Here is a 72,089-nt window from a genome sequence, read left to right as displayed (position 1 = left end):
TTTTGAAAAAATGCCTTTGTGGTTTGTTTAGCTATAAGAATGTTGGATTGATGCTCTTTCATTTCTTACTATCCCTCTCATGACACTCACTAAACGTTGCGACTCAAAAACCGTGTGGGGGATGTTTTCCTTCACGTCCGCGCTTTGACTTTAAGAACCGGGGTTGTTTCCAGTCTAACCATCCGTTGTCGACTCATCCTCCTACGAAGATGTGCTCCAAACTAGCTAAGCTCAACGAAGCCTACGTGAATTTGCATAGGGTCAGACACAGTCTGATACCGAAGCCAGAAGAAATAGAGAATGTGAGAATGTTAAAAATCACTGAAGACCTGATAGAAGAGCTCTTCAGAGAAGAAATGAACAGGGAAAAAGAAGAATGGACAGAGAAGTACAGACTTCAGAGACAGCAGCAACAGCAGCAACAACAACAACAGCAGCAGCAACCTGAAGCTGACAGAGGCTTTGTCGATTGTCGTATCGACACCAAAGAGTTCTTCTTCTCTTTTCGAAGAAGCAGACCTATCGCCAGAAAGTCTATCCTCAGAGGACATCGCATTTTTAGAAACTCAAAAAGAATGCCATAGCAAACAAAAAAACAGCCCTTTTCAGGCCTACCCAATACTCTAGAAAAGAAATAACAATCCATTTGCCAATGTGTGTAGGTAGAGTAGTGTGAAAATAAACACTAACTCCTTTTTAAAAAATGTAGGGGTATGTGTTTGTGTTTGTAAGTGGTTAAGTAAGTTGGTATGGATAGTAGATTAAAATGATGTCTTTTTTTGGTGTTTGAGGTGTAAATTTGTGTAAAATTGAGTGTTTCTTTAAGTCCGCGCGTTGTTGTTTTTTGGTTATGATCTAGGTAAGATCAATTTTATGTTTTAGGGGGATGTTTTCCATCACGTCCGCGCTTTCACTATAAATTGAAACTCGCTGGGCAGTCTAGCTACCCTTGTTGATTGATCAACACAAGAATGAATAGCAGAATAAGCAAACTTCTTGAACTCCAGATACATCTGGAATATGTCAGGCGCCTGTTAAATGAACTGGCCGCGGAGGCTATAGTAGAAGAGGAAAGAATGAAGAACGAAGAGGAGGAGAGAAGAGAGAGGGAAGAGGAGAAAAGAAACTAGAAGAGAGGATGTCGTACAATATTCCCGAGACAGAGGATTGGGGTGTTGAAGCGAATCATCCTCCCTCTGCGCTCCCCAGAAGAAAGGTGAAAGGAGACTGGGGAAGAAGATGCGTGTGTGGCGCCAGGCCAGGAAGGTGCAACCATTAGATAGGTGCATCTGGAGTTATAAAAAAAAACAGCCCAATACTCTAGAAAAGAAATAACTATCGATTTGCCAATGTGTGTGTGTGTGTGTGTGTGTGTGTGTATAGGTAGAGTAGTGTGATTATAAACACTAACTCTTTTTTCATAGTGCGAGGGTATGTGTTTGTGTGTTTGTGTTTGTAACTGCTCACGTACGTTTGTGTGGATAGTAGATTATGGATTTTGTTTATTGTTTCTTAGCGTATGTGGAGAGTATAGTTTGGGTTTTGTAACCGCTCACGTACGATTGTGTGGATAGTAGATTATGGATTTTGTTTATTGTTTCTTAGCGTATGTGGAGAGTATAGTTTGGGTTATGTAACCGCTCACGTACGATTGTGTGGATAGTAGATTATGGATTTTGTTTATTGCTTCTTAGCGTATGTGGAGAGTATAGTTTGGGTTTTGTAACCGCTCACGTACGATTGTGTGGATAGTAGATTATGGATTTTGTTTATTGTTTCTTAGCGTATGTGGAGAGTATAGTTTGGGTTTTGTAACCGCTCACGTACGATTGTGTGGATAGTAGATTATGGATTTTGTTTATTGTTTCTTAGCGTATGTGGAGAGTATAGTTTGGGTTATGTAACCGCTCACGTACGATTGTGTGGATAGTAGATTATGGATTTTGTTTATTGTTTCTTAGCGTATGTGGAGAGTATAGTTTGGGTTTTGTAACCGCTCACGTACGATTGTGTGGATAGTAGATTATGGATTTTGTTTATTGTTTCTTAGCGTATGTGGAGAGTATAGTTTGGGTTTTGTAACCGCTCACGTACGATTGTGTGGATAGTAGATTATGGATTTTGTTTATTGTTTCTTAGCGTATGTGGAGAGTATAGTTTGGGTTATGTAACCGCTCACGTACGATTGTGTGGATAGTAGATTATGGATTTTGTTTATTGTTTCTTAGGGTATGTGGAGAGTATAGTTTGGGTTTTGTAACCGCTCACGTACGATTGTGTGGATAGTAGATTATGGATTTTGTTTATTGTTTCTTAGCGTATGTGGAGAGTATAGTTTGGGTTTTGTAACCGCTCACGTACGATTGTGTGGATAGTAGATTATGGATTTTGTTTATTGTTTCTTAGCGTATGTGGAGAGTATAGTTTGGGTTTTGTAACCGCTCACGTACGATTGTGTGGATAGTAGATTATGGATTTTGTTTATTGTTTCTTAGCGTATGTGGAGAGTATAGTTTGGGTTTTATTATATGAAATGAGAAAAGTAGGGGGATGTTTTCCTTCACGTCCGCGCGTTGTTGTTTCTTTGGTCATGATCTAGGTAAGATCAATTTTATGTTTTAAGGGGGATGTTTTCCATCACGTCCGCGCTTTCACTATAAGAACCCACATTATTCGTCGTTCAAACCATTCTACAAAGAAGATGGCTTCGAACCAAATGGACAAGATGCAAACATTGCAAGACGTTTTAGACAATTTAGGAATGATGGAGCAGATGTTAATAAGACTCGTTGAAGACCACTATTCCTATAGTCCCCATCGTGTAAAGATGGAAATTAATAACTTGAGAAAGGTAAAGGACAAGATAAGTGGTGTAATGAAAGAGATAAAGGAGGAGAAGGAGGATGAAGAGGAAAGGATAAGGATGAGAGCATGGAATGAAAAAATTGAAAAAGAAGAAGAAAATGAAAAGAGGAAGAAAGAAGAAGAGGAGAGAATAAGAAAGAAGAGGAGGAGAAAAAAAAGAAAGAAAAGAAGAGAAAGGGTGTTCGAGATAAAATAAGAAGTTGGTGGAGAAAAAGAAGAAATTAGAAGCAGAAGAAGAAGAAAACCCAAAGGCCCTTTTCAGGGCCAGCCATATTTCTCGAAAAGAGATAGCCTTTCCATTGCCTACCCATTTTTAAATTTAAATTTAAATTTAAATTTAAAAAAACTTTTTTTAAAAAAAAAATCCCATATTCAATTCCCCTTGTCCCTAGACAAACCCAAACTCTATTCCCATGTTCAATTCCCCTTGTGCCTAGACAAGCCCAAACTCTATGTTAAATTCCCATTGTCCCTAGAGTGGCCCAGCGTTTTTCTCCATGTTAAATTTCCATTGTCCCTAGAGTGGCCCAGGGGTGTTTTTAATGCTAAGTCCCATTGTCCCTAGGGTGGCCCCATTCACTACTTATACTTTCCTTTAAATGTGAGCAACTAAATAGTAACTCAGAGAATACTTTTAACGTCAGCGACAAAGCAAGCATTTACCCTGTACACTGTTCCTCAGTAGAAGGTTTACTCGAGGTTGATTGGCATTATACACGTAAAAATACAAAACTGATCACTTAGACCAGATAAATAAAAGATTCATGGTTTGATAAATGGACAACATACAAAAGTGTAAAAGGTGTTTTTGTTGAAAGTGTCTTCATGAGTTTTATAACAATAAACTCCTTCCATGAAAATTGTGCCAACTGTTAAGACCTTTCTCGTATGACATGCGTTCACATTGTAATTCGCACTGATTTGAAGTCGCTACTGGTTCATATATGGTGCGAGTGGTGATTCAAATAAGTACTCTTAAAGGAAATTTGAAGCCCATATTCCTTGTGGATACACGTCTGCAGTAAGATTCAGCTAAAGCAAGCATATATAAACATTACATCGTAGAGAACATTGTGGTGAGGATTTCTTTTTGAAAACTTGCTATGCAATGTCAGCTATGTAAATCTATTCTACTTGTTAGAATAATGTATGATGCCGGTGACAGGAAATGTGATGTCTTCTACATAATGCTTGATTTGAGAGAAGCCGATTGGAGAAGGTATTGTTCGAAGTCACTGATGGTTAATTGGACTGTAATGTGATTGTCGTTCCAATAGTCATTCATTATGTTAGAGTCTACGGCATGTTTCTCATCGGGAATATTTTTGGAAAGCTTTACAAAAAGGATAAATAGCATACCACGTAACTTAGGAACATACTTGACATTCTGTATGGGCGAGCTGCGTTATATGGACAGCTTGCAATTCATGAACACTTCACTTGAGAATCTTCTAAACAACGTGCAGCAATTTTCTTGAGACGAGGATAGTATGTTGACACGCAAGGGAATGTATCCTTATAACTATATGGTGTCTTGTTAAAAAAAATAGCTGGGGGAGCACGACCAGGAAGAGAAAATTTATACAGTATGTTAGATGAACAAGACGTTTATAAAAAAAACAAACAAAACCCATGACCAATGTTTGGAATAAACTTGATATACAAAATCCTGGTTAGTATCGTGATTTTGATATGATATTAAATGTGCCGCTGCTGGTAGGCGATTGGGAAATGTATCGTAATGCTGGAACATGTTTCTGGAAAACTTGCATGACCTTTGCCTGCCGTATTACAGTCTGGATCTGCCTGGCATTATTTATGTCTTGGTCTATTGTATGATGCAGAGTTTCTCACTGATATTTATATGACAATTGTATAGATAAAAAAGTCCGATGTAGAATATCAGTAGCCGAAAACAAATGTTTTCTCCTCTACTATGAAATGCCAGAAATAAAACGTACAACACGTATCCTTCACTCACACTTCTACGTCATGACAATATAAACGTTTAGAAACAAATATTACCTAGCGTCAAGAACATAGGTTATGACGATCTTCTGGTGCAAACAAGTATTGATAGTTGTGTAAGATGACATAATGCGTCCCAAGTCCTTATAACTTAACAACAATCTTGGAGATGGAAATTACAAGGTTTCAAAATTAATTCCAAATCAATTGGTCAAGAATTTGAACCAGACTTTTTATTTAGACTTGCAGTCAGTCAGAATTTACAGAGGAATACCATTCGGACCGCCAGCCTGGCCGAAGCCTTACATTAATTTCAATACGCAGAAAAGACCCTGAGGGACTTATGATTTGCAGTTGGATTTTCAAACTGATGAACAATTATCGGTATGGCAAGTAAATGGAGAACATAAGAAAGAGAGTCAATATAGAAATTATGAACGAAGTAGGATAGTGCGACAAGCGTGTTTCTGACTCCGTCTTCGTCTCAATGAAACGTTTGATAAAAACCTCTTACCTATCGCTTAGCTGTCGTAATAAACCAGTCTACGTTGGATTTGCCGTTCTCGAGCTTTTGTAGTTTCTGATGTAAGCTTTTCATTGCAATACTGCGATAGTGACATAAGGCCATCGGCCAAACTGCTGCTTACTGATGTAATGAAATAGGACGGAAAATGTTCATGATGATATACTTGCTAGGCGCGACAATTATATTTTTTAAGCTGTCCTCGCGAAGAGAGCAATTCGGTCAACAATATGCAAGTAAGGAAGTACATCATGCTCAACTGAGATCCGAGATCCAAGATATATTTGCTAATGTTACTTGACGAATCAGAAAATTTAGCTAAGGGAACTGGTAAAATGGAGTCTAGATCGTTATCACGTACTATGATTATATTACAGCGACATCTGGAGAAGCACTAAAGGTGAAAATGATTATTTTTTTATCTGACCATCATGTCCTGATAACGATAACAATGATAATAATAATAATAATAATAATAATAATAATAATAATAATAATAATAATAATAATAATAATAATAATAATAATGAGGACTTTGTATAGGGCCTAATCCATAGAAGCTCTCAGCGCTTTTCAACATTAGACAACACCTATAACATAAAAGCATATATAATGATATTAATACAGAAAACAAACACCATGAAATTAGAAAATATAAAAACATGCTGTAAATATTTAAGGTAGGAAATATTATTAGGTCAGTAGTGAATGGGGATACCGTAGGGACAATGGAACTTACCATTAAAAAATACCCTTGGGACAATTTAGGGACAATGGAAATTTAACATGGGAAAAATTGCTGGGACAATCTGGGGACAATGTAAATTGAACATGGGAAAAATTGCTGGGTCACTCTAGGGACAAGGGGAATTGAACATGGGAATAGAGTGTGGGTCTGTCTAGGGACTAGGGGAAATGGAACAGGGTCGGGACCCTATTTTAATAGGGTCCCGACCTGATCTGATGGGTCTGTGGAAAGGGAACAGGGATAAAACACACACAAACACACACACACACAAATAATATAAAAAGGGGTAGGCAATTGACAGTCTATCTCTTTTCGAGAGATGTGGGTGGCCCTGAAAAGGGCCTTTGGGTTTCTTCTTCTTCTTTAACTAACTCCTTAACTTCTTTATCCATCCCCTTATTTTTTCCATCATTCCTTTCTTCTTCGTCATTTCTATTTCCGGTATCCAGTCCGGGTGACCCATGGCTCGGAACTTCTGTTGGATTTTCATCCAGTTAGCGTTCAGTTTCTCTAGTTCTTCCTTTCTCTTTCTATTTTCTTCTTCTTTCCTATCTTTTGCCCACCTGTCCTTGATTTTCTGCACTTCTTCATGTATCACCTTTCTCATCTTTTCTTCCCCTTTTTTCAATTGTTCAACACTCTTTTTGACAAAGGGCCACTCTGGCCTTTATTCTATCTCTTCCAAGAACCTTCATACTTCTTTTACCTTCTCCATGGCCTCTTTTATTGTCCCCACTCTGACATAAGGGGGATTTATCAGGCTTCTCAGTCTCTTCACTTCTTCTTCAGTTAATCCCTCTATCATCTCCCTGGCTAATTTTAGTTCGTTCACGTAGTGCAGACTTGTTCTTAACCTCCAATCTCTTTCAATCCTTTCAACTCCATATTCCCCATCCACCATCCAAAAATAAACATGCCGTAAATCATTAAACAGTTGTGACACCTCCATCTTCGTTTTGGTTATTCCGTATAATGGTTCTAACATTGAATATTGTGGGTTCTTACAGTTAAAGCGCGGCGCTGAAAGAAAACATCCCCCTACTTTTCTCATTTCATATAATATACTATCCACATAATTTAAGCAGCAATTAACAAACCCCAAATCTACCATCCACACATGCAAAGCATTATAATCAAACCCAATAATACACTATCCACACAAACGTACGTGAACGCTTACAAACACACACACACACACACACACACACACACACACACGGATAAAAGAGTCATTGTTTATATTCACACTGCTCTACACACACTGGCAAATGGATGACTATTTCTTTTCTAAAGGTTTGGTTAGCCCTGTAAAGGGCTGTTTGTTTTGGAACTCCAGTGATACCTGGTTAATGATGGCACCTTCCAGGCCTGGCACCACACACACATCTTCTTCCCCAGTCTCCTTTTACTTTTTTTCTTGAGAGCGCAGAGGGAGGATGATTGGCTTCTGCACCCGAATCCTCTGCCTCTGGTATCTTGTAAGCCATCCTCTCTCCTATTTTATTTTCCTCCTCTTCACTCTGTCTTCTTTCCTCCTCTTCTTTCTTTATCTTGCCTCTTCTACTATGGCCTCTGCAGCCAGCTCATTCACTATACGCCTGGCATATTCCAGGTGCATCTGGAGTTCTAGAAGCTTTACAATTCTGGTATTCATTGTCTTGTTAACGAATGAACAGGGTAGCTAGACTGCCAAGAGATTTTCAATTTATACTAAAAGCGCGGACGTGAAGGAAAACATACCCCTAAAACAAAAGTTATATTACCTGAATCATGACCAAACAACGTGCGGACCTAAAAGAAACACTCACTCACTTTTTTACTACCCATTACTATTTAAAAATTTTTCATTAAAAGTAATATACTATCCACATACGCGGAGCAGCAATAAACAAACTCCAAATCTACTACACCTCAAACATCAAAAAAACATTAATATTATCTACTATCCACACAAACGTATGTGAGTGCTTACAAACACAAAAACATACAATCACACTAGAAGAGAGTCAGTGTTTATATTCACGCTACTCTACATATACACATTGGTAAATCGATTGTTATATCTTTTCTAGAGATTGGGGTAGCCCTGAAAAGAGCTGTTTTTTGTGTGCGAAGTTGAAGCTAGGGCGATCTTTTAGTTTCTAAGAATGCGACGTCCTCTGATGATAGACTTTCTGACGATAGGTCTGCTTCTTCGGAAAGAGAAGAAGAACTCTTTGGTGTCGATACGACAATCGACAAAGCCTCTGTCAGGTTCAGGTTCCTGCTGCTGCTGTTGTTGCTGTTGCTGGTCTCTCTGCTGTTTCTGAAGTCTGTACTTCTCTGTCCATTCTTCTTTCTCAATGTTCACTTCTTCTCTGAAGAGCTCTTCTATCAGGTCTTCAGTGACTTTTAACATTCTCACATTCTCTATCTCTACTGGCTTCGGTATCAGACTGTGTCTGACCCTATGCAAATTCAAGTAGGCTTCGTTTAGCTTAGCTAGTTTGAGTACATCTTCGTAGGAGGATGAGTCGGCAATGGATGGTTAGACTGGAAACTACCCCAGCTTTAAAGTCAAAGCGCGGACGTGAAGGAAAACATCCCTATACGGTTTTCGAGCCGGAACGTTCAATGAGTGTCATGAGAGGGATAGTAAGAAGTCAAAGAGCATGAATCAAAATTCTTATAGCCAAACAAAAGACAAAGACATTTTTTTCAAAACACAACATTTTTTTATTCAAAATCACTTAACACTAACAAACAACTCTAACATTTTTAACAATAATCCAACAATATAACATCAAACATTTTTTTCAAATCACAAACATTTTTTTCAACTCACACATTATTTTGGACAGGGTTGACAACGTTGTGAATGAAATTGTGATTTCCACTGTTGGAAGTCATTAGGCCATTGATGGACACTACGTTTCCTAGCTTGAGACAAAAGATAAGCATCATGGTCACAAAACCATCGATCTACTTTCACATCGTTTCTAGAAGAAGAACGAGGATCAAAATGAGTCACTAAATGTTCTAAGGAATAGCACAGGCTGCGATGATGCAGAAAATACACACAATATTGTCCACACACCAAGGAATCTGTGCCTTGTAATTTCACATTATTGAATCGGGTGGTCTGAGCATTTCTTCCCATAAAGTCAATGATATCGTCTTCCAAAGGAGGCAATCCATACGAATCGAAATATTCCACACATCCTTCTTGAGGAAAGTAGACGGCTACCCAGTGGGTTCCTGGGAGATGACTGTCGTCCGTGTTGATCACATAAGCTAGATGGTCTTGAGGTTTGCGATGAGGGAGTTCATCTTTAGCACAGACGACAGGATTCCAAGAAGACGTGTACGAACTGTTCAAAAGGTAATAAAGTTCCCAGGTATCCATGTTTTGTGTGTGTTTTTTTTTCTTCTTCACAGGTAATAATAAGTGATAAATTCGATCCTGACTTTTTCCTTGAAAATGTCTGACAAATAACCGTTTCCTCGCTTCGTCTCCCCACTCTGATTCAGGAGATCTTCGATACGATGGATCTCTTGAGTGGTTAATGGTGGACAAGAATGTTCACGCAAGTCTTTATACCACTGGTTCCAAACGTCTTCGTCCGAGATGAGACTCCAAGTTTCGTCCAGATACTCGTCCAATTTTTCTTCTTGACTCAACATCAGGCATTTATCGTGTTGAATTTGACTGGGATGATCAGTTTGACATCCATAGCAATCTTTCTCGATCAATTCCGTCATTTTTTCGACCAAGTGTTTGGCAAAACAGGAGACTAAATGGGCTTCTTGTTCTGGCCATCTTGACTTCATTGTGATAACTTCTCTTTCACAGTCTCCTCACATTCCATGTCAAAAGTTTTTCCACTAGGTAAAGAGGGATAACAGTCTTCCATGGTGTCTAATAATCTAGAATGACGTCTCTCAAACTGTTGATTTCTATCGTATTATCAAATTCTGCATATAGGATGACGTTCACCGTTTCATCAGGGTCTCGTTTTGCAAACTGAATTTCCACACGAATCTGTCCGGATTTTATAGGGTCAGGAATGAAATCGAAAGCCCACAAAGCATAGCCTTCTGCATAATCTTCGTACGAAATGCCATGAGTGGTGTTGGTTCCTAACTGTCCGGTAGCTTCGTACAAGGACAAGTACGACCTCAAGTAATTCTTCTTGTCAAAGTCGGGTTCGAAAGGTCGGGTACACAAGGTTTTGCCATCGCGACTGACTTCGATCTTGGACACGCCAAAGTGTTGAAAGTAGAAAGGATTTTTATCGGCAGCTCCGTTGAAGGCTGCATTCTCGACGATACCAACGATCAAACGTTTGGGTAACTGTCCTTGGAACAGATGATCTTCGATCATGGATCGCTGTCCCTTTGGAATGGTGAAGGTTTTCACTTCCACGCGTTGTATCGGATACTTGGCGGTCGTTCTGCTCAACGTGTGACTGATGTCGTTTCTCACTTTAGGTAACACTTCCACACGGCGTACGTAGAGTCTGGCTTCTTGGATTTTGGTTTTGTAACCGTTACTATCAGCCATTAAATGGAAAGCGGTACTGCTACGATTCAGTCTCAGGCGAACATCCACCCCGTTCAGCAAATACTTTTCTTGCAACCACATGTCCAAATGCAAACGATCCATCAGTTCTAAACTCTTTCCATCTTTGATTTTGTTTCTTCGTTCTACAAATCCCTCATTGTGGTCTTTCTTTGTATCAGTTTCCAATTTTTCAAACTGGTCTGCATCGTCAACTTCCCATACCACACAGGCATTGAGATGAGTGTTCTTGGCGTTTATTCCGTACGTCAAGAGATTTTCCAGGTAGGCACTATAAGGGTAAGTATCCATGCTGCTACTGACTAGTTTGTTATTCAAGTACAAGTCCACTCCACTAAACAAGGAATGCATGAAATTGTTGACGGGAGCTACTGCTTCAGTGTTTATATCACCTCCTGTCTTATCTAGAACTTTGACTTTCAGGGGCAAGTAACTGCTATTCAGATCGATGTAATCTTCGGGATGTCCTTTGATTTCAAACTCGATGGGAGCGGAATCGGTCAGTGAGGAGACGGGATGAAATTCCACCCATTGGGATTCTTGCATGGTCATCATGGTGGGTGGCGTGGCAAACAGATCCAGTTCCGACTTGGAACAGGCGCAAGACTCTCGATGCATCATTTTTTTTCTCTTTCTCAATAATCGAAAACGTCTAAGTCTCGAACGGTTCTTCTTTTCTTTGTCTTTCTAGCTTTAGAAGTGTGAAGTCTGGTGAAAGGGTGTTTTCTTCGTCGTCTCTTTCTGCCTTGTCCTTGCTGAATGCTTGACTCGGTAGCGTGCAGGGCATTTATAGGTTTTTCTCGTCGGCCTGAAATGTCTTTGCCCGTTTGCAGCAAAACATTTTTGCCTGCCCTCATGAAGGCTTCTTTAAGGTTTTGTTTGTCGATGATGACATTTTGGAGAAATTCTTTGCTTTGCGTCAGTGCGGCATCTTTCAAGGCGTGCAATCCGCGTGTCACCATCGGTTTCAAGACTGGGGCCACCGAACGAAAGGCCGATTTTAGCATATATCCTAAACCGTGTCCTCGCTATCGAGCAACCCTTCGGTACACTGGATACATGACTTACGAGTCGTGAGAGAACCGTTTTCGAAAATGGAGTTTCACCGTGACTTTCCCTTTGGTGAATGGAATATTTTGTCCCAGATCTCCGTTTATAGCAATGTTGACACTGTCCAAATACAACTTACTGACAGGCAAATAGTGAGGATGTACAAATTCGCGGTGGACGTGATGGGTGTTTCCACCTTCCTGGTTGGTGGACGTGGTAGAATCCACTTTCAAAGGAATGACACGCCTTAACGGCACGGAGGTGTGTCCCACCACGTTATACTCCACGACATCGGAATACACGAACATCAAATTCAGTCCTTGGTTCAGTTCTACAGGGAATCGAAAAAACTTGTAAAATTCCATATTCTTGATGATCTTCGGTTTAAAATTTGGAGCCATTTTTGTGTCTCCACCTAAAATATCAAACAAGTCACGATTAAAACTGACGGACAACGTTTGGGTATCCTGAAATTTCATCAGTAAGCGACGAGCCACTTGATGGTACTCCAGGGTGACACTTTTTTGATTCTGTTCAGGGCTTTGCCAAAGGCTTATTCGAACCTGGAAGCAATGGTATCCACCAAATGTTGGCCACTAAAATAAAACCCTGACGGAATTTTCAAGATGTAGATACTGAAGAGTGGATTGTTGGCTGGTTTTACGTCGCCTGAAAACCCGATTTCATTCATGGTTTCTTGCAACTGTTGGTTCAGGATTTCGCCCTCAAAAGTGTTTTGCTTTACAGTGATGTTTTGGATTTGTGTTGGGTATATCATTTCCACCAAAGCCACTTCCCAATGGGCTTCGTGATCTAATGGGATGGCCTGAGGTAATTTGGCCGTGTAACAGCACAACGTGTTGTGGGGAAACACCTCCATGGAACTGTCACTGGGTAAGGTTAAGTAAAATTGGTTTTTGTGACTCATAATTCCAGAGTTCTGTGGCTGTCCGAGAGGTTACTGGACGTCAGAGGCGTGTCTACGCCGAAAATGGGGTTCTGATTGTGGTTCTTATTGGAGTGGTGACTGACACTGGCACTGGACACAAGGTTCCCGTTGTTCCCGTTCGAGGAGAAAAATGGTCCACAATTGTTTGTTTCCTCGTTGCAAACTCAAATTGGCGATGGCTGCCCCGATGACACAATACACCACGAAGATTTGGCAGAAAAAGACGATTTGCGTTTTAGGCACACGTTCTCCACACCACACCCACAAGGGTTGTTTTTGTAAATCTTGCACAGAAGAACTAGGTGAAGGAGTGGTAACAGTAGTAGCTGCGTCTGTGTGAAAGGGCATGATGGTCACTTCTTTTTATAGTCGATGACTTGCGAAGCGTCGATCCAAGAATCAAAACTGGGTGGATATCCTTTCCAACGTACTTTGACTTCTTTGACACGTCGTTTGCACACTTTACGGGTTCTGCGTTCGAGAATGTTTTCGATGTCGTACACTTCGTCTTCTTTTTTGGTGACACGTTGTAACTCGGGCAAATAAAACGTTCCTTTGAGCACTTCTGCGTTCATGTCTTCCAATTTATAGACGGCAGGATCACGGCCATGCACTCGTCCAGTGACACGAAACAATTCGGTCGTCCAGTTAGGTAAGTAACCTTTGTCGAAAGTGTGTTTGGTTTTGCCAATGCGTAGCCAATCTCCTACGGCCAACACTCCACTTTTCTTGGGGACAGCCCTCGTCGGGGAGATACAAAACAGGCGCTCAAACACCAACACTTCGTTCTCGGGAGTCACTTCTTGCGGGGCACGTCCGATGCTTCGATGGTAAGATTGGTTGTACGCTTGCACCAGGTGCGGTAAGATGTCGATGTACTTCAGAGTGTGGTGATGCGTGAAATATTTCCACATGCGTTCTTTTAAAGTGCTTTGAAAACGTTCCACGATGCTGGCTTTGGTTTCGGGATTCTCCGTGGTAAAAAAATGAATGTCACGTTTCTTTAATTCTTTTTGGAAAGCTTGGTTCAGAAATTCGGTGCCTTTGTCCGTTTGCCATCGAAGAGGGTGACGACCACGTTGTTTCAACACTCGTTGCAGGGCTCGCACTAACTCACTGCTCGATTTGGAAGTCAAGGGTACGACCCAGGCAAATTTGGAAAAGACCTCGATGACACAAAACAAATATTTGTAGCCGCGATTGTAGCTGGCCAAATGAGAGACATCGGTTAAATCGGCTTGCCATTGATGATCGATACCCTCCACTCGGGTGCGACTTCTGGAAAACTTGCGTCGAATGGGTTTGTGTTAAGTGTAAGTAGCTTGTTCTTGTAACCATCGTTGCACTTGAGGTAAACGGAGACTTTTCAGTCGAGTTTTGGCAGCACGATACAATTTTTGAACTCCTGCGACCGGCAATAGGTTTCGAAGAGGAGGATGTCTGAACAGGGGATATCGGTTCTTGTTTCACTTCTGTCTTCACTTCTGTCTTCACCTTCTTTTTCTCTTGTGATGAAGAAGGGGTGGCCATCATCTTTTTAATCCATCCAATTCTGGAGGTAGGTGGTGTTGTTAACTTGCGTACTTTTTCTGGTGGAGCTTGAAACCCTTCTTCTTCGTTTCTCCTTTTTCTGTCTTGGTCACTGGTAGTAGTGGTGGTGGTACTGGTGATGGTGCTGGACTTTTCATCAAGGTCTTAAAATCTTTCAGAGTCGGAAGAGCTGTTTCGTCTAAAGCTTTCTGGTGAAAGAGTTGCAGTTGTTGCAAGAGTTGACCGTACTTTTGCGATTTTTCTGTTTCGGACAAATCTTGGCGATCCATCAAGGACTGCAATTCGTGTTGTAACTGGGACATCTCGCTCAAATTGGGATTGGGAGGTAAAGGCGGGGTGCGTTGTTCTTGCCAACAATTTTATTCCATCCATCGTTTGTAAGGTACTAAATCTAGTTTTCGTCGTTCCATATTGTTGTCAAGGGTCGATTCTGAGATTTTGGGACTCCGGAGGTCCTTTTTATCTTGCTCAGACCAGTCCTTCCAACATGGTTCCCAAGACTCCTTTCAGCAATGGACCTAACAAGACGGGTAAAATGCCTCCACGTTGGACCAACATCTTCTTCTTTTGACGAATGGGGATTTTCTTTTGAACCATGTGGCGAAGAACGTGACGATGTTTGCCTAAGCATTGTTTCTGGTGTTTGGACAAAGGGATTGTGCCTTTCAAGACGTTCAAACAACATTCGCACACGGTATCGATGACCTCTTTGGAGGCTGATTGAATGAGTTTTTTTCGAAGGGGTGGAGAAGCTTTGGACAGGAGAGATAACATGTCCCCATGTTTGAGTAAACGAGGAGGCAGTCCATTCCTTTTCTTTCCTTGGATTTTAGAAGAGGGATGTTTTCTGGAGGGTGTCATCTTTGAGTCTTCAGCACCAAAAACACTGATACCCCTACTTAGTCACAGGCCTTTTTTATACTGGAACGCGTCGCCACTGGTTGTCTTTACGTCGTATCAACTTCAGGACAGGCATGACACGTCGTGCAGGGGTACGCAACGGACTAAATCGAGCCAGTTCCTGCTTGGACAAATCCAGTAAACTTTGTAACATGCCCGATCTCTCTTGGACTTGGATTTTGGGAGAAGGTACTTTGTGAGCAGCGGCCACTGCTACTAAATTGGAGGGTCCTGCCACTGGAGAAGTTCTTGGGGTTATCAACGGAGCAGTTCTTGGTGTGATCAACGTCTCCAAGTACTCTTCAGTTCTTGGTGACGTCAAAGGCGAAGTGAATGAACATGAGGCTACCGGAGGGGCGGTCACCGCCTTTGCAGGTCGTGGTTTGCGAGTGTAAATTTTGCGTCCTGGTCGAAGTGCCTCTCTTTCGACTAGTTTTCTTCTGTGGGCTTTTCTTTTTCTGGGGACTTTTTCTCTGTTTCTTTTTCTGCGGGCTTCTTTTCTTTTTCCGGGGTGGTGTCTGGAAAGAGGAGTGTCCCGCCACTTGAGAAGTTCTTGGAGACACGGGTCTCCTTGTGGACCTGTCTTGACACCGTGGCTCTTTTTCTTCTTGGAGTTTCGTTTGACTTTTTTCTTGGGGAGAACTTTGGGGGCATTAGGATCCCATTTTAAGAGAGAGCGAATGATGACCCCTCCTAGAGTACCGCTCCCTCCAGGTTTCAAAATGATTTGTTTTTTGGTTTGAATGTCGATGCGGGGATCGGCCAGTTGGGTCAAAGAGACTTTGTTTCGATCAAAAAAGCGTTTGGTTTGACGAGGAATCTGAATGATCACTTGTAGCATTTGACGTGCCGTCACCGTGAACCATCGTAAGACTTCTTTGAGACTAGCTTCTAAGACACGAGCCCGTATTTGTGGATTTTTTTTCTCGACTGATGCCATACAAAGCACGAATCAATTTAACGGGAAGATGCGACTGAAGGGACGTCATGTTCAAACTGTGTGAGACAGACGAAAAGTGTCTGAGGTTTTTATAGATTTTTTTGTTGAGTGAAATTAAGTCGAGGACGGAGACGTGTACAGGACAGGCCCTCCGTCTTGGCACCAGTGGTGAAACAAGTGGGTACGAAATCGCAAATCCTCGGGGGTCGTAGGTTTCAAATCGACGAGTAAATAGGCGTGTGGAGTTTGAGTGGCATCGTCGTACGCCCGAGTCAGCCAAGGCGTCCCTAACTGTTTGGCTAAGACTTGCACTTGCGATTTATCTCGAGGGCTTTTAAACAAGACCACGTAATGCGCATTGAGATTGATGGTGCGATGGGCTTTACTTTGTTGAAACAAATTTTGAGTGATGTAAACGACACTGGCATTACGGTGATGCCCTTTGCGCGTAAAATGCAGTTTAATTTCTTCTTCGTCTTCTCCTAACATGTCGTCGAAAATGACCAAATGGGTTTGACGGGAGTCAGAGACGATGCCGTCGTCTTCTTTAGGAATGCCTTCCACAAACACGATGGAATCGCCTTGACTTTCTTGCAAGAGGCTGTACGCTGATTGCCACTCTTTGTAACACCACACGATGCGCTTTGGTGGTCGATCGATCAAATGATGTTTATGTTCGATCAAACGTTTGACGAATTCGGTTTTGCCTGAACCGCTAGGTCCAGCAATGAGCATGTTAAAGGGATGACGAAGATACAAAGCCTCCCAACTGGCACGATCTAAGTGTTCGTCGATGACTTTGACAGTAGAGGAAGAGGGAGCAGAGACAGCAGAAGTAGCCATAGTGTTAGGAATGTCACTTATGACACGAAAACAAACAAGACGAGAATTTATATACTTTTTTCAGGACACGTTTATTGAATGTTTCAAATATGACCAACAAGAAAGACAAAAATACATAAAAGCCAAATAGTTATGTACAGGAAGAAAAAACACTTCAAAACGATCAAAGTGGAATATAAACAAGTCTCTGTACAACATGTTTTGGGTAACCAAGATGTCCTAGGGACAGTGTGTAATGTTCTTACAGTCACTACATGAGGTATTGTCACACAAGTGTCCTCCCGGAATGAAGCGAGTGGTTGTTCTCGGTGACGGGTTCTTCTGGTACTGTCACTAACACAGGTTGAAAAGTAACTTTTTTCCTTGAACAACTCTTGTGCATACTGGGCCACTTCTTGAGTCCAAGCCTCAAAACCCCCCTTTTTCCAGTCACGAACATCTGTCCAATGGGGGTGTAAGTCACAAGCGACACACACATCGTCATGCACGTCTTCGGTAGCTAAAAGTTGACGAATCTTTTTTCCTGTTGAGGTCGAGAAGTATCCAGATGAAAACGCAAGGCTTTGAGCAAAAGGAGTCTTTCGGGACCATTTAAGGCCATTGGGGTGGTAAGTACTGATGGTAAAGTGTCCGCAAGGAATCGGCTGGTAAACGAAATCCCAGGAAACAAGTCACTAAGACACACACTTTGCGTCGTCCCAAAGTGAATGGATACAGTTCTTGTAAAAATTGATGGTAATGATCCACGGTTTGAATATGGTCATTGACTTCCTTCCACGGAATCTGTTCAATCACTTGTGACATAAGCCGGGGCATGGATTCCTGATTTTATAGTCTCTTTATTTCGGAAGCAATGAAGGTACTTTCTAACTAGACATCTTCGTTCTCCAGTAGGGAATCTAAATCTTGCATACTGTAACCTACACTTCAGAGTTTGTCTAGATGTTTCGTCTTCCGCTAAGCAGATTCCACGTAAAATATGTTGGTAATCCTTTAAATCGTCTTCCTCAATACGTTGCACTTGGTGAATCTCGAAGTAACCAAAATTACGAACATTGAGTTCATTCACTAACTGAAAGTGATGAACAAGGTCTGACCACTGAAACAATTTCTGACGAATCAGTCCTCTTATACCATTCAGGTAGCAGTGGTTCAAACACCGGTGACGTAACGGATGCAATTGTTCTTTACGTTTGACTTGTATTTTGACCTGCTCTCGGTAAATGCGTTCTCTCAACTCCACAGGCAAAGCATGAATGTTCTCTTGTAAAGTATCCATCAATAGATCATACTAAATTCTCTTTCTGACACAAGAAATGTACCGTTTGCACAGACATGGTTTTACTTCAGTGTCGAATTTAAATCGTTTAGTCACTAATTTACACATTACAATTCGTTCAGAAGTTTCCTCTTTCATTAAGTTGACATTGTGTAAAAGATGTTGGTAATTTGTTAACTCTTCCTCTGGAATTCGATGCAGTAAGTTTACAATGTACTAGATAGAATCATCAATAGCAAACCAATCCTTTTTAAAACCAGGGGGTCGTTTATCAATGTCGGTCCAATGGAACACTTTCAACTGAATCAGTACTTGTATAACATTCAGGAACCAGTGGTTCAAACACCGGTGACGTAACGGATGCAACTGTTCTTTACGTTTCACTTGTATTTTGACCAGTTCTCGGTAAATACGTACTCTCAACTCCTCAGGCAAGCCCAAAATGTTCTCTTGTAAAGTATCCATAAGTATATACACTATTTTTGGAATCATTGGGTGGTGGCCAATAGCCTCGTTTACCTTTGTGACTGGTGTAATATCCACTCATAATCACTCTTCTTAAACTTTGGAAAAGAGCATAATTTAAGAACGGTTGAATAACTTTGCGTTTGCGTTTCACTTGTATTTTGACCAGTTCTCGATAAATCCTTTCTCTCAACTCCACAGGCAAACCGCGAATGTTCTCTAGCAAAATATCCATGAATAGGTCAGTCAGAATTTACAATCTTCTCCTAGAGCAAAAGTAATCCACATAGTGAGTAATTTCTGACCACTGCCACTCAGGGTAACGTCCAAGAATCTCATTCAATTCTTTTAATGTAAACGGTCTAGAGTAATATAATAGGACGAATGCACACTTGACCCAGAGAAATCTAACACACTGATTGACTTTTTTCACTTCTCTCTTGTGAATTTCTCGGCACAAAAGTTCTACAGTTACCCATTGAGATTTCACTCTGGCAAACCCCTGCCAAACTTCCTTGTAAATCTTCTCTTGCAGTTCTTTAGGCAATGATTCAATATCGTTTTTGAAATGAAGTTTAAATACTGGTCTGGGTGATGTCCAACATTTGACTCCTAACCAGTCTGGTTTCTTCTTCGTCAACGACATGGTAAGTTACTTCAATGTCTCGGTCCCACTAAGGGTAAGTAATGACAATTCGGTGACCATCGAGCATGTTCTACGTAGGCCGAATCTTGTGGTTCCCAGTGGTGAAGTGACACACCACAACTGAAGCACTTGACTTTATTCCCTTCGCCCAAGAAGAAAAATCCAGCTCTGTCTAATTCTTCGGGGATCGGTCCTCCCAGATACTTAGGCCATTTTCCTTTGAACGATTGAAGACGATTTTCAAAGTCGCAGTATTCCGACAAACGCACAGGAAACGAATATTCGTCTTTCACAGGTTCGTTTCGGTGAGGGTTGACTGACATGGACAGGAGTTTGCTCAGGGCTGGATGACATCCGCAGGGAGGTAGACGTGAAGGTGGACATTCTCCTTTAAAACGAAACCCAGTAAAGTGTCCAAGAGGACGAGCGGCATCGCTTTCGCATTCCTCAGGTTTGACACGCACAGCATCACTTTCCATGATAGGGGTAGTGAGAACAAAGTTCCCATGATGCTTTATGGCATCGCTAAGGTCACAAAGTACAGCATCGTTCCCATCGCAAGGCTCACAATCACATTCCACTTCAGAAGCCCCAAACTTGAATTGTGCCTTTCTGAACTTGTTTTGTGTTTCTCTGAAAGTATTCATCTTGTTCGCTTGGTCTTGGTAGTCACAATGAACTATCGATCTTGCCTAGGGTTCCCTTTTATATACAGACCAATACCGACGTGTCCATACGGTAAGGTCAAATGATTGGGAAGTCGCACTCGCTTCTGGTACACGATTTGATAGACTTTCTCCAAGGGTCGACTGACGATGTGGTGAGTGGGTAAACGTACAATCTTGTTGGGCTGAAAGGTGATTACTTTAAAGTGTTCATCTTCTCTAGACTGCAAGGCTTCTTTCAATAAACCAAAGATGACCACACGACTGGTACGATAATTCAGAGTCAATCCTTTCACTTTGCACGTCGTGTGCACTTCTCCTTGTTTGTAACGGTATTCGTAACCGTAATTTTTGGGACCACCACTGACGAAACTTAGAATCTTGTCGTCGGGGTGCTCCTAAACGGTCTCCTTCGATGTCAGGGTGATGTTGACTCGGGTGATGGATGTAAATGAAACTGTCCGTGTCAAAGTACAGGACACGTTCCCTAACAGTTCTAAAGCTTCGTACAGTTTTAAGCGAGCATGAGCTGTCACGTAAGCCGCAATGATGACATTTCCAAAAGGGGTCGTCTAGTACAAAGTCCAGATCTTCTTCGTTATTGACCAAGATCAAATTCTCGCGAACGACGTCCACGTGTTTCATGAATTTGGTTTTGTCGTGAATCATCCGAAAGTACCGGGAATGTTCGGTCAAATATCCCGTCTTGGGCAAACACGGTCGTTGTGCCATTTTTCCCCACAAGCAATTTAACATCACTTTGGCAAACGATCGCCTGCCTTCGTGTTTCTCGATGTGGTCTAAAGAGATGCCTTCTTGTGTCCAGTATTTCTCTTTGAATGTCTTTTGGTCTTCGGGAGTGTGACACCAGGAAGGATAACCGCTGGCTTCTTGCTTCAGTTTCAAAAAGGCATCCACGTAGTCTGCGAAAATGCCTTTCTGCGTGGGGTCACCCTTGTGGTATTGTTCTGTCTTGAGAAAGTGACAAATTTCGTACACTTCTAACAGTTGGTATCCCATGTCCAGAGCTTTGAACAATTCCATGCTGACCCACGTCCCCGTCAAGGCCCGTTCTTTCTGGGTGTGATGACAAGGTTGATCTTGCTTCCACGTTTCGGCACAAGTACGGCACAAAGGAAACATCAGTTTGCCTTGGATATGGTATGGTAAGACGGGATGGTATAGGTTCGTGGGAGGCAAAACTTTGCACTTCATCAAGCCTTCGTATTGTCGAATGTTTTTCAGGTCGATGTGTTCGGTGAACAATTGTGGGTGCCCTGCAGGAAAGCGACAATATTTGCACACGTAGGGATACAGCGAACACACGTCCAAGTATTTCATTTCTTCTCCTTTCTCTTCGTCGGCTTGGTACAGCAAACAGGTGGCATTGGTCCTTCCTCCGTACAAACTATCCCTCGGGTTCAGGGGGTCCATGAACTGGTAACTTTCCACGAGGAGTTTAAACTCGGGATCGGTTTTCAAACGTTGATCGTATTCGTTTTCCCACATTTCCACCACTTGGTATCCTTCCTGTTCTAACTTTAGGCGTCGCTGACAAGTGGCCTGGTACAAGTATTTTATGGTTCGTTGTAAAAACTGATTTTTAGTGCCACGGTCAGGGTAACAGACGGGGCATCCGTGAAATAAGCAACCGTTAAACTCGTACACGATCTTGGGGTTTTCTAAGTCCCAGCCATCGACCGAATGCGTTCCGATGGTCTTTTCGCCCCTTCCGTTGCGGGCATGCTGAATCCACTTGTCTTCCTTGTCGCACAAGTAATGTAACCAACGTAGGGCTTTGACCGAGTATTGACGTTTGACATAGTTGGTCGTTTGAGGACTGATGACAGCCACGGTGTTTTCAGGCATGAATCGTTGCCGGTACACTAAGGAACACGCTTTGGCAATGGTGCAAGCTTCTTTCAAAGGATCGACCCCTCCGTGTTCCATGAACAGTTCTCGAAATTTTCCACAGCAACGTCGTAAAATGTCCACGTCGGAACGACAATACTTTAGCATTTCTTCCTGAAAGTCGAAAGGGTCTGAGGCGTGAGCCTGGTACCAAGCGTAGAAAGCGTCTCGTTGTTCGGTACACATGTTGTCGGGGTCGTAATAATGAGCCTCAGGCAAATGGGTAGAACGGCGTGTTGATTGGCTTCCGTATTGAAGAAGTGTGGGAAGTACCCTTTAGACATTTCTGTCATTCCAAACGTTTTAGACATTCGACTCAAATGCATGGTCAAGTAACTCATCGAATCTTTAAACTGTACTTGTCCCACTTGCATGAAAATGATTTTGGCTCCGTTCAAAGTGACTTTAGGGCGTTCGGTGCCTTGTTCCGTATAGTATCTCAAAAGAAACTGTCTATTGTATCCGGAGAAATTGTGAGCCATCACCGTGGCATGACGATGACAATCTCCGTAACGTTCGATGTCCTCTTGGCTCCACGTCTTGTCGATGGGGTCTAAGACCCATCGAGCAAAATCGGCTAGCATGTTCGGTCCCCGAAAGATTTTTTCACGCCCTCCAGGAATCTTGCTGCAGTGAGGGCAATGACTCACGATAGGTTCTTGAATGCACTTCTCGCACGCTCGATGAGCCACCAAGAAATTAGGAATGTGAATGCCAGTCTCTTGCATGCATTCGAAATCGAAAAAGATTAAATTGCCTGTCTTTTTCTTCTTGTGACCATCCTCTTTCTCTGGTTGGGGTTGGTATTTTTGCACGTAACATTCGTGTTCCAAGTCCACGATGTGGTGACAAATGTGACATTTGTTGTCTCCTGAACATACGTGTGCCTTGGCATTATTGGTACGTATGCCTTGTCCACATGCGGGGCACATTCTCAGCATTTGACAAGAGCATGTCTTCTGTGAACCTTGTGTTTTCAAATGTTGTTGGTAACAGGTAGGACTGACAAACGTGCGCTGACAAGCTGGACAATGCACTGGTTCTTGTCCTTCGTTCAGACAGGGTGCAAAGGCCAAACATCCTGAGCATTTCGATCCACAATGTTTGTGTTGCTCTCGATTGTTATAGCCATAGTCACATTTCTCACAATAATAACCGTATCCCAGGAATCCGGTGATACTGGTAATGGTATCAAAATGGTCATCGTGATGATAGACGTGAATGTATTTTCCATCCTTAAAGTCTTTCCCTCGAAACAACAGAGGCCACGCATTTCCTGAGGGTGCACTTTCAAGGTGTATCGTGGAGCTAGGGCATCTTGCAATTTTTGCATTTCAGGAATGCCGCAGGGGTTGTCTTTGGGCAAGTCGGCTTGTTACAACAGGAGTTCTGCTTCACTTCGTTGTTTGACTTGGTCCGATTTTCGAATATTCTCCCAGGCTCTTTTCCATTCTACCGTGTCGTTCTTGTTGGCATAGGTTCGTCCCACCACAATAGCCCTGGCTAAACACATCTGATCTTGAGGGTTGTGAATTCGGACGAGACTCTTTTTGTTGCTGCGAAGCTCGTCCGGCAATAACGTCTTTTTGCGTCCAGTCCCTTGAGGAGGAAAGACGTGGGTCATGTCCAGTGTGGCTTTTCCATCGGTGATGTCAAACTGGTCATTGGATTGTTGTATGTGTTGAATCATGTCCATGACTTTGGAAGCGGTCAATTCTGCAGGGCTGCTAAACTCGATCCAAACAGGGGATTTCAAGCCGTCGTGTTGTATGGAAAGTCTCAAGCGATCGTCTTCTTTGGGTTGACATTGTCGCTTGAGTGTGGTAAGTAAAGAATCCCACACCCCGGTGATGAACCCTTCTGCCTTCTCCAACGGTACTTCGGACTTGAAATCTTTGAACTTCACCGTGTATTTGTAAGCCGTGGTTCTAAATTTTCTAGAGGACCGCTTTTCTGTCTCTCGAATGTCATAGTATTTTTCAGGGTTAAGTAAGGGTGGTGAACTTTGTTTAGAGTGTTTGGATTCTGGTTCACTCATGTCCTCTTCAAAATCACTGGCATGAATTTGTGCCAAGACTTCAGCTCTGGTATGAGGCGATAGATCACGTTTCTGCCTCTTACTTTCTTCTTCATTCTTCTCGAATGAATTGGATCGTTTCATCTTGACTGCAAAAAGTCATATGACTACAGTTTAAACACCATGGACTAATTTATAGTCATGGCAGACCAGCGTATATAAAAGGGTGTTTGTCTTGTCCTTTCACTATTCATTTCACTCTCAAACCGAGCACAACGATGGAAGAGACTACACAAATCGAACGTTTCATCAGAGCTTTGCGAGGGGTCATCCGAAAATTCTCTTCAGACCAACCGACGGACTACTCTGCTTCCTTTCGACATAGAAGTCAAGATACTTGCTATATCTGCCAGAAGAAGGGGCATTGGTCTTCAGAGTGTCCAGACCGTCAAAAAAGAAGAATAGAGGATAGAAAAGACCAAAGTCAAGATACTTGTTATCATTGTCAAGAAAAAGGACATTGGTCTCCAGATTGCCCAAAAAAGAAACAAGAGGAGTCAGAAGAAGAGAGGGATTCTTCAGAGGAAGAAGAGGAAGAAAACAAACAGGTGAAGAAAAAGAAACAGGAGAAGAAAAGAAGAAGGGAAGAAAGTGAGGAGGAAGAGGAGGAAAAGATTGCGACGGTGAAGAAATTCAAAAAACAGAGAGTGAACAACGAGACAGAAGAAGTGTATGAACTTTTTAAAGTGTTCTGTTGAGAATTGTTAATTGTGAATTGGATTGTAAATATTTATAAAAGAATAAATTAATTATATAAGGTAAGTGTCTTTAAGTTTTGATTTTGAAAACAAGAACGTACACTCACACACTCATACACACGTACTATAGGGGTAAAATGTTTTTTTTTTTTTTTTTGAGTTATTAGCAATTGAAAATCTATCTCTTTTCGAGAGACGTGGGTGGCCTTTTCCTTGGTGTAGGAGTGAGTTTAAGCAATCAACTTTAACTGTCTTAAGCCTTTCCACGGCCGAGGCCTACTTCTGATGATGATGATGATTTGGTTGAAATCACTAAGGGTGGTACGGTAGGCTTAGTCACAGGCCTGGAGTGTTTAGCTCGGGAAGGTCGTATTCTCTTCGGTCGTGATAAAAAAAAATCTGATACATTTGTTTCAGACTTCTTAACTCCGCTAAAATGTCTAACAGTACCGTGACCGTTTGATTTTCACACCCTTGTTTCTTCGCTAATGCTACTTCTTCTTTCTGTTTTTTTCTTACCTCTTCTTCTTGCTGTTGTTGCTGTAGGAGAAAAGCTTGTTCCGCTTCCTTTTGTCGTTGTATAAATTTCTCCAATTCTTCTTTCTGTCTCTGTCTAGAATTCTCCACGTGCGATAATGAAAAAGGTGACGAAGGTTCCGGAACAAATTCTTGCGAGGTAAGAAAATCCACAAAATCCCAATTTACCTCTTCTGAAAGTAAGTCCGGGTTCCCTTGGGTGGTCTCCACTGCTGGTGCACCCCAATTTATAGTTTTCTGAGTTTCCGTCATGTTGAAAAAACTGTCGCATGAATTGAATGCGCACAGGCGCTAGCAAATCTATATAGACCACGTGACGTTACAGACTGCTCTCTTCGGATTGGATGCGGGCTGACTGAATTTTGTAACGCGTGTTTGGATTGGTCAATGAACTCAATCCGTTTAAATCCTTCCTCTACCTATAAATAAGCGCAGTTCATTGCATTGATTCACCTGTTCTCGTCGCCTCAGCCTGTGGACTGACGTTGAATCTTCCACCCTTGTGTCAACAATGATGTTCAGGACGGACATACCGATGTATGTCCGATCCGAATGGACAGTTGTCCATAGGACCTCCACCAGCTTATGGATACGTAGGATTTACGTGGAGAGGCAAGAATGCCTCAAAAGAGTGTTAGTGTATGGTCCTACCATTAGACGAAACCTAAGGACAAGAAGAAGTCACAGATGCCCTTTATGTTAAGGGCATATATAAAACCAAAGGCCCTTTTCAGGGCCACTCACATCTCTCGAAAAGAGATAGACTTTCAATTGTCTACCCCTTTTTTATATTATCTGTGTGTGTGTGTCTGTGTGTGTGTTTTATCCCTGTTCCCTTTCCATAGACCCATCAGATCAGGTCGGGACCTTATTAAAATAGGGTCCCGACCCTGTTCCATTTCCCCTAGTCCCTAGACAGACCCACACTCTATTCCCATGTTCAATTCCCCTTGACCCTAGAGTGACCCAGCAATTTTTCCCATGTTCAATTTACATTGTCCCCAGATTGTCCCAGCAATTTTTCCCATGTTAAATTTCCATTGTCCCTAAATTGTCCCAAGGGTTTTTTTAATGGTAATCCCCATTGTTTTCGGTATCCCCATTCACTACTTAGGTCTTTAAGTTTGTTCTTGCAATCGAGATAAGTGAGTTTTAAGAGTGAATGGGATCACTGTGTCTTTGTGTCTAAGTTCAGTGGGCAATTAATTCCACGTTGCTTGTCTCTGGTATGCAAAAGAACGTTATCCATATGACTTCGCTTTTGTAGTGGGGATTACGATTATACGATTGTCAGAAGAGGAGCGTAAGTATATTGCTGGTGTGTACAGAGTTCGGGTAGGTATGGTGGACTGGAGTCCGTCAGTGAAATGTAGTACAGAGAACGCATTTTTTGTTTGATTCTGGATCGAATGGATAGCCAGTGTAGGGTACAGGACATCGGGGAGGTGTGCTCTGATTGTGGTACTCTAAGTATAATCCGATCAGCTGTGTTTTGAACTTTCTCAAGTTTCTGAGGTAGATATTGAGATGAACAAGACATAACTGAGTTACAATAGTCCAGTATTGAAAAGTACTATTGAACATACAAGTGTTTTAGTGGCATCAACTGAAAAATATTTGCGAATGGAGCTGATGCGTCTCAGCTCAACATATGCAGGTTTGCATATGTTCATGATATGTTGGTGCAACGTGAGAGTACTGTCCAGAGTGACAACTAGGTTTCATACGGACTGTGTGAATTTAATATTGGTGCTAGTGATATTTATTGTTTGAGGTAAAGGATGTAACTGAGAAAGTCTTTGTGTTGTGATCAGAATGGCCTCAGTTTTATCTTCATTGGTCTGTAGTTTGTTATATTTCAATGATTTCACATCAGAAATGCACCTCTCTACACCTCGGATGGTAGCATCAACGTCAGTTGGGTGGCTAGAATTCTATATTTGGTTGTCGTCATCGTACAATTGATGAGACACTGGATGATAGATATGACACTTGATAGCGGCTGAGTGTATATAATGAGGAGAACAGGTCCAAAAACAGACCCCTGTGGGACACCACAACATAGATTAACTGGGCTGAAGTGTATTCCATTTGCAGACACAATTTGAGTCTTGTTGACTAAGTAGAACTTGAACGACAGTAAAGCTGTATAATGAATGCCAAATATATGCTGGAGACGGTGAAGTAATATATCATGGTCTATTGTGTCAAATGCTGCAGGGGGAGGGCTGTAATCTTTCCGCTATCCAAAGCAGAGAGAATGTCAAAAACTACTTTAGAATAGTAGTTTCAGCATTATGGCAATGGCGATATGCAGATTGTACATTGCTAAAAAGAATATTTGAATTCAGATAAGATACAAGCTGGGATAGAGCAAACTTTTCTAAGATTTGTTATATGAATGGGAGATTATAAACTTGGCGGAAGTTCTTTAAATCGTTATGGTCGAGTATTGTTTACTTCAGCAGAGGCTTTACAATGGCGGTTTTGAAAAATTATTGGAATTACCCGGATGAGATAGAGGTATTCATGACATCAGTTAGTGAAGACAATACTGGATCTAAGCAATCAAGCAATAGTGATGTTGGAATTGGATCAAGTTCACATGACTTTGGTGCACTCTTCATCACGATTGTACGTACTAAATCCATATAGACAGGTTCAAACGCTGCTAATGGTTGCCGCTGAAATTCTGTATCCCAACTGTACAACTGTATGGCGACGACGAGTCAATCGAAATTGTGTTGTCAAGCTTATCTCTAATGGTTTATACTTTGTCACGGAAGAAATTTTGCAAACAGGTCCGGAAGGTCGACTAGAGAGAAGGTAGTTGGAAGTGGTGTAGATTTGTTCCTTGACATTAGCTTGTTAGTAATCTCAAAGAGCTCTTTCCAGCTGAAACTTTCCATGATCTTAGTACTGTAATGGGCTAATCTAGCTGTAGGGACTATGTTACATGCTTCTTAGCGGCTTCATAGATATGCTTATGAATAGTGGAAAGCGGTCTCATTTAGCAGTGCGAAGCTGGTCCCTAACACTGCTATACCATGGAGAACACTTTGAATTGATATTCTGCACTTGGTGGCTGGGTCATGTTTGTCGAGCAATGAACGCAGGCAGTTATCGAGTTGTTCTGCTGTAGGAGGTGGGCAAGGTGTTCGGTTTGCTTGGATGTCATGCATTAGTTTAGTTCTATTTTTCATACTGAGGTTCCTCTTAGTAGCAAATAAAGGTGGAGGATTAGTGACTGATACGTCAAGATGGCATATAATGCAGAGGTGATCTGATGCAAGTTCGTGGGATACCAGGGAGGAACGTAGAATATTATCATTAGGTCTATGAAGAATCCAGTCGAAATTGTGACCATGTTTATGGGTGGGTTGGTTGACTGCCTGTTCGAAGTTGAAAACAATAATGGAATCTATAAGTTTTAATGTGATTTGGTTTCCGGGTCAGTCAGAGTGAAATGTGATGTCTCCAAGATTAATCAGGTTGCCATCTATCAAATTTCCATGCTCCAAAAAGAGATTCAGTCAGCTTGTTTATTCTACTAGGATGATGGCGGTATAGGCAGAATAAGTGGACTGAACTTTCTCCAACATAAGTGTGGTTTCGAATAGTTCAAACGATGTGTAGTAGAAATTGAATGTTAAGTGTGGTTAAAACGTTTGATCATGTAGTTCTGCGTGATGACATCAATTCCTCCTCGGCGAGAGTGGCGGGGAACGACTTGATGGAGTAACCGGTGGGTGTTACATCCGCGCACTTAGGCTCATCGCCTGATGTTTTTAGCCATATTTCTGTCAGGAACAAGACGTCGATATTCGGATTGTTGATAAAATTGACTATTCTGTGCGCGTTTTCGGCGGTCCTGCTGATTGGACATTGCATAATGCAATACGCAGATATATCTCTTGGATAGCTGACGCAAAGATTGACGATTTAAGAGGAATTTAAATTAGGTTATCTAAATTAACGGTCGAAATTTTAAATTGTTGAGCGGGAAATGGCATAAGGGAGATAACTAGAATTCTTCGTCCAGTTCTACGCTGGCCATCTTTGAAACAACGTTTGTTATTTCGCTTCTCTTTACATTTAAGTAATGATGAATGTAGTCCCAGTTCGTTTAGTCTAGAGCACAATGTAGTGTGGAGAGCCAAGGATTGGTCATTTAAAGCAATTAACGGGGGTCCATCATAGCATAAACGGGTTGACTGGCGAGTATCACGTGACGGCGGTTTGTTTAACAACAAAGGAAATTGTAGCAGTGCAGCAAGACAGCTGAGAAAAAGCCTAATTGTTCTCGTTTCCAAAACAAGGAGATGATGAAACTCATACGAACTGAACAGCCAATGCATTATGAACACAATAACGTAGACGAAGACAGGCAACAAGCACATATATCATGAAAAACGGCACAAAAAAACAGAACAGCTGCTTCAAGCCGGTTAAGCGATAGCAGCCATCTTGTAATGCATCACAGACTTGCGATCAGGCTGAATAAAACAGGGCTCTTTGGATGTGATAACTAAATGTTCATCGTTGGTGATGGTGTACATACTAATGCTCATGGTCATTTGAGAATGAAAGAAAATGCTAGAATAGAATTAAAAATATAAGCATACTGAAAACCAATTATCTACAAAATATGCAAAAAACTTATGTGACATCTTAGGTGAAGTGAAATGAACATCAAACATGGTTCACTGTAGAATAGCGTGTCGTACAACCATTTCATCAATGGCATACTGCACCTAAGGATTTCACAGCTTTCGAAATTGAAGAAAATATGTCTTGACCCTGAGTTTCCAAATGTATTTCTGCCAGGAGTCTTTTATCTTTTTACTATCCCCATTTTATCTACTTTCGCATTTTACATTCGTGCGATTACCTCCATATGCTCTAATATGTGGTTTGATTTTTCCAAATTTAGATGATTAATGACTAAAATTTCTGCCAAGAGCCCTGCGTCTTTAATCCTTTTCTATCCCTAATTTGTCCTCTTTTGCATTTTACTTTCGTGCGATCACCTCCAATTTCTATAATATGTGTCTCATCTTTCCAAATTTAGATGATTAATGACTATTATTTCTGATCTGAAGTCATTACAGCTTTCGAATATATATATATATATATATATATATATATATATATATATATATATATATATATATATATATATATATATATATATCGACGTGTGTAGGAAGTCTTTGACACATCGTCATAACCTGTCATGATATTCTGCAGGGACTCTCTTGCGGTTCACATGACTAAACTCATCAAGCTCATTTGCTTTGTAATTATCAAATAGAGGATACGTTTTCGAGACCGACTTTAAATATTATTATAGTGTCTAATTGAACGTTCTGAACCAAATAGGTTCAAAACCATAAAAAGAAAAGAAAATAAGTGTAGAGTACAATGCAAGAGAAACAAAAATTAAAATAAAATCGGGGTCTCGTATATTTCAAACAAAATAAAGAATAAATTAGACCAAATAGATTAAGTTAAAGGAAGAGTATAATAGAAGACAAAAATAATTATAAAATAAAGACTAGTATAACACAAGACAGAAAAGATACCATTAAGGCATGAATACAAAACAAGTCAATAAAGTACAATAAGAGTAATCGAAGGGTATAAATCTAAGACACAAAATTAAAATGAATTAAAATACGTTTAGTAGTAGATTACAATAGATAAAATAAAATACAAATTAACTAAAGAAAGCTTATATTACAGTGCAAGACTAAACCTACAACTAAAATAAAATGACAATAAAATGACATTAAAATGACATTAACATTGCACTATAATCCAGAGAAAATACGCAGTAAAATTACATAAAGAACATCATACAAAACAGAACAACAAAACTATATTAAGGAATGAGTATGATATCAGACAAAAAAAAAGAAATTAAATCGAGGGACACGTATAATACAAGGCCAACAAAATAAATACATTTAAAACTTGAGTATAACAAAGCAAAGCATAAGTCAGCGAAATAAATTAAAATTAATGAAAAAGTCTAGATACAAGAACAAATATTAAAATAAATTCAGTGAAGAGTATATAAGACAAAATTTGAAACAAAAAAATGAAAATAAAATAATACACAGAAAGAAACAACATTAAAATTGAAACAATTTAATTAAGGGGCTTATAAGAGACTAATAATGATCCCCTTTATGTTAGTCTAATCATACAAATCATACAAATCAAATAAAATAAAGTGCAATTTAGTGAAGAGTATAATAAAAGACAAAAATAAAAAAGAAAGGATAAAGTATGTTACAAAACAGAAACAATTCGGTTAAGTTAATGGAAGAATATTATACAAGAAAAATATGAAATGAATAATGATGAGAATGAGCTGGCATGCGCATCTTACTTTTTACGGATAAAGCGCACTGTGCCTTTGTAATAACGACACAGTCTAACTCAGAGTCTGTATATCCCTGTTACTAATGGATGGGCGTAGCAAGTACCAAAATGTTGGCAGAAACCGTTGAAATCTCACAAGATCTTTCCATCGCGAGGCTGAGGAAGCGGGACATGAGGCAGATTTAAATGCCATCATACAGCAAATTCACCGGACTACCATATCATGTTTCCATCTCATGTCTCTACAAAACGAAGCGTTCCAGTGATACACAAACACGTATGCACTGACACTTGTTGATGTCGCCAGCTTTTACAAGCAGGCTGAGACCTTTTATATGTGGTCAACGCTTTAGTACGTATCTTAAGGCGGGAGCTGCTATGGTTACCAAAACTGTAGAAAACGGACGCCGACCGCAAGTTTACAGACGCTGGTTTGAAACCCTTGGCTAAACTCCTATTTTTGCTGTGGTCTTTGCTAATGGCGGTTATAGTGTGTCAAAATTTCTTTGCTGGATACATTGCATGTAGAGGCGGTCCGAAGGTCGGCTTTTACAATCTTTGGTCTGGTAGATTTCTGCATGGAAAAGGCTGTATATCTTGGCGCGGAGGCCGAGGAAGTCAACTATTAGCTCACGAGCGCAATAATCTATCTTCTTACCTACGAAACTCTTGTTGTATGTGCAGTAGAGCTGGTGCTGTCGTAGGTAACCGGTCGTGTCGATAATGACGGCATCGCTTGCAATATTGAGATTGACATCGGTGTTCGCGATCAGCAGCCGCATGATGTCAGTGTCTGTGTATAGAAGGGTAGCATTCCACCATATTATCCTTTGGTATGGCCGTAGTTAAAGTCTTACATAACGATATTGTTCAAATGTAAAACCTTCAGGCCGGTATAGTTCGGGAGGTTAAGTTTCAGGTCAGCAGTCCTAGAATGTACGTAGCCGTGACTGGTATCGAGTACTTCGTAAGTAAACTCTAACTGTGACGGTTCTGCCTACACACATAATGCTTGCGCAAATGCCAAGTTATAACGCGTTTGCCTGTTGTGCTAGAAGGGGCAGCTGCCACTCTTATCGTAGTTCCGGAACTTGATGCGCTGCTGCTGCGGATATACGAATAGGTGCAAGCACCTCAAAATAAGTATCTGGGGTAATCTCCCCTCCTTGTATAAATTGGTTTGTACCTGCCCTTCACTGACTATCTGCAATATTAAACCATGAATCTTTCCTCTACATGAAAGTTTTTAATTTATGTTCGTCAATCCAAATGTCACTATCTATGTTTCTTTGATTAAGCAAATATGCGCCTAAATATATTTTTGTGTGCACGTTCATCCAGTGTATACTATCTTGGAACGACTCATTCAGTCATACGAAAATGGGGTCTCTATTTTGTCGAGCCTCAGCGCTAGAGCTCAGTAGTGGTAGAAAAGAGAGATTTCGCTTTTCTTCCCAGACCACATTTAGTCCAGATGTGTATTTCTCCGCCATTGCGTGACTTATACATGCAAATTATACAAAACCTCACAGTACAGCTACTGTCATTATCAGGATAAATGACTATTAACATTTATTTCTTCAAATAGCTTGTTTGTATAATTATGTATACGTTTTTCTTCAGTTAATACAAATAATTGGTTGCCTACATTATGCAAGCAATATAGCAGATTAAAATGTACCTAATAGTACTGCGAACCGTGTCCACCTGGTTTGGATGCAGCAACCGGTTGAGGCAATAGTGTGTACGAAAGCTAATACTTTAACTTAAATTTTTTCTTGCATACAGTTGTTGTTCTTTATCTGAATGATTTGAATGTACTTCCTCTTGCATACGGTTTCGAAATCAAACAAATTCATATATGTATTATAATTCTTTCATCTCCGATGGCAATGTGTGCTTTTATTTTGTCAGTTTGTGTATCGCATTATGTTTCAGCCTTTGCCTTGCTATAAAATGAGTCTTCGTGCCCTTCCAGGTCTTCACTAAATATCTTTTTATGTTCATCCATTATGTATAAATATTTTGTCAACGTTGCATCGTAAAACGTACGAGGTACAAAGCGGTTATCTTCTGCACTCCCCTAACACTATATCATTTTTGGCAGTTTTAGAACACCTAAATACTGTTTGCATAAACTGTTTTGCACAACTTCAGTATCTCTTCTAAATTCATATCCTCAAATTTCAGACCCATAGTAAGGAATTGGTTATATTACCAAATCAAAAAATTGTATAAGCATCCTCTACATGAAAACAGTCAAATCGTTTTTGATAATTAAAGCCTTTGTAACTTCATCTGAGCGGCTAGTATCTGCTTAGCCAAATTTGGTGTGACAAATAGACAAATAGACCAATGTACTTGTGATAAGGTGCAAACCCAATACATTGTCCAAAACAAATTTGGTGTGACAAATAGACCAATGTACTTGTAATAAGGTACAAACCCAATAAATTGTCCAAACCAAATTTGGTGTGACAAATAGACCAATGTACTTGTAATAATGTGCAAACCCAATAAATTGTCCAAACCAAATTTGGTGTGACAAATAGACCAATGTACTTATAATAAGGTGCAAACCCAATATATTTTCTTTGAAAAACCATACCTAATTTGAGATATCCCCCATTTCTAAAAACAATGATTTTAGTATTATAGAGATTGAACATCATACCAGTTTTCTTACAGAAACGTTCAGTAACGTTCATTTGGCTCTTCTGGGATAAATTCTAGATGTTGTTGTATGTCGTATATGATTGCTATTCAGCTGTATCTGCCTACGACCTACCATTCAAGTTTGAGTAGATTATATAGTAAGCCGCTATTACAATTCAGTGCTTGTTATTTGCCTTTGGTCCGGTTCATTGTGTTTGCACAAAAGCTTGACATTTGTATAAACTAGTGTGCGCGCAAGATGGGCCATTTTCAAAGAAATAAAACATCAGTAGAATACTTTCTGTTTGATAGTTTGCTCGTTTTGACAACAAGCCAACAGAGTGACCGTGTAAGATAGGTACTTTAATTGCAATAATTTAACAACTTCTCTTTATGTTATAACGATTTCAAAATGTATGTGGAATTGCCATTAAATTTTGTTGATCAAAGATCATGTGCCGTTTAACCAAAATCAATTTACGAGATCTTCAAATAGCTTTTTAAATTTAGTATAATACCAGCCTGGTAATCTGGGCACATCAAACGCATACTCTACTCATACCGTACTGTTTTACCAACATAATTGATAATATTTGAATGTTAGAATCATTGACAGGGCTATGTAACTGTTTATTTTCTATAATAATTGAATATAGTTTGCTTGATTTATAAATCAGCGTACGGATATTTTATTCCCTGGAATCTTAGTTTTCTACACGACTAGCTCTGACCACCCTTTTATCCTTTTCCTTCCAATTAAAATGAAATATATAAATTAATTTTATTAATTTCATTATCCCCATAGTTCCCAAGACAAGTGTTTATATATTGCTAAGAAGTAACATAATGTAACCACAATTCTTCGGATCTATTTCATATAGTGACTGCATGTGAAAGATATGTTTTCAATTATCTATGTTTTCCTTCTTTTCTTTTTGCACGAGGTCTACCGTTCCTATTCAAAATCGTCTCTCCATGTCTTCTTTGATTCCGTGATTCATTCGATTGTTGTCATAGAGACGATATGTGTCTAAGAATGGTATTCTGACTCTGTTTCATTTTTGCTTGTTTAATGTTCAAAGATATGGGTTAGCTGTTATAACCCAAAGTAGCAGAGGCAAATCTTTTAAATATCAGGTGGGAAGCATACATTAAAAGCTAATAGGTCCTCATACCGTTTTATCAGGAAAAACAAAATTCGCTGAGTAGAGAAACTACTGAGATTTATGAACATGTTATTTATTTCTCCTGAAGGAGAGTATATATTATAAGCGAAAAACATGATATAAGTAAAGTGATATGAAAATAATTCAACTGAACAGTTGGTAAAATTGATCAAATCTTGAAAGGTTATATGTTAACATTTGTATCTTGAGATCGCTATATAGCTGATTTACGAATGAGAAGGTCCGTTAATTCAAGATTAGATTACTTGATTAACGATATTTTTCATATCAAGGGCTTGCGAATATAATGATTGGAATGAAAAGCTAAATATTTCATCATTCATAGAGACAGTTTCGGAAATTAACTGGGTGGATGCAGTAGCATTTATTCAGTTTAATCATTTGCAAGACTCGAAATTAAATACTGATTCCGAATACCTAGACATAAATATATTACACGCAAATTCGTTCATTTCATACATCAAGCTGTACTAAATAATTCCATGCTGAAGGCATTGGTTGTTTGCAAAATAATACATTGATTCTGCTTGCACATGGATATTTAATGGTTTCATAAAGTTTCGATGAAATTAAAATCGTGATTGCCAAACCTCAAAATAGCGCCATTAATCAAATGTTTCCGGTCACAACAGAATATTCTTTAGCAAAGGAAAATTAAAGATTTCATAAGAATTTCTGAGCAGTTGAAACTATTAGTGTGGTAATATTTTAAGAGTTGTCAGAGTGCAGTTAGTTAGCTATGTGATGTGTGTATGTCTTTACAATAACAGATGCTGGACACTGATTGTTTATATTGGCCATTGGTTAACTGAACTGATTTCCTCAGCCTTTTCCAGTATCTTTCAACATACACCGTGGGCATCTCTAAAGCTATTATTTCAAGTTGACGTCAGACTAGGTAAGAGAATATTCTATAATAGTCTTAAATATTTAAAAATGTATCCACGGAAATATCCGAATTGTATCCATGGAAATATCCGATTGTAATGTTTTATTCCAAGTACTTAAGCTATAAGTTAAACTAATTGGTCACTATTAATTGTAGGCAGTGCATTTTCTTTTATCCATTCCTATCTTCCTCTAAATATGTGCTTATTTGCTTAATTATATACATATTTGTTTATTTTATTGTCCTTTTCCAAAAGCTCTGTGTGTTTTGGTATACGTAATTTGTTACATAGTTTTCACATAAGATCGAACTTTTTAAAATGAGTTTCAGCTTTGGATCAGTTCTATAATTTTGTAAAATAAACTAGATATTTAGCCATCTTTGTCCAATCACACATCATTTAATAAACCGACAATGAAATATTTGTAATTAAATAAATACAACGTCACGTCATAATATATATATCAATGACAAATTACGCTGGATGTTTCATGCACATATAAAATATTGATATCTGTGTCAAGAAACCAACAAAATATCTTAAACTGAGTCCTGCATGCAATTATTAGTTGTAAAAAAGATTGTTTTGCATTTCATTTCAGACAGACTATCTTTTATCTTTCAAAACTGGCAGAAGTGATTCTTATTTAGAAACAAAAATGCTAGAAGTTTCAAATATTAATGTAATGTCATCAAATTGTAAGATAACACAACAGCAGAATATAATTATTTTTACTTTACGAAGCAAACTTTGAAATTAGCATTTTTCTGTTTCTTGTATAATGCGGATAAATATTATGCACGTATCTGCGCAGATAAATCTAATGTAACAGAGGTTTTCTCTAGGTTATGCGAATAAATCTTGTTTTGATTATATCAATTTGTGGAATGCGTGTTATATAGCAATTCCAATTAATAACTACGAGTTTTATCAGGGTTCTGTCTTCGGATTGAAGATATTATTTAGTTCTAAGCTCTGTCCTTCTTGGGGGTTTCTAAAGATATTATATGTCAGTACAATAGACGTAAGTAAATGTGAGTAAAGAAAGTTCAGGTTTTTGATGATTGATCACTGGTTCAGTGGTCATGAAACTTCCTGATCATATAAATTGAATCAGATGTCGATCAAAACATTCCAGGAACAGTCTTTGTTTTAGGGCAACGTATGTGTACATTTTTCATTGTTGAAAACGAGTTTCAACTTTTTGCCCAAATTAGCTAGCAGAATAAGAAAACGAATATTATTTTAACATTATATTTAGTCTGCATACATCGTTAAAAGTCTTCTTGCGAATGCACTCTGCAGAACAGGACGGACAGAAAACGAAACGTCATATTCATCAAATTAAAATTAGACCATATAAAGTTTGCATATACAGGTGTCAGAAAGAAAAAAACTAGCGTACTGGAATGATATTTTCAGTACCAGGAAGACCTGTTTTCCATAATACAAACACATGCACACACGGATGAGCATGCATATACTAATATCTGCTATTTGCCTCTCTTACATTAATCGGTCAAACAATTTTATTGCTGCTAGAAAGCAAATAAATATCCATTTTCAGTTCTTGGAAAAATCATGTTGTATCATCATTCCGCATTCCAAAAATTATCGCTTACCAACTAAATAATGAAACATATTAAGTAAAAAAGAAATTACTGCTACAATTAATCTACATTTCAGGTTATATTGACGTTTTACTGCATGTGAAATGCGCTGTGATCGTCGTTAAATGTAGAAATAATAATGGATATGAACATAATAATGATAACGGGCTACACAAATATTTTACTAAATCTTGCAATTCATATCGTTACATTACTGCATGTTCTTTCTTGTGTTTGAATGAAACCAAGGACCAAATAGTACATGTTTGTTCATTTCCTAAAAATATTTGCAGAAAATAAGTTTAAAAAAAAATGTTTTATAGAAATTTCCACTGACATGACCATCAGCCCGGTTCACAAATCGTGCCTTACGTGTGTATACTAGGGTTCATCTAGAGTCATCTCCTCAACGAATTATGTTTGCCAGATATCCTTCTCAGGCTGTACATTGTTGATTGTTTCTTCAAGGCCTCTTTTAATGTTGTCCATATTGCCCCTGCGTGTACTTTGTATTCTTTAGTATTGTATTAGTATGCAATAATATGGAAAGGTTTCTGTGCAGTACAGTGTTGTGGTGGTGAGGTCGCACTCGTTTCTCATTGACACATTGATCTAATTTATCCAACTGCTAAATGAGCATTTAGTAATCAGAATATTGTACAATACTGTGCAGTTCGTGAAATTTGACCTGAAAGTCAACCGGATGTTTATGGCATCTTTCAAGACGTTAAAGTGTACAACTTTACCAGAATGGCATTTAGTGTGACTCATTTCCTGTGCATTTCGTTGAGGTTATTTTTTATATATAAAAAAATAATTTTTGAATCTCATCTTGGTACAGGAGTTGGAGCATGTGTCCGACAATGAATAAAAACTCATCTTCGTGTTGTTTGTCGGTGCACACTGCTAAACTTTCCTCTTTGATGTGAGGTGATTTTCATAACTTCCAAGGTGATCGATGTACGTACAGCTATCGGAATCAAAGTAAGGTTCTCGTTACCCAAAAGGTTTAAAACCCTATATAATTTTAAAATGTAATTTGCTGTCAAGTAAGGGAACCATTCAGTATTAGCACATAGCCGAGACTTTGTGAATGATCATTGTATCGAACTCATGACGAGGTACTGTAACAATCTAAATCATCTCTGCCCCTGTCGTCGGTGTCGTTCAAGAGCCAATCTAGACAAGTGGTGCATCCACAAAGTGTCTTCTCACGTCCTCTCACGAGAACGCTACTGTGATAAACAAAATGTTTCTGGTGAGACATTACACGCTCGATAAGTAAAATCAACCTTAGGGCTGTGCATCTCATGTGCCTTATAAACATTCAATGTAAAATAAAAGATCACGCCCGCCTGATAATTCAGTTTATTTCTCTTTGGTTCTGATGATCTAGCTCTTCTTTTTGTTCGTGGATGTATCGTTGAATATAACCCTGATGGTCAAAATAAACGAGTTGATTACAAATAGGGTTTCGGTTATGTCCTGGAAAAGTTTGTGCGTCTCTCGAATTGGTTCGAAGCTTCTATCAACAACCTGGATACGCTTTCAGTAATGACGACGTACTATTTGCTGTTTTAATCCATTCATGTTATCATAAATGCAACAATTTTACTTCTAAATGTTAGTCGCCATGGAATCAGTTTTTATCTCACGAAGACAAAGGACTCGATGCTAAACATCCATGAAATTTCTTTCCACAATGGACACGGTACTCCCAATCGTTAAATACTTTGTCCAATACAACCGTTGATATTAGTAATGGCGTTGAAATGATTTTGGTGATGATGGACATGAATGTATTTTCCATCTAGAAAAGCAGGTCAACATAACAACATATCTCTATGTATCAAATATGAAAAAACGTTTAACGTATAGCAATAGGCAAATACGTTTTGAACTTTCTGTATTTCACGAGGTTTACATATCGTTCGTTTCGAAATCCATCCCAGGTTTTCCCAAAAGAATATCTTCCTCATTCCATTATTGGGGGTGGCATTATTGTGTGATGCACATTGCATCCATTCTGGTTAGTATTTCTTTGGACGAGCTCTTGCCACTACAATAAACGCATGTTATCTTGGTGATTGTCAGTCTTCGTTGGTGGTGGGGTGTTGATCCACACGCCATGAATTATGTAGACTGCTTTGGTTGCATCAGAAATGTTGAATGCATTGCTGAATGCTGTATATTTTGAGCTTTGTCGATGATATGAGAAGGTGTTAATTTAAACCGTTTACGAAAATGTGTCTTAACAAATGGCAGTTATTAACTATCTTGATGTACAGCTTGCACTGTCTTGTTAACTCATATAACAGACCCCAACAAACATAGCCTCTCTGGGGACTTAACTCTTGCCATTCAAAATTGTATGGCTGTCATCTTGTTAGTAGATTGAATATGTTACTAATCTTCTGTACAGGTTTCTTGGACGATCTGGATCTCAAGTATGATGACGGTAATGTATACTGATCGATCATCTCAACTCTAAACAAAATCGGTAGTGTGAACTTCTGCCAAAACTTCTCTGATGGTATTGTATGAGATGGAATGTCGAAATCATCTTAGTTTTATTTCGGGCTTCATTTTGGAGTGATGTGATCGTTTCATGACTGGCCTATTTAAATCTCGTCTGATCATATTCTCACTCAAAAGGAACCCAAGATAATGTGTTCTTTCATTTTCTCTATACTCATCCAGAATGTTTAATTTTAAGTTTTGTAATTTAATTCATTTATCATTTTTCATTGATTTTTAAATTTGTTATTTTTAAAATTGTAAACTTTTTGATTTAAATGTTTCATAAATTAGTTTTAAATATGCTCTTTGGTTACTTTTTTTGCATTTAAACTTCAGTTTGTGTTTTATAATTCTTTGAAAGTTTTAGTTTTGCCAATTTTATTTTGTGTTTAGTTTTAACATTTTAAGTTATTTGTTTTTATATTTATAAAAGGTTTTATAAGCTTTATTTAGTAAAGGATATACTGCAATTAATGTTACATTTTTTAAATTTCTAATTTGTTGCAATGTTTATGTGATTTAGTGATTTAAATTTTCATATTCTTAAATTTATATTTGGACACTATTAAATTTTACAAAAACTTTTAGATTCAGATTTCTCATATTTTTTACTCTATTTGTTATGTAATTGTAAGTATCATTGCATGTTTTGAACTTTTTCCGGAGTTTCGTTTCTAGACTGTGTACAATTCCATTTTAGGTTTGCAATTTAGGTATTATGTTTAGTATCTGAATAAAAAATCCTGGTCATACTCTTCGGCGAATTCAATATCACTTTTGGAATGCTTGTGCGACAGCCATTTGAATATGATAGTCTCAGATATTAAAATACTATGTTGTAGGAATGTTTAATCTCCTTTAAACAACGCCCTAGTTTCTGAACTTTCGTACGATTTTTAGTTGCGCCCATCTTAATGTAATATTCTAGTGTTTTCTTATTTATCCACAATCTTTCTTGTCAATTTCGTAATTACATAATTACGTTTAGTCTCAGACGTTATAATGTAATATTATGTTGTGTTTTAGTTGTAACAAGATGAACTGAGTCGGGGGCATAAGACAACAAAGACGCTAAGAATGGTAACGAAAATACAATTTTTATTTATAAATGATTTATATGTAGAAAACCCCTATGCCAAACTCTGGCGCCAAAAATTCCAACTTTTGGATATTTAACACAAGGATGCGTATTGAGTTAGATAACTGATATAAATAATACATTTCGTAACTGGAACAAATTGCAATTTGAACGAAAAATGAACTGATATTGAACAAAACAATTAAACGCAAAACAACAGACTAATGCTTGTTCAACCAATGTGATAATACTAAAATAATGATGAAATTATTCTCATACACCTTACCGAAATTTTCACTCAAAATATGATTATGTTTTTGTACATCTGTCACAAGTTTTCACTCAAATAGTGATAAATAACAAAATTTCACTCAGATGGTGATACATGATTGTAAATAGTTGGACACGTATCTTGCGTCGTCCAGTTCATCACCCCATGTATTTCAGCCCCATTGTTATGACGGATTGGTCAAGGAGCTACCACGAATGGCCCGCCCCTTCCGGCCTGATTAAGAATGCGTATAACTTGTTGTTCCCTGCCGACCTGTTGGTCACGAAGCCTTATTACATCACCACTAGATAACCACTATCTTCCTCTTGGGCAAATTAGCAGCACGGCTAAAACGACACCTTCAGTACGGTGCAAACAACAACATACAGCATAGCTCTATCATTTCGTAACTCTTCACAGCTCTACAGCATGGTATATCGCATGAAACGTGAACAGCTCAATGACAGTACTTTCTGTAATTTAATGTTTAATTATACCATCAGCATATATATATATATATATATATATATATATATATATATATATATATATATATATATATATATAGAGAGAGAGAGAGAGAGAGAGAGAGAGAGAGAGAGGCTATGTTGCAATGCACGGAATGTGCGCTCAAGGTATTCCCATCGTAAGCACCTTGCTCGTGCTGCATGGAGTTAACCGAACTCATTACGTCGAAATAATGTGTGATATAGATAATCCTCCCACAGGTAACTGTGTACAGAGAAACGAATGCCCAGTACATTCTATTCCAAATATTAGTAAACAATAAATGTACACAAGTCAGTGATTAAATGTACACAAGTCAGTGATATTAGTGAAGCTAATTTCACTTTTATTTTCGGGATCTCAGTACGACTTTTAGTCAAAGGCATCTAACTCCGACATAAATCTTTATTTATGGGGATGCTATTGCCGATAATTTTAGATGTATCGAAGATGTCATATTAACATATTCCTCTTTTGTCTATATAATCTCAACATTTTGAACTTCACCGAGCTACGTTGCAATTTTTATGGTAAATTAGTTGAAGATATATTAACCCTACATTATCCGCCCTCAGTGTTAAACTCTCATTTGACTCTAGAGTGCTGTTATAAGGTTAAATTGCCATATGCCTTCTTTGTGGGCAACAATATTGCAAATCCTAAAGAACCCAACGTGGCATCATAATGCTTATTCGTGTAATATTCAAGAGTGCACCCCAACGTTATCTATTGAAATTTCGTAACGTGTAATTCTCATAGGGGATATAAGTGCTACAATATCAAGATTTTTTAGATAAGTGGAAATTCTCGTAGGGTCACTGAGTGCCCTTGTGAGCCCCAGCGTGTCCCAACCTCACTACTTTGGAGCTACATTTATTTTACTAACGTAATTAACTTGCATTTGCTTTATATATCGCAATTATTGTGCAACGTTGTCGTGTGGCATTTACTTATTGTTTTGTACCTGATCGATTCACATATATCATACATTACAATTTCTTTTCAAAATTAACATGTCGAGTTGGGGCAGTATTTACAACAAGATACGTATTCAAATAAATATTAAATGTTATCTAAATACACGTGATTACGTGTAAAGAAGCAAGGCGAACTAATAGAAAACTAAGAAACATATGTCATTCAGTTCTTATATGCAATCATTAATGTTACATTGGAAGCAATGGATTAATCTTTAGGGAGATGATTCAAAATGCCGTTGCTCACAAATCGTGCTCAAAATTTATATTTACAAACAAATGAACATGATATCTATGTTGTTCTTCAACTCGCTATTAGTTATCATACGAGTTTTTATAATTTTTTATTCTGATGAAGATATATTTCGACATAAAATATATGATCTATTCTAGAAACATCATGAAGTGACCTGTTACATTTAGAAACAATAGTAGTGAATGGGGTCACTTTAGCATCAAGGGGAATTAGCATTAAAAAACACCCTGGGTCACTTTGGCGTCAATGGGAAATTTAACATTACGAAAACCCCTGGGTCACTTTGGCGTCAAGGGAAATGTAACATTACGAAAACCACTGGGTCACTTTGGCGTCAATGGGAAATTAACATGGGAATAAATTGTGGGTCTGTTGAGCGTCAAGGGGAAATGGAACAGGGTCGGGACCCTACTTTAATAAGGTCCCGACCTGATGGGTCTATGGAAATGGAACAGGGGAAAAAATTGAAACAGGGAGGGGTCTCTATTTTTTTTTTTTTTTAAATAAAAAAATAAAAAAAGGGGTAGGCAATTGAAAGTCTATCTCTTTTCGAGAGATTGGAGTGGCCCTGAAAAGGGCGTTTGGGTTTATGTTAATATGCCCTTAACATAAAGGGCATCTGCACCATCTTCTTCGTCTTAGGCTTCGTCTAATGGTAGGTCCATAGACTAAAACTCTTTTGAGGTATCCTTGCCTCTACACGTAAATCCTACGTATCCATAGGCTTGTGGCGGTCCTATGGACAACTGTCCACTCGGAACAGACATACATCGGTATGTCCATCCTGAACATCATCATTGACATAAGCGTAGAAGATTGCACATCGCTCCACATGTTGAGGCGCCGAGAACAAGTGAAGGAATGCAGTGAACTGCACTTGTTTATAGGGAGAGAAAGGATTGAAACGGATTGAATTTGTTGACCAATCCAAACACGCGTTACAAGATTCAGTCAGCCCGCATCCAATCCGATGAGAGCAGTCTGTGACGTCACGTGGTCTATATAGATTCGCTAGCTCATGTGCGCAGTCAATTCATGCGACAGTTATTCAACATGACCGAAACTCAGAAAACGAGAAATTGGGGTGCACCAGCAGTGGAGACCAACCAAGGGAACCCGGACTTACTTTCAGAACAGGTGAATTGGGATTTTGTGGATTTTCTTACCTCGCAAGAATTTGTTCCGGAACATTCGTCACCTTCATTACCGCACGTGGAGAATTTTAGACAGAGACATAAAGAATTGGAGAAATTTATACAACAGCAAAAGGAAGCGGAACAAGCTTTTCTCCTACAGCAACAACAGCAATAAGAAGAGGTAAGAAAAAAACAACAACAACAAGAAGCAGCAGCAAAGAAACAAGGGTGTGACAATCAAACGGTCACGGTACTGTTAGACATTTTAGCGGAGTTAAGAAGTCTGAAACAAATGTATCAGACTTCTTTATTACGACCGAAGAGAATACGACCTTCCCGAGCTAAACACTCCAGCCCTGTGACTAAGACTACCGTTACACCCTTAGTGATTTCAACCAAATCATCATCATCATCATCAACAGTACGCAGTCCAGAAGTAGGCCTTGGCCGTGGCAAAGGCTTAAGACAATTAAAGTTGATTGCTTAAACTCACCCCTACACTAAAAAAGGCCTTTTCAGGGCCACGCACGTCTCTCGAAAAGAGATAGACTTTCAATTGCCAATAACTCAAAAAAAAAACAAAACACATTTTACCCCTATAGTACGTGCGTATGAATGTGTGAGTGTACGTTCTTATTTTAAAATCAAAACCCAAAGACACTTACCATTTTATACCTAATTTATTCTTTTATAAATATTTATAATCCAATTCACAATTCACAACAGAGCACTTTAAAATGTTCATAGACTTCTTCTGTCTCATTGTTTAGTCTCTCTGTTTTTTTAATTTATTCACCGTCACATTCTTTTCCTCCTCTTACTCCTCACTTTCTTCCCTTCTTCTTTTCTTCTCCTGTGTCTTTTTCTTCACCTGTCTGCTTTCTTCCTCCTCTTCTTCTTCCTCTGAAGAATCCCTCTCTTCTTCGGACTCCTCTTGTTTCTTTTTTGGGCAATCTGGACACCAATGTCCTTTTTCTTGACAATAATAACAGGTATCTTGACTTTTGTCTTTTCTAATCCCTTTTTTTCTTTTTTGACGGTCGGGACACTCTGAAGACCAATGCCCTTTCTTCTGACAGATATAGCAAGTATATTGACTTTTATCTCGTAAGGAAGGAGAGTAGTCCGTCGGCTGGTCTGAAGAGAATTTTAAAATGACCCCTCGCAAAGCTCTGATGAAACGTTCGATTTGTGTAGTCTCTTCCATCGTTGTGCTCGGTTTGAGAGTGAAATGAATAGTGAAAGGACAAGACAAACACCCTTTTATATACGCTGGTCTGCCGTGACTATAAATTAGTCCATGGTGTTTAAACTTTAGTCATTTGACGTTTTGCTATCAAGATGAAACGATCCAATTCATTGGAGAAGACAGAAGAAGAAAGTAAGAGGCAGAAACGTGATCTATCGCCTCGTACCAGGGCTGAAGTCTTGGCACAAATTCATGCCAGTGATTTTAAGAGGACACGAGTGAACCAGAATCCTAACCCTCTAAACAAAGTTTACCACCCTTAGTCAACCCTGAAAAGTACTATTCCATTCAAGAGACGGAAATGCGTCCCTCTAGAAAATTTAGAACCACGGCTTACAAATACACGGTGAAGTTTAAAGATTTCAAGTCCGAACTACCGTTAGAGAAAGCAGAAGGGTTCATCACCGAGATGTGGGATTCTTTGCTCACCACTCTTAAGCGACAATGTCAACCCAAAGAATACGATCGCTTGAGACTTTCCATACAACACGACGGCTTGAAATCCCCTGTTTGGATCGAGTTTAGCAGCCCTGCAGAATTAACCGCTTCAAAAGTCATGGACAAGATTCAGCACGTGCAACAATCCAATGACCAGTTTGACATCACCGATGGAAAAGCCACACTGGACATGACCCAGGTCTGTCCTCCTCAAGGGACTGGCCGCAAAAAAGTCTTATTGGTGAACGACCTTCGCAGTACCAAAAAGAGTCCCGTCCGAATTCACAACCCACAAGACCAGATGTGTTTAACCAGGGCTATCGTGGTGGGACGAACCTATGCCAACAAGAACGACACGGCAGAATGGAAAAGAGCCTGGAAAACTATTTAACAATCGGACCGAGCCAAACAACGAAACGAAGCAGAACTCATGTTCAAACAAGCCAGCCTGTCCAAAGACACACCCTGTGGCACTGTGGCATTCCTGAAATGCAAACATTGCAAGATGTCCTAGCTCCACGTTACACCTTGAAAGTGCACCCTCAAGAAATGCGTGGGCCTCTGTTGTTTCGAGGGAAAGACTTTAAGGATGGAAAATACATTCATGTCTATCATCACGATGAACATTTCGATACCATTACCAGTATCGCCGCATTCCTGGGATACGTTTATTATTGTGAGAAATGTGACTATGGTTATAGCAATCGAGAACAACACAAGCATGGTGGATCGAAATGCTCAGGATGTTTGGCCTCTCCACCCTGTCTGAACGAAGGGCAAGAACCAGTGCATTGTCCAGCTTGTCTGCGTACGTTTGTCAGCCCTGCCTGTTATCAACAACATTTGAAGATGCAAGCTTCACGGTAGAAATGTGCTTGTCAACTGCTGAGATTATGCCCTACGTGTGGACAAGGTCTACGTACCAATTGTATCATGGCACACGTATGTTCAGGAAAGAAAAAATGTCACATTTGTCACCACATCGTGGACTTGGAACACCAATGCTACGTGCAAAAATGCCAACCCCAACCAGAGAAAGAGGATGGTCACAAGAAGAAAGGCAATTTCATCTTTTTCGATTTCGAATGCATGCAAGAGACCGGCATTCACATTCCTAAATTCTGCGTGGCTCATCGAGCGTTCAAGAAGTGCATTCAAGAACCTATTTTCAGTCATTGCCCTCACTCCAGCAAGATTCCTGGAGGACGTGAAAAAATCTTTCGAGGACCAAAGACGCTAGACGATTTTGCCCGATAGGTCTTAGACCCCATCGACGAGACATGGAGCCAAGAGGACATCGAACGTTACGGAGATTGTCATCGTCATGCCACGGTGATGGCTCACAATTTCTCCGGATACGATGGACACTTTCTTCTCAGATACTATACGGAACATGGTACCGAGCGTCCTAAAGTGACTTTGAACGGAGCCAAAATCATTTTCATGCAAGTGGGACAAGTACAGTTTAAAGATTCGATGAGCTATGTGGCCATGCCCTTGAGTCGAATGCCTAAAACGTTTGGAATGACAGAAATGGCTAAAGGGTACTTTCCACACTTTTTCAATACGGAAGCCAATCAACACGCCGTTCTACCCCATTTACCTGAGGTTCACTATTACGACCCCGACAACATGCGTACCGAACAACGAGAAGCTTTCTACGCTTGGTACCAGGCTCACGCCTCGGACCCTTTCAACTTTCAGGAAGAAATGCTAAAGTATTGTCGTTCCGACGTGGACATTTTACGACGTTGCTGTGGAAAATTTCGAGAATTGTTTATGGAACACGGAGGGGTCAATCCTTTGAAAGAAGCTTGCACCATTGCCAAAGCGTGTTCCTTAGTGTACCGCCAACGATTCATGCCTGAAAACACCGTGGCTGTCATCAGTCCTGAAACGACCAACTATGTCAAACGTCAATACTCGGTCAAAGCCCTACGCTGGTTACACTACTTGTGCGAAAAGGAAGACAAATGGATTCAGCATGCCCGCAATGGAAGGGGCGAAAAGACCATCGGAACGCATTCGGTCGATGGCTGGGACTTAGAAAACCCCAAGATCGTGTACGAGTTTAACGGTTGCTTATTTCATGAATGCCCAGTCTGTTACCCTGACCGCGGCACTAAAAATCAGTTTTTACAACGAACCATGGAAGACTTATACCAGGCCACTTGTCAGCGACGCCTAAAGTTAGAACAGGAAGGATACCAAGTGGTAGAAATGTGGGAACACGTGTACGATCACCGTTTGAAAACCGATCCCGAGTTTAAACGCCTCGTGGAAAGTTACCAGTTCATGGACCCCCTGAACCCGAGGGATAGTTTGTACGGAGGAAGGACCAATGCCACCTGTTTTCTGTACCAAGCCGACGAAGAGAAAGGAGAAGAAATGAAATACTTGGACGTGTGTTCGCTGTATCCCTACGTGTGCAAATATTGTCACTTCCCAGCAGGGCGCCCGCAATTGCAAACGGAACACATCGACCTGAAAAACATTCGACAATACGAAGGCTTGATCAAGTGCAAAGTTTTGCCTCCCACGAACCTATACCATCCCGTCTTACTTCACCATTGCCAAGGCAAACTAAAGTTTCCTTTGTTCCGTACTTGTGCCGAAACGTGCAACCAAGACCAGCCTTGTCACCACACCCAGGAACAACGTGCCTTGACGGGGACGTGGGTCAGCGTAGAATTATTCAAAGCTCTGAACACGGGATACCAACTGTTAGAAGTGTACGAAATTTGTCACTTTCCCAAGACACAACAATACCACAAGGGTGACCCCACGCAGAAAGGCATTTTCGCAGACTACGTGTATGCCTTTTTGAAACTGAAGCAAGAAGCCAGCGGTTATCCTTCCTGGTGTCACACTCCCGAAGACCAAAAGACATTCAAAGAGAAATACTGGGCACAAGAAGGCATCTCTTTAGACCACATCGAGAAAAACGAAGGCAGGCCATCGTTTGCCAAAGTGATGTTAAATTGCTTGTGGGGAAAAATGGCACAACGACCGTGTTTACCCAAGACGGAATATTTGAAAGAACCTTCCCGCTACTTCAGATGATTCACGACAAAACCAAATACATTTAAACACGTGGACGTCGTTCGCGAGGATTTGATCTTGGTCAATTACGAAGATGATCTGGACTTTGTACAAGACGACCCCTTTGAAAATGTCATCATTTGCCGCTTACGTGACAGCTCATGCTCGCTTAAAATTGTACGAAGCTTTAGAACTGTTAGGGAAACGTGTCCTGTACTTTGACACGGACAGTTGCATTTACATCGATCACCCGAGTCAACGGCACCCTGACATAGAAGGAGACCTTTTAGGAGACTAGACAGACGAGCACCCCGACGACAAGATTCTAAGTTTCGCCAGTGGTGGTCCTAAACATTACGGTTACGAATACCGGGACAAACAAGGAGAAGTGCACACGACGTGCAAAGTGAAAGGATTGACTCTTAATTATCGTACCAGTCGAGTGGTGAACTTTGGCGTATTGAAAGAAGCTTTGCAGTCTAGAGAAGATGAACACTTTAAAGTGACCACCTATCAACCCAACAAGATTGTACGTTCACCCACTCACCACATCGTCAGTCGACCCTTGGAAAAAGTCTATCAAATCGTGTACCAGAAGCGAGTGCGACTTCCCAATCATTTCACCTTACCGTATGGACACGTCGGTATTGGTCTGTATATAAAAGGGAACCCTAGGCAAGATCGATAGTTCATTGTGACTACCAAGACCAAGCGAACAAGATGAATACTTTCAGAGAAACACAAAACAAGTTCAGAAAGGCACAATTCAAGTTTGGGGGCTCTGAAGTGGAATGCGATTCAGAGCCTTGCGATGGGAACGATGCTGTACGTTGTGACCTTAGCGATGCCGTAAAGTATCATGGGAACTTTGTTCTCACTACCCCTATCATGGAAAGTGATGCTGTGCGTGTCAAACCTGAGGGATGCGAAAGCGATGCCACTCGTCCTCTTGGACACTTTACTGGGTTTCGTTTTAAAGGGGAATGTCCACCTTCAGGTCTACCTCCCTACGGATGTCATCCAGCCCTGAGCAAACTCCTGTCCATGTCACCCAACCCTCATCGAAACGAACCTGTGAAAGACGATTATTCGTTCTCTGTGCGTTTGTCGGAATACTGCGACTTTGAAAATCGTCTTCAATCATTCAAAGGAAAATGGCCTACGTATCTGGAAGGACCGATCCCCGAAGAATTAGCCAGAGCCGGATTTTTCTACTTGGGTGAAGGGGATAAAGTCAAGTGCTTCAGTTGCGGTGTGTCACTTCACCACTGGGAACCACAAGATTCGGACTACCTGGAACATGCTCGTTGGTCACCGAATTGTCATTACTTACCTTTAGTGGGACCGAGACATTGAACTAACTTACCATGTCGTTGAAGAAGAAACCAGATTGGCTAGGAGTCAAATGTTGGACATCACCGAGATCAGTATTTAAACTTCATTTCAAAAACGATATTGAATCATTACCTAAAGAACTGCAAGAGAAGATTTACAAGGAAGTTTGGCAGGGACTTGCCAGAGTGAAATCTCAATGGGTAACTGTAGAACTTTTGTGCCGAGAAATTCACAAGAGGAAAGTGAAAAAAATCAATCAGTGTGTTAGATTTCTCTGGGTCAAGTGTGCATTCGTCCTATTATATCACTCTAGACCGTTTACATCAAAAGGGTTCAGTGAGATTCTTGGACGTTACCCTGAATGGCAGTGGTCAGAAATTACTCACTATGTGGATTACTTTTGCTCTAGGAGAAGATTGTGAATTGTACGGACTGACCTATTCATGGATACTTTACAAGAGAACATTGGTGCTTTGCCTGTGGAGTTGAGAGAACGCATTTACCGAGAGACAAGTCAAACGTAAAGAACAATTGCATCCGTTACGTCACCACATCTTTAACCACTGGTACCTGAATGGTGGTCAGACCTTGTTCATCACTTTCAATTAGTGAATGAACTAAATGTTCGTAATTTTGGTTACTTCGAGATTCACCTAGAGCAACCTATTGAGGAAGATGAGTTAAAGGATTACCAATATATTTTATGTGGAATCTGCTTAGCTGAAGACGAAACATCTAGACAAACTCTGAAGTGTAGGTTACAGTATGCAAGATTTAGATTCCCTACTGGAGAACGAAGATGTCTAGTTAGAAAGTACCTTTATTGCTTCCGAAATAAAGAGACTATAAAATCAGGAATCCATGCCACGGCTTATGTCACAAGTGATTGAACATATTCCGTGGAAGGAAGTCAATGACCATATTCAAACCGTGGATCATTACCATCAATTATTACAAGAACTGTATCCATTCAATTTCTGACGACGCATAGTGTGTGTCTTAGTGACTTGTTTTCTGAGATTTCGTTTACCAGCCGATTCCTTGTGGACTCTTTACGATCAGTACTTACCATCCCAATGGCCTTAAATGGTCACGAAAGACTCCTTTTGCTCAAAGCCTTGCGTTTTCATCTGAATACGTCTCGACCTCAACAGGAAAAAAAGATTCATCAACATTTAGATACCAAAGACTTGTATGACGATGTGTGTGTAGCTTGTGACTTACACCCCCATTGGACAGATGTTCGTGACTGGAAAAAGGGGGGTTTTGAGGCTTGGACCCAAGAAGTGGCCCAGTATGCACAAGAGTTGTTCAAGGAAAAAAGTTACTTTTCAACCTGTGTTAGTGACAGTGCCAGAAGAACCCGTCACCGAGAACAACCACTCGCTTCAGGACAGGACTGTCATGGACATTCCTGAAAGGTTATTCCGGGAGGACACTTGTGTGACAATACCTCATGTAGAGACAGTAAGAACATTACACACTGTCCCTAGACATCTTGGTTACCCAGAACATGTTGTACAGAGACTTGTTTATATTCCACTTTGATCGTTTTGATGTGTTTTTTATTCCTGTACATAACTATTTGGCTTTTATGTATTTTTGTCTTTCGTGATGTTCATATTTGAAACATTCAATAAACGTGTCCTGAAAAAAGTATATAAACTCTCGTCTTGTTTGTTTTCGTGTCACAAGTGACATTCCTGACACTATGGCTACCTCTGCTGTCTGTGCTCCCTCTTCCTCTACTGTCAAAGTCATCGACGAACACTTAGATCGTGCCAGTTGGGAAGCTTAGTATTTTCGCAATCCCTTTAACATGCTCATTGCTGGACCTAGCGGTTCAGGCAAAACTGAATTCGTCAAACGTTTGATCGAACATAAACATCATTTGATCGATCGTCCACCTCGACGCATCGTATGGTGTTGCAAAGAGTGGCAATCGGCGTACAGCCTCTTGCGAGAAAGTCAAGGCGATTCCATCGTGTTTGTGGAAGGCATTCCTAAAGAAGACGACGGCATCGTCTCTTACTACCGTCAAACCCATTTGGTCATTTTCGACGACATGTTAGGAGAAGACGAAGAAGAAATTAAACTGTGGTTCACGCGCAAAGGGCATCACGGGGGCCCCGAGTGGCCGAGTGGTCTAAAGCGCTCTTCGTTACGGATCACTGCCATCTCACCTCTGTCTGCGGCGGCTCGAGTCTAAGATTCAGCCAATGTGGGCACGTGAGAAAGCGTGCCAGTAGCTTCTCGTGGGTCGGTGGTTCTTTCCGGGGTTTTCAGGATTCTTCCTCCACCATTAATACTGGCCGCCATGTATAGCCTATCGTGCTGAAAAATGGCGTTAAACCCCACAACAACAACAAAAGGGCATCACCGTAATGCCAGTGTCGTTTACATTACTCAAAATTTGTTTCAACAAAGTAAAGCCCATCGCACCATCAGTCTCAATGCGCATTACGTGGTCTTGTTTAAAAGCCCTCGAGATAAATCGCAAATGCAAGTCTTAGCCAAACAGTTAGGAACGCCTTGACTGACTCAGGCGTACGACGATGCCACTCAAACTCCACACTCCTATTTACTCGTCGATTTGAAACCTACGACCCCCGATGATTTGCGATTTCGTACCCACTTGTTTCACCACTGGTGCCTATACGGAGGGCCTGTCCTGTACACGTCTCCGTCCTCGACTTAACTTCATACCACAAAAAAAATCTATAAAAACCTCAGACCCTTTTCGTCTGTCTCACACACATTTTGAACATGACGTCCCTTCAGTCGCATCTTCCCGTCAAATTGATTCGTGCCTTGTATGGCATCAGTCGAGAAACAAATCCACAAATACGGGCTCGTGTCTTAGAAGCTAGTATCAAAGAAGTCTTACGATGGTTCACGATGACAGCACGTCAATTACTACAAGGGATCATTCAGATTCCTCATCAAACCAAACGCCTTTTTGATCGAAACAAAGTCACTTTGACCCAACTGGCCGATCCTCGCATCGACACTCAAACCGAAAAACAAATCATTTTGAAACCTGGAGGGAGCGGTACTCTAGGAGGGGTCATCATTCGCTCTCTCTTAAGATGGGATCCTAATGCTCCCAAACTTCTCCCCAACAAAAAAGTCAAACGAAGCTCCAAGAAAAAGAAGAAAAAAAAAAAACAAGTCCCCAAGGAGACCCGTGTCTCCAAGAACTTCTCCAGTGGCGGGACCCTCCTCTTACCAGACACCACCCCGGAAAAAGAAAAGCCCCCAGAAAAAGAAACAGAGAAAAAGTCCCCAGAAAAAGAAAAGTCCACAGGAGAAAACTAGTCGCAAGAGAGGCACTTCAGCCAGGACGCAACCTTACACTCGCATACCACGACCTGCAACGGCGGTAAATGCGTCTCCGGTAGCCTCAGGTACATTCACTTCTCCGTTGATGTCACCAAGAACTGAAGAGTACTTGGAGACGTTGATCACACCAAGAACTTCTCCGTTGATAACCCCAAGAACTTCTCGAGTGGCAGGACCCTCCAATTTAGTGGCAGTGGCTGCTGCTCACAAAGTACCTTCTCCCAAAATCAAAGTCCAAGAAAGATCGGGTATGTTATAAAGTTTACTGGATTTGTCCAAGCAAGAACTGGATCGATTTAGTCCGTTGCGTACCCCTGCAAGACGTGTCATGCCTGTCATCAAGTTGATACGACGTAAAGACAATCAGTGGCGACGCTTTCCAGTATAAAAAGGTGTGTGTGACCAAGTCGGGGTATTAGTGATTTTGCTGCTCCTGAAGACTCAAAGATGTCACCCTCCAGAAAACATCCCTCTTCTAAAACCCAAGGAAAGAAAAGGAAAGGACTGTCACCACGTTTAGTCAAACATGGGGACATGTTATCTGTCCTGTCCAAAGCTTCTCCACCCCTACGAAAAAAAAAAATTCATTAAGCCTCCAAAGAGGTCATCGATACCGTGTGCGAATGTTGTTTGAACGTCTTGAAAGGTACGATCCCTTTGTCCAAACACCAGAAACAATGCTTAGGCAAACATCGCACGTTCTTCGCCAAATGGTTCAAAAGAAAATTCCCATTAGTCAAAAGAAGAAGATGTTGGTCCAACATGGAGGAATTTTACCCCTCTTGCTAGGCCCATTGCTGAAAGGAGTCTTTGGAACCATGTTGGGAGGACTGGTGGGTGCAAGATAAAAAGGCCCTCCGGAGTCCCAAAATCTCACAATCGACCCTTGACAACCCCATGGAACTACGAAAACTAGATTTAGTACCTTACAAACGATGGATGGAATACCATCGTTGGCAAGAACAACGCACCCCGCATTTACCTCCCAATCATAATTTGAGCGAGATGTCCCAGTTACAACACGAATTGCAGTCCTTGATGGATCGCCAAGATTTGTCCGAAACAGAAAAATCGCAAAAGTACGGTCAACTCTTGCAACGACAGCAACTCTTTCACCAGAAAGCCTCAGACGAAACAGCTCTTTCCACTCTGAAAGATTTTAAGACCTTGATGAAACGTCCAGCACCATCACCGCTACCAGTGACCAAGACAGAAAAAGGAGAAGAGGAAGAAGAAGAAGGGTTTCAAACTCCTCCAGAAAAAGTACGCATGTTAACAACACCACCTACCTCCAGAATTGGATGGATTAAAAAGATGATGACCACTCCTTCTTCATCAGAAGAGAAAAAGAAAGTGAAGACAGAAGTGAAGACAGAAGTGCAACAAGAACCGATATCCCCCGCTCAGACATCCTCCTCCTCGACACCTATTGCTGGTCGCACACGCAAAGCATTGCAATCCAAGAAAACACCCCAAGAAAAAGGAGTAGCATCTTCCAAGAGTGGGTGTCTTATTAACAGACAAACAAAAAATGGAAAAAGTGTTAGCCAGCATTTACTACGATCCCTCCCATCCTGCAGCTTACGCAGGAATTCAAAAATTGTGTCGTGCTCCCAAAACGCAACTGAAAGTCTCCGTTTACCTCAAGTGCAACGATGGTTACAAGAACAAGCTACCTACACCTTACACATACCCATTCGACGCAAGTTTTCCAGAAGTCGTACCCGAGTGGAAGGCATCGATCATCAATGGCAAGCCGATTTAGTCGATGTCTCTCATTTGGCCAGCTACAATCGCGGCTACAAATATTTGTTTTGTGTCATCGACGTATTTTCCAAATTTGCCTGGACTTCCAAATCGAGCAGCGAGTTAGTGCGATCCCTGCAACGAGTGTTGAAACAAAGTGGTCGTCAACCTCTTCGATGGCAAACGGACAAAGGCACCGAATTTCTGAACCAAGCGTTCCAAAAAGAATCAAAGAAACGTGACATTCATGTTTTTTACCACCGAGAATCCCGAAACCAAAGCCAGCATCGTGGAACGTTTTCAACGCACTTTGAAAGAACGCATGTGGAAATATTTCACGCATCACCACACTCGGAAGTACATCGACATCTTACCGCACCTGGTGCAAGCGTACAACCAATCTTACCGTCGAAGCATCGGACGTGCCCCGCAAGAAGTGACTCCCGACAACGAAGTAATGGCTGTCCCCAAGAAAAGTGGAGTGTTGACCGTAGCAGATTCGGTGCGCATTGGCAAAACCAATCGCACTTTCGACAAAGGTTACTTACCTAACTGGACAACCGAATTGTTTCGTGTCACTGGACGAGTGCATGGCAGTGATCCTGCCGTCTATAAATTGGAAGACATGAACGGAGAAGTGCTCAAAGGAACGTTTTATTTTCCCGAGTTACAACGTGTGACCAATAAAGAAGACGACGTGTACGACATCGAAAGCATTCTCGAACGCAGAACCCGTAAAGTGGGCAAACGACGTGTCAAAGAAGTCAAAGTACGTTGGAAAGGATATCCACCCAGTTTTGATTCTTGGATCGACGCTTTGCAAGTCATCGACTATTAAAAGAAGTGACCATCATGCCCTTTCACACAGACGCAGCAACGTCGACCACTCCTTCACCTAGTTCTTCTCTGCAAGATTTACAAAAACAACCTTTGTGGGTGTGGTGTGGAGAACGTGTGCCTAAAACGCAAATCGTCTTTTTCTGCCAAATCTTCGTGGTGTATTGTATCATCGGGGCAGCCATCGCCAATTTGAGTTTGCAACAAGGAGACAAACAATTGTGGACCATTTTATTGAGCAGCTGCATCGGTTACCTGCTTCCCAATCCCTCCCTGAAATTCTCCTCGAATGGGAACAACGGGAACCTTGTGTCCAGTGCCAGTGTCAGTCACCACTCCAATAACAATATCAACCCTATTTTGGGCGGAGACACTCCTCTGACGTCCAGTAACCTCTCGGACAGCCACAGAACTCTGGAATTATGAGTCACCAAAACCAGATTTGCTTAACCTTACCCAGTGAGAGTTCCATGGAGGTGTTTCCCAAGAACACGTTGTACTGTTACACGGCCAAATTACCTCAGACAATCCCATTAGATCACGAAGCCCATTGGGAAGTGGCTTTAGTAGAAATCATTCACCCAACCAAGTCCTCAATGTCCTTCCCAATCAAAACTTGTTTGATGTGGAAGTTCATGACGAGCGAATGCAACAGTACTTGGATACCCATGGCAAATATAACATAAAACCCCTGGCACACAAAATCAATAGTACACCACCTATCACTTGTTCATTCCCCCAGGCTATTATTTTAGTGGTCAACATTTGGTGAGCAGCATAGCCTCCAGGTTTAATGTCGTGTTTCTGAAAGTTTTGGAAAGTGTCAAAAAAGTGTCACCATGGAATACCACAAATCAGCTCGTCGCTTCTTGATGAAATTTGACGGGAGTAAAATCGTGTCCATTTTATTTTGTCCTGAATTGTTTGACATGTTGGGCGGAGACATGGACATGCGAATGGCCATGCTCAAGAAAAACGAATTGCCAATCATTTACGACAACGAGTCTTATACCAAGTTATTTCGTGCCCCCGTAGAACTGAACCAAGGACTGAATTTGATGTTTGTGTACTCCGATGTGGTGGAGTACAACGTGGTGGGACACACCTCTGTGCCGTTACTGCGTGTCATTCCTTTCAAAGTGGTTTCTGCCACGAACGCTGACGAGGAAGGTGGAAACACTTACCACGTTCACCGCGAATTTGTACATCCTCACTATTTGCCTGTCAGCAAGTCGTATTTGGACACGGTCAACATTGCTATAAAAGGAGATCTGGGACAAAATATTCCATTCACCAAAGGAAAAGTCACGGTGAAACTCCATTTTCGAAAACGGTTCTCTCACGACTCGTAAGTCATGTATCCAGTGTACCGAGGGGTTGCTCGACAGCGAGGACACGGTTTAGGAGATATGCTGAAATCGGCCTTTCGTTCGGTGGCCCCGGTGTTGAAACCGATGGTGACACGCGGATTGCATGCCTTGAAAGATGGAGCATTGACGCAAGGCAAAGAATTTCTCCAAAATGTCATCATCGACAAACAAAACCCCAAAGAAGCCTTCATGAGGGAAGGCAAAAATGTCTTGCTGCAAACTGGCAAAGACCTTTTGGGCCGACGAGAAACATCTATAAATGCCCTGCACGCTACCGAGTCAGGCATTCAGCAAGGACAAGGCAGAAAGAGACGACGAGGAAAACACCCTTTCATCAGACTTCACACTTCTGAGGCTAGAAAGGCAAAGAAAAGAAAAACCGTCCGAGACTTAGACGTTTTCGATTATTGAGACACAGAGAAAAATGATGCACCGAGAGTCTTGCGCTTGTTCCAAGTCGGGACTGGATCGGTTTGCCATGCCCCCCCACCATGATGATGATGCAAGAATCCCAACGGTTGGAAATTTCATCCCGTCTCCTCTTTGACGGATTCTACTCCCATCGAGTTTGAAATCAAAGGACAGCCCGAACATTGCATCGATCTGAATAGCAGTTACCTGTACTTGAAAGTGAAAGTGATTAAAACGGACAACACCAATCCAGGAGGCGATGCTAGAGTAGCTCCTGTCAACAAGTTCATGCATTCCTTGTTCAGCGAAGTGGACGTGTACTTGAATAACAAACTGGTCAGCAGCAGCATGGATACTTACCCATATCGTGCCTACCTGGAAAATCTCTTGACGTACGGAAAAGAAACCAAGAATACTCATCTGGATGCTTGCGTGGTATGGAAACCTGACACGGCATTTGTAGCCACGTTTAGCGACACAGTCCTGACAGAAGATGACAATCCTCACAATGTGGGGTTTAACGACCGTCGTAAGAAAATTCTGCAAGGACGAAGTTTAGAACTGATGGATCATTTGCATTTGGACATGTGTTTACAAGAAAAGTATCGGCTGAACGGGGTGGATATCCGTCTGAGACTGAATCGTAGCAGTGCCGCTTTCCATTTGATGGCCAATGCCAATGAATACAAAACTATCATTCAAGAAGCCCGACTTTACGTGAGTCGTGTGGAAGTGTTACCTAAAGTGGGAAACGACGTCAGTCAGACGTTGAGCAGAACGACCGCCAAGTATCCGATACGACGCGCAGAAGTGCAAACGTTCACCATTCCCGCTGGACAGCGATCTATGATCGAAGATCATCTGTTCCAAGGACAGTTACCCAAGCGTTTGATCGTTGGTATCGTCAGGAATTCATCTTTCAATGGAGTCCACAACGAAAATCCTTTTGAGTTTCAACACTTTGGCGTGTCCAAGATCGAAGTCAGTCGCGATGGCAAAACCTTGTGTACCCGACCTTTCGAACCTAACTTTGCCCAGAACAATTACTTGAGGTCGTACTTGTCCCTGTACGAAGCCACGGGACAGTTAGGAACCAACACTGGTCACGGTATTTCGTACGACGATTATGAAGGAGGCTATGCTTTGTGGGGTTTTGATTTCACTCCAGACCAAGGCAGCGACGAGGGACATTTCCACCCTATAAAATCGGGTCAGATTCGTTTGCAAATCCACCTCCAGATCACACAGTGAACGTCATCCTGTATGCAGAATTTGGTTGGTATCGTCAGAAATTCAGCCTTCAACGGAACCCACGATCAAAATACTTTTGAGTTTCAACATTACAATGTGTCCAAGATCGAAAGTCAGTCGAGACAGCAAGACCTTGTGTACCCGACCCTTTGAGCCTAACTTTGGTGTCGCGAAGAATTATTTGAGATCGTACTTGTCCCTGTACGAAGCCACGGGACAGTTAGGAACCAACACCAGTCACGGTATTTCGTACGACGATTATGAAGGAGGCTATGCTTTGTGGGGTTTTGATTTCACTCCAGACCAAGGCAGCGACGAGGGACATTTCCACCCTATAAAATCGGGTCAGATTCGTTTGCAAATCCACCTCCAGATCACACAGTGAACGTCATCCTGTATGCAGAATTTGACAATACCATAGAAATCAACAGTTTGAGAGAAGTCATTCTAGATTATTAGAAGCTATGGAAGACTGATGTCCCTCTTTACCTAGTGGAGAAACTTTGAAGATGGAATGTAAGGAGACCGTGGAAGAAGAAGAAGAATCCCAAGAGGAAGAAGGTATCATGATGAAGTCAAGATGGCCAGAACAAGAAGCCCATTTAGTCTCCTGTTTTGCTACAGTCCTGGCAGATATAATGAAAGAATTGATCAAAGAAGAGTGCTATGTATGTCACAACGATCATCCCAGTCAAATTCAACACGACAAATGTCTCATATTAAGTCAAGAAGAAAAATTGGACGAATATCTGCACAATGCTTGGGATCACATCGAAATAGAATTCGTGTTGAATGAGTGGTATAAAGGCTTGGATAAACATTCTTCTCCTCCATTAACGTCTCTGGAGTGCAGTCGCATCGAACCTCTCTTTGACCAGAGTAAAAAGTCGGATCTAAACGCCTTTTACTTGTCAGACATTTTCAAGCAAAAAGTCAGGATCGAATTGATCACTTATGATTACCTGTGAAGAAGAAGAAAAAAAACACACAAAACATGGATACCTGGGAACTTTATTACCTTTTGAACCACAGCTCGTACACGGCTTCTTGGAATCCTGTCGTCTGTGCTAAAGATGAACACCCTGATCGTAAACCTCAAGACCATCTAGCTTATGTGATCAACACGGACGACAGTCATCTCCCAGGAACCCACTGGGTAGCCGTCTACTTTCCTCAAGAAGGATGTGTGAAATATTTCGATTCGTATTGCCTCCTTTGGAAGACGATATCATTGACTTTATGAGAAGAAATGCTCAGACCACCCGATATTATAATGTGAAATTACAAGGCACAGATTCCTTGGTGTGTGGACAATATTGTGTGTATTTTCTGCATCATCGCAGCCTGGGTTATTCGTTAGAACATTTAGTGATTCATTTTGATCCTCGTTCGTCTTCTAGAAACGATGTGAAAATAGATCAATGGTTTTGTGACCATTATGCCTATCTTTTGTCTCAAGCTAGGAAACGTAGTGTCCATCAATGGCCTAATGACTTCCAACAGTGGAAATCACAATTTCATTCACAACGTTTTCAGCCTTGTCCAAAATAATGTGTTAGTTGGAAAAAAATGTTTTTGTTTTGAAAAAAAATGTTTGATGTTATATTGTTGGATTATTGTTAAAAATGTTATAGTTGTTTGTTAGTGTTAAGTGATTTTGAATAAAAAAAAATGTTGTTTTGAAAAAAATGCCTTTGTCTTTTGTTTGGCTATAAGAATTTTGATTCATGACTGCTTACTATCCCTCTCATGGCACTCATTGAACGTTCCGGCTCGAAAACCGTGGAGGGATGTTTTCCTTCACGTCCGCGCTTTGACTTTAAAGCCGAGGTAGCCTCCAGTCTAACCATCCATTGTCGACTCATCCTCCTACGACGATGTGCTCCAAACTAGCTAAGCTAAACGAAGCCTACGTGAATTTGCATAGGGTCAGACACAGTCTGATACCGAAGGCAGAAGAGACAGAGAATGTGAGAATGTTAAAAGTCACTGAAGACCTGATAGAAGAGCTCTTCAGAGAAGAAGTGAACAGGGAGAAAGAAGAATGGACAGAGAAGTACAGACTTCAGAAACAGCAGAGAGAGCAGCAACAGCAACAACAACAACAACAGCAACCTGAACCTGACAGAGGCTTTGTCGATTGTCGTATCGACACCAAAGAGTTCTTCTTCTCTTTCCGAAGAAGCAGACCTATCGTCAGAAAGTCTATCGTCAGAGGACGTCGCATTCTTAGAATATAAAAGATCGCCCTAGCTTCAACTTCGCACACAAAAAACAGCCCTTTTCAGGGCTACCCCAATCTCTAGAAAAGAAATAACAATCGACTTGCCAATGTGTGTATGTAGAGTAGTGTGAATATAAACACTGACTCTTTTTTTCTTAGTGTGAGTGTATGTGTTTGTGTTTGTAAGCGCTCAAGTACGTTTGTGGGAATAGTAGATTTGGGGTTTGTTTATTGCTGCTCCGCGTATGTGGATAGTATATTATTTTTGATGAAAATTTTTAAAATAGTAATGGGTAGTAAAAAAGTGAGTGAGTGTTTCTTTTAGGTCCGCGCGTTGTTTGGTTATGATCTAGGAAAGATACATTTTGTGTTTTAGGGGGATGTTTTCCTTCACGTCCGCGCTTTTAGTATAAATTGAAAACTAGTCGTCAGTTGGGCTGCCCATCGTCGACCTGTTAACAGCAAGACAATGAATGCAAGAGCTGTAAAGCTTTTAGAACTCCAGATGCACCTGGAATATGCCAGGCTTATAGTGAATGAGCTGGCTGCAGATGCCGTAGTAGAAGAGGCAAGGATAAAGAAAGAAGAGGAGGAGAGAAGACAGAGGGAAGAGAAGGAAAAGAAAATAGGAGAGAGGATGGCTTACAAGATACCAGAGACCGAGGATTGGGGTGCTGAAGCCAATCATCCTCCCTCTGCGCTCTCAAGAAAAAAAGTAAAAGGAGACTGGGGAAGAAGATGTGTGTGTGGTGCCAGGCCTGGAAGGTGCCTTCATTAACCAGGTGTCACTGGAGTTCAAAAACAAACAGCCCTTTTCAGGGCTACCCAAACCTTTAGAAAAGAAATAGTAATCGATTTGCCAATGTGTGTATGTAGAGTAATGTGAATATAAACACTGATTCTGAAGATGGAGGTGTCACAACTGTTTAATGATTTAAGGCATGTTTATTTTTGGATGGTAGATGGGGAATATGGAGTTGAAAGGATTGAAAGAGATTGGAGGTTAAGAACAAGTCTGCACTACGTGAACGAACTAAAATTAGCCAGGGAGATGATAGAAGGATTAATTGAAGAAGAAGTGAAGAGATTGAGAGGTCTGATAAATCCCCCTTATGTCAGAGTGGGGACAATAAAAGAGGTCATGGAGAAGGTAAAAGAAGTAAGAAGGTTCTTGGAAGAGATAGAACAAAGGTCAGAGTGGCCCTTTGTCAACTAGAGTCTTGAACAATTGAAAAAAAGGGAAGAAAAGATGAGAAAGGTGATAGATGAAGAAGTGCAGAAAATCAAGGACAGGTGGGCAAAAGATAGTAAAGAAGAAGAAAATAAAAAGAAAAAGAAAGAACTAGAGAAACTGAACGCTAACTGGATGAAAATCCAACAGAGGTTCCGAGCCATGGGTCACCCGGACTGGATACCGGAAACAGACAAGAAGAAGAAGAAAGGAATGATGGAAAAAATAAGGGAATGGATAAAGAAGTTAAGGAGTTAGAAGAAGAAGAAGAAACCCAAAGGCCATTTTCAGGGCCACTCATAGGTCTCGAAAAGATATAGACTTTCAATTGCCTACCCCTTTTTTATTTTTTTATTTTTATTTAAAAAAACAAAAAAAATAGAGACCCATCAGGTCGGGACCTTATTAAAATAGGGTCCCGACCCTGTTCCATTTCCCCTTGACGCTCAACAGACCCACAATGTATTCCCATGTTAATTTCCCATTGACGCCAAAGTGACCCAGGGGTTTTCATAATGTTAAATTTCCCTTGACGCCAAAGTGACCCAAGGGTTTTCGTAATGTTAAATTTCCCATTGACGCCAAAGTGACCCAGGGTGTTTTTTAATGCTAATTACCCTTGACGCTAAAGTGACCCCATTCACTACTAACAATAATTTAATATTACATTTGGGTATTATAATCTCAGTGTTTTAATAACATGATAAACTAAATGTATTGCTTTTCGTGAACAAATTGTAAAATGAACGCATTCTCTCTCTCTCTCTCTCTCTCTCTCTCTCTCTCTCTCTCTCTCTATATATATATATATATATATATATATATATATATATATATATACATACATACATACATACATACATACATACATACATACATACATATATCCATCATTTTTAGTTCCATTAAGAATACATGAGAATCACAAAATGTTTCCCTTTTTGAGTGTTTGTTTCTTCTCATCTGATACAAAGTTATCATAGACCATTTTAACAGCTATTCTGGCATTTTCGTCAACTTCATGATTTATCATTTTCATCATCAGATGCAAGCTTCTAATTAAAACATTGGTCTTTCATTATCAAGTCAACTACATGACTCATTACGAAGGAATGTATACGAAACAACCGGTAAATATGACTATAACATTAATGTATCGAACGAAGCCGTTTAGTGTCAGTGTAAAACACATCATCTTCATCTGAATAATTCCAATTTGTCATTCTCTAAATTGCATGTTCGTGGTAGATCCATCACCGAAGGACTATGCTTAGTAATCTCGACATAAATGTTTGTTAGAAAGTTATTATGACTGATATCATTTACTTACTAAAATATATACATTCTTACCTGTCACCTGTAAGAAGCATAACACAGTCGAATGATTGAGAGGGAGAGTCTTGTTGATGGTTTAGAATCAAGCATTCTAATGTACACGATTTGTCCATATGGAGGAGTCTCCTTAAAAATTAGGTTTGTGTTTTAGCCAATCAATATAATATCACACATGGGATGGTTTCGTAGCTTATAACATAACTAGATGCATGTGGCCCATCACCATTTCGAAAATATAGAGGAATATATTGCAGTGTAGGAGAGGAATATATTGCAATGTCGGAGAGGGAGATGGGTAATTTGGGACACATTTTCAAAGGGTTGAAGATTAGTCAAGGCAGTGGTTAGTTGATTTTAAAGTTTGCAAATCCTGTCTCATCTTATCAAGCTGTCATTCTACCAATTGTTGAGACAAAAAGGAATAATCTAGGAAATAGGAATAATTTTAATTGCATTAATATCAGTCTCGAAATAAGCAGAAACACATTTTTATACAAGCTCACTTACAGCAGTAAACAGTGATTTTAAAAAAAAAATTGTATTTCCTATATATCATACCCAGAAGAGGAAACATCATTAAATAATTCACAAACCTTACATATACACTTGGTAGTAATAATATTTAATTGAGTTGTGTTTTGGTAAAGTATCGTTGTGTTTATACTATTCGAACGATATCAGCGTGTTTATACTATTCGAACGATATCAACATGTTTATACTATTTGTGTGATATCAGCGTGTTTATACTATTTGTGTGATATCAGCAAATAGGGGCACCTGCATAATTGTGCAAGTATTAGTGTAATTTTATTTTGATAACTTTTATCTAGAAAATTCAGCTTTTATTGATTATAAACCGCTTTATTTTGCGTTAATGATGCATTGCTAGTGATGATCTGTTTTCTTCTTTTTTAAATATATTTGTAATTCTATAAAGACAGTATGTACACTTTAACAACAAGTAATAATCAAGCCACTGAACGGATCGTAAGCCTCTAGTCGCACGTCACCTAAAATTCTCTGAGCTTTATAATCAGCATAAATTTGAGATATTCTTGCATTTATCCGACTTTAAGCGACAGTTCAAATAGGTCGCAATCCGAAGATTACTGCATATTTGACAACTTATACATTTCAAGTTATAAGAAAACTAAATCTTCAAACAGGTATTATTGCTTTACGTCAAGTAATATGAATACTGAGGAAAAGATACCTCAACACCCGAATCATTTTAAAATGAGTTAGGCTCGAGGTTATTTTTAAATCTCTTAAAATCGCCACCTTTTTAGTTTAAAAATTAACAAATCACTAATTGTTGTTGTTATCGAAATCATAGATACCTGCACCTTCCCGGTCTGGCTTATAGCATGGACACCATTTAACAAGTATTTGTCTTGCGTAAACATGCCCATGTGTAAACGACCCATCATGTCGTAACTACGTATTTGTATGCTTTCTTTTAGCTATTACAGCACGGAGGCAATTTTGTATATTCAGGGTAATATTTATCTTCAGCTATTACTCGTGTAGTTTGACACAGGAACGGAAACAATGTACTTGATCTCCTTGATATACGCTGAAAAATCGTGCGTGAGCTCAATGTTTGAGAGCACTTCTTTCGAAATATTGTGGTGATTTCCCTTTTAACTTCTGGCATCAATTATCAAAATTACAGTATCCAAGGAAAGCCAAATTACACATATATTCTTCTTTGATTTTGTTACTTTCAATGAGTTTGTGGTATCTAGGGTGGTGTGTCAGTGCATAAATGGCATATATAGATGCTCACATGGACGACATCCCTTTTGATACTGGAATTGGTGGGTGATCCTAACTGTTCCAAAACGAAGTACAATTTAAATTGACAATGGCTGTACGTTAGCAGCAAACATAGCATTGCCAAACCCGTCCTGGAAACACAGTTTACTACCTCTTGTTTATTTATCAAGATCGAATCTTCACGTATAATTTCCACTTCTGTGATGAGTTTCCTTTCGTCGTCGTTGAGCTGAAAGTATTTACCTGGATCTGGCAAGCATTCGCCTTTTGGCAATATCGATCCTGGAGCAAGAATTTCCACACAAACACTTCATCTTAACTATAGCGAACCATGGTCTTGATACGTCCAGCATTTGCATCCTTTTAGTACTGTTCTGTGGTTGGATAGTGTTATCTTCCATACAATTTTATTCATCGGTATCCACTATCGAGAGCAGCTTATCAAGCCTTCATGCTGTCGAAATACGCTAAACGTTGATGTGTTCTGTGAAACTGTCTGAGTGACATGTGGGACACTGAGCATATTTATACACCCAAGAGAACGACACAAACACGTGATATATATTTGAATTGATCTGATTGATATTCGTCAACTTTTGAAAATATGCGTGTAGAAAATGTCCTTCATCCAAACGATCTTTCGCTTAGATTCAATGTTTCGAAATCCACTACATCGCAGTCTTCGACAATTCGTCTAACTCGTGTATCTGGTTTGAGACGTCGATCATACTCATATTCCCAGATTTACGCCACTCGTTAGCTTTGACTCGTTGGTAAGTATTGTCGTACAATATTTTTTTTAGTAAACCCTGTTCAATGATGTTCAGTTCTCTGCGAGGATAAAACGTCGAACAGTCATGCAATAGACATCCCTGAAATTCTTACAATATCTGTGAGATTTCTAAATTCTAGTTCATATCCGGAATGTGATCATATATCTTTTCCTCCAATGGTCCAAGTATATCATGTCCAATGCTGTTGAATTTTATATATTTTATCTAACCAATGCAAATCTTTGTCTTAATATCTAAGGCTGACAGATTGATAGGACTGATCTGGTATGAAAACTTGTATGAAGACTGGTATGAAAACTTGTATGAAGACTGGCATGAAGATTAGTTTGTACTGGGGCATGAGCGTCTTTTGTACACTAATACACCCACTTTGGCAAAAGTAGAAGCTTTCGTGAAGGAATCGATACCTCCGTGCTCGAGAAATAACTGTCGACATTTTTCACAAGAACGTCGCGATCGACAATATTAATGTCTTCTTCAAAACTCAAAAGGGTAGCAGGTGTCGAAAGTATCTAGATGCTATATTCGCATACTGTATTGGTGGCAGTAATGGACAAATACAGGAGCATGACGTGTTGATTTGTGTCTGTACTAAAAAGGTGGCGACACTAGCCTTTAGACATCTCGATCATTCCAAACGTGTTAGATGTTTTACGCAAAGTCATTGCCAAATAACTGATGGTGCCTTTATTCGCTGTAGGTGTCGCAATTTTGTAAGTGCGTGTGTGTACTTGTGTTACATGATTTGTACTCCATTCCTAATGACATATTCTGAAAAATAGTTTTCAAAAGGAGCTTTTGGTCGGATCATTGGATATTCTTAGAAATGTAGCGTATTGATGAAAGTATCCGTAATGGTTGACCTCGTATTTGTTCAGGATTTGTCTAAAACCCACTCATAGACATCAGTAAAGGAAAATCGGAAACAGTGCTAGAGAAAACAAAATATGTTTTCACGTTACCTTGGACTCAAGTTACTATTCTTTCAGTAATTAAATAAACATGCGCTCAGCCTTGGCAAGGGTGATGAAACGCACAAAAATTATGGCTGTGAGTTACAGGGAGAACATTCAAAGTCAAGAAAGATGAAATCTACTTCTAGTCATTCAATAATTTATCATGGTCATATTTCGTATTATAACAGTGACGATTCAACTCGCCTACTGAGATACAAATACAACCTCGTTCATTCTTCATTGGAATACCGTGTGCCATTTTCTTATTGGCACAAATATGCTGTTTACTGGTGTTACACACTGCCAGTAAGTTTTGAAACCCTTGCGATTTCTGGAAATGTTTTTGTATAATTTGCTTATAACACGCTGGATTTGTTTAGCTATGTTTGCAAGAGAATCATATAACCGTCTTTTTCCTTCAGGAATCCAAGGTCTGGACAAATCCCGCCACAGTGAATGTATTGCTCACGATTGTTAAATCAGTGAGTGCAATTGTTGAAATAGTAAATATATCCGAGATATCAGGTGATACTCGTAACGCCATCAAAATGATTTTGGGCATTAAAATGTAAATGTATTTTTAGTATAGCAAATGGGTTCGCCACAAATGACATGCGTGTAAAATTTCAACATATAGCGAGGGTCAAGCATATCGTGAATGTTCTGGGCAGTAATCTTTCCTTGTTCCAGAAAAGTGTTCCACATTTCTCAGTTGTTTACTTTTGCCCGATTGTCTAAGCACATGTCCATATTCGCATGCATTTTTGAGTATAAGTTTGTTACGCATAATTTTGAAAAACCAAGATGCCGCGGGCTTAACATATCTAATCTAGGTTTTATCAATCTTGAAAATACTTGTTTGGTATTGGGTAGTTGTTCTGCCGTATAAACTTTGTGTCATCTACTACCTAAAGGAGGTAAAAAGTATGTCATATGAAGCGTAGGTTTTCAACCGTCATGTCAAACGTATCATTGGATTGTTGAACATGGTCGTGTTTGTCAAGGAGTTTGAAAAATGTTTATTCTGGAATGAGGAGATCTCAACGCATGTGAGCGATCGACAACGATTTTGATTTTTAGCTTGTCGCTGCCGGTTCAACTTCATATGAACCGGTTTATGTCAAGGCTAAACGTAGCTCTTTCCGCCTTGAGGAGGTGGATGGCATTATATAGGAATCAATCATTTCCTTTTCAAAATCACTAGGGTAAACTTCTGCCAAGTCGTCTTGGAGAAAATCGTCGTCATATGACTTCTGATTCCTCCGTGAAAGGGCGTAATGACTTCATGATCGTGGATGATTCAAATATTCAAATTTGATTTGACTAGTCTATATCTTGCTCTCTCTCTCTCTCTCTCTCTCTCTCTCTCTATATATATATATATATATATATATATATATATATATATATATATATATATATATATATATATATATATATATATATATATATATCAATGAGTCTTTACGTAAGATGATACACCTATTTAGTTCCTAGGAGTGACGATGGAACAACCACGGCATATCCCGCTTCTACTGCAGAAAGTCTATCAAAATTACAGTTTACAACATGTTTTGTGGAGAAACTCAGTACCAATCTTGAGATAAACGTGAAGATGCAGACACTGAACCACTGGATAAACACATGATAAAGTAGATCCCGAAACAAGAATAAATATACTTGTTTTCATTGTCAGATAACGAACAATAGTCTTCAGTGTCCTAAAAATGTGAAGAAAAAAAAATAACTGAGGGTTAAAAAGGAAGAAACATTCCAGTGAAATTAAAACAATCCAGACAATTAAAGAAGAAGAAAATGTACTCTGTTAATTGTATGAAATTTAACTGATTCTTATTCGTGAGGCTATATACAAAAGATAAGTTTTTCTATGCTTTGTTTTGTTTTAGTATGGATGAAATATTGAACAATACACACACATTTCATAATGTAGGGATTTGTTTTGTTTGATTTGGCAATTGTAAATAGTTTATCATTTACGAAAGATATGCGTGGCTTTTTAAAATTTCAATGCGTTTCTCAAAAACAATGATTGACTTGGCAACATAAGCTAAAACTACATTAAACCTTTCCCAATTCTATTTGGTTTCCGACAGCTGATGATAGTCATAGTAGACTGATGCTGCTGCTCGCGTGTCGTTATTGGTGGTCAGTTTGGTCATAAAATGTTTATTATTATGTATGGATACTGGGGCCCCGAGTGGCCGAGTGGTCTAAAGTGCTCTCCGTTACGGATCATTCCCATCTTACCTCTGTCTGCGTGGGTTCTAGTCTCTGATACGGCCAATGTCGATATGCGAGAAAGCTTGCCAGTAGCTTCTCGTGGGTCGGTGGCTCTTTCTTTGGTTTTCCCGGGTTCTTCCTCCACCATAAATTATGGCCTCCATTTATAGCCTATCGTGTGCTGAAATGGCTTAAACCCTACAACAACAACAACAACATGTATGGATAATGAAGGTCTTATTTTCATGGGTTTGGCTAAAGATGTTTCATACATTACCCTCAGGTATCTTTTCTCCCCCAATATATCATGTAAGAAACTGACCGTTTTGTTTTCACTCTATTTCTTTAGTGCACTGCTGAAAGTGTTCATCTCCTTTTTTCCTTTCTCTTTATTTCCTTTGTTGTTTTTGAGCAGGTGGATCTTTTCTTCTTGACCTTGAAAAATTCTTTGGTTTTTCATTCTGTTTTTTTCTCATCATCATAATATGCTAGCAATAATGTACAAGGAGGAGAAGATGGTACCGGCAAAGATTCTTGCCAGCATTAGAAATCGCATATAGTCAAATCCAAATCAAAGTCATTCTTTGAAATAATAATCTCTGCAGAAGCCGTATGTATAATGTGACTGTGACGCTGAGCATTTGTAATATCCACTGCAGGTGGACCCAACACAAGGTCTTCATTTCATCTTCCAGCCATGTCACACGCAATGTTCCGCATCCATTGTCACGATTTACAAATGCGGCACATTGCGCGTATATCAATAGTTTCGTTACGCGTCCTCTGTAATACGATTAGAAGATAAATACTCTCTAACTGAATTATGCCATACGTGTTTTTATTGGTGGATCCTTCAGTTTCGTTCCATTCCGTCTGTAGACTATATATGAAAGTGCGTTCGCAATTTATGTCAAGACAAGAGTCAAGCTCTGGGGCAATGTGGAATCGTTGAACATCATTTCAAGCATAATTAGAATGGAGTATGGATGTAGTGTCATCATGTGCCATCACCACTGCAGTTTTTAAGAGAAGATAATACATGAAAAGCAATGGTGCGGATAAGCTTGTAAAGTAAACGAAAAGCGAAACTTGGAAAGAAATGTTAACAGAATTTGGCTAACTACTCTAGTCTTTCTCTGAACAACTCATTTCTTTGCGAAACTGAGACACTACTCAAATATTGTCAATCTTTAATGTTTTCATTTGTGTTTTCTTTGTTTGGTGTCTTTCACAACTGAAACTTAAAATCTTGCTCCACTCCTATCGGATAGTATGATATCATGTGTGTGTGTCTAGTGTATGAGCACTCTTATCCTAGTATGATAGATGTACATTTTATGTATGATAGTTTATCAGCATGCTTGTGTGCATAATGTACGTGTATATCATCCAACCATGTTCAGTGCCGATAATATATTTGTGTATAGATGTAAACATGCTTACTCTTTTCGTTGTTTAGTAGGTGCAGGTGTTGGTCCGTTTATGAGTCTCTTATAGTAGGTGACACATTGCGTTGGTCGGCACCTCTGAGTTTTTCCACATTTAATTTTTTCTTGACCCCAGAAGGACCCATCAAGCTGATCATATGGACTAATGCAAAAGTCTCAATGACTCCACTAACCCTAGAGCCACAACTTCACCCAGACCCCAGCAATAACAAATTGAAACCAGAGAATACCAAGTTATACTACTCGTGTATCGTTTACAAGTTAAAAATTCGATCAGGCCTGATCAAAGCTAGTTTTATTAAAAATACACAAGATAATAGAGAATGATTATTCTGGTTTTTATTTATTTATCATCGACATATATATTACTTAACAGTTGGATAATGTTCAAAAGAGTCAATTAACT

Source organism: Sinohyriopsis cumingii, unplaced genomic scaffold (assembly GCF_028554795.1).
Source record: "Sinohyriopsis cumingii isolate HCF-2022 unplaced genomic scaffold, ASM2855479v2 utg001993l, whole genome shotgun sequence".
Taxonomy (NCBI): Eukaryota; Metazoa; Mollusca; class Bivalvia; order Unionida; family Unionidae; genus Sinohyriopsis; species Sinohyriopsis cumingii.
The sequence above is the reverse complement of the archived record's forward strand: the minus strand, read 5'-3'. Positions refer to the sequence as shown.